At 69.9% G+C, this 67095-nt stretch overlaps 4 protein-coding genes across 5 annotated transcripts; all 4 read right to left on the reverse strand.

The window, feature by feature from the left end:
- Positions 1-7069: 7069 nt before the first annotated feature.
- On the reverse strand, positions 7070-11201 carry IGF2 (insulin like growth factor 2; the record flags this gene model as incomplete). Its single annotated transcript, XM_084249837.1, has 4 exons — positions 7070-7415; positions 9712-9941; positions 10016-10164; positions 11045-11201. 4 exons carry the CDS (start codon positions 11199-11201, stop codon positions 7070-7072), a joined length of 882 nt encoding a protein of 293 aa, XP_084105963.1.
- Positions 11202-31091: 19890 nt separating this feature from the next.
- INS (insulin) lies at positions 31092-31871 on the reverse strand (the record flags this gene model as incomplete). Its single annotated transcript, XM_084232366.1, has 2 exons — positions 31092-31240; positions 31685-31871. The coding sequence occupies 2 exons, from the start codon at positions 31869-31871 to the stop codon at positions 31092-31094; spliced, it is 336 nt and encodes a 111-aa protein (XP_084088492.1).
- Positions 31872-33564: 1693 nt separating this feature from the next.
- On the reverse strand, positions 33565-39025 carry TH (tyrosine hydroxylase; the record flags this gene model as incomplete). 2 transcript variants are annotated; one of them, XM_084237441.1, is made up of 13 exons in its annotated part: positions 33565-33843; positions 34378-34511; positions 34613-34708; positions 34824-34880; positions 35270-35339; positions 35415-35550; positions 35629-35774; positions 35945-35995; positions 36168-36235; positions 36409-36497; positions 36718-36892; positions 37442-37642; positions 38936-39025. In XM_084237441.1, 13 exons carry the CDS (start codon positions 39023-39025, stop codon positions 33684-33686), a joined length of 1473 nt encoding a protein of 490 aa, XP_084093567.1. In that variant the 3' UTR covers positions 33565-33683. The 2 variants fall into 2 exon arrangements, with proteins under 2 accessions (XP_084093567.1, XP_084093566.1); XM_084237440.1 differs by having other exon boundaries at positions 37442-37664; positions 38865-39025.
- Positions 39026-63539: 24514 nt separating this feature from the next.
- ASCL2 (achaete-scute family bHLH transcription factor 2) lies at positions 63540-64106 on the reverse strand (the record flags this gene model as incomplete). The annotated part of the gene is made up of 1 exon (XM_084242930.1): positions 63540-64106. The coding sequence occupies one exon, from the start codon at positions 64104-64106 to the stop codon at positions 63540-63542; it is 567 nt and encodes a 188-aa protein (XP_084099056.1).
- Between the last annotated feature and the right edge of the window lie 2989 nt (positions 64107-67095).

Here is a 67095-nt window from a genome sequence, read left to right on the forward strand (position 1 = left end):
AGTGCAGCTGGGCCCAGGGCATCTTGCGAGGAGTCTGTGGCTTCTCCTGGCCGCTCCCAGCAGCTGTGAGGAGTAAGTCCTTTCAGGGTTTTCTTCTTTTGTTTTTTTTTTGTTGTTGTTTTTTTAAAGGTTTATTTATTTATACGAGAGCCGGGGCACAGTCAGACGCACGGGAGGGTGAGAGGATCCACCAGAGCCAGGGCGGGGAGCAGAGCAGGCAGAAGGACCGAAGGACACTGCCGAGGGGAGCAGCGGGCGGCAGGAGAGGTCTGCGCGCCATGTGGGACCCTCGCTGGCCGGCCAGGATGGAGCCGGCGCTGCAGAGGCTGCCGGCAGCTTCACAGCCCAGCGCCCAACCGCTGCGCCACCGGGGAGGCCCTTGTTTGTTTTTATTGTTTCTTTCAACCTGACTTTGATGAACTGACACGTGATTGTCTTGACACTGACCACCTGTTGGGTTTGACGGACTTCTTGACTCCCTACGTTGGTGTTTTAATCAATTTGGAGAGGCCTGCGTGGCCGCCTCACCCTCTGTGAGCCGCCCTCCCGCCGTCCACAGCCCCCGAGCCTCTGCTTGTGTCCGAGATCCCTCTTCTTGGTGGGGAGACGTCGTTGGCCTATCTTCAGGCTCATGGAGCCTCCGGCGCCTTATTTCTCTTAATTTCGGAAACTGTGTTTTTCAGTTCTACACATTTATTAAGATGTTTTTAGCGCATTTTGTTTGTCTGCCTAAAGTTCTTGCCTTTCCGTTCACTCAAGTGAGTTTCTCTTGTGTTCAGGGGTTCGGGTACAGCAGCATTGCCAGGCCTGTCTGCTCCCCTCAGCCGCGCCTGGGCTCAGGACACAGCCCTTCCCTGGAGAGGGCCCCACACCCCCCTGTGCACATGTCAGGGGGCAGGCAGGGCTCCCGGAACGCCATGTGTGGAGACTCTGGGATGTGTTGTATTTCTCTGAAGAGCTCTGATGTGTCCATCTTAGCAGGAAATTCATGTGTTCAGCTCTGCATACAGACCCTGCTTGCCTGAGGTGACAGGTGATTCAGACTGCCCCACACCAGGCACTTAGAGTTCACACTCAAAATCAGGGTGCCCCACCCTGCTCTCTGGCGACCCTGATTGCCCCAAGATCTTTCTGCTCCTCCAGTCAGGTTTCTGCTGGGATTTTTGATGCCCACACCGGAAGTGCGGTGACGGCCCTTCTGCAAATGACCTACTTTTGCTGAGATTCTGGAGCCCTCGGCAGTTCTGTTTGTTGTCTGGGGTTTACGGCCATTATCAGGAGGAGCCTGGCACCTCAGATGCTTACCACTCCATGCAGGAAATGCAACCAGGAGAAGTTTCAGCAGGGGGTGGGGGCCCGTCGCGGCACATGCTCCTGGGACACCCAGGAAGATAAAGAAAAGTCCCTTAAATTAAGTGCTTGGAATGTTGGTGTCGCTGAGCGAGGTCCCCTCAGGGGGACTGGATGGCCAAGTGGCAGGAGGGTGGGGTCCTCTGTGTTCAGGTTTCTTCTTATTCTTATGCTCTTAAGCGTGTCTTATCACGGTGCCTGTTGGATGTCAGTGGCTGTGCTCGGGCACTCGTCGGCGTTATCATGTGGCATTTCTTCTTCAGTCTTCTAACGTGATGGTATTAATGGATTTCCTCATGCTGAGTCACCCCTGCATTCCTGGAAATAAACTCCACTCGGTCATGGAGTGTTATTATTTTAATTCAACACACTGCTGGATTTAATTTGCTGATTCTTTTATTTACGGCGTTTGTGTCCACCGTCGCTTGTGGGCTTGGCTTGGGGTGGCCCCTCCCTGAGCCCACACGCCTGGGCCTCGGCCTCGGGTCGTGCTGACACGGAGAATGCCCGGGAGTCTGTCTGGCCTTTGTGCTGGGGACTTCGTGCTGCGCAGGAGTAACCTCGAGTGTCAGCAAAAACCCACCCATAAACCCCTCTGGGCCCTGGACCTTTTTTTAGGGCAGGTTCTAGGACTTGCAGTTGGGAACCTGCCTGTCAACAAGCTCTGATTTTCTAGCTTCTCTGGAGACAATTTCCAGACCTGTGGTCACTTAAACAAAGGCCTTTAAGTTCATTTAATCAACAGATCTCTCTCAATCCCTGCGATACACACACTCTAAGAGGTGGGTAGATTATGATCTAAGTCAGCCCGTAGAATTCCTGTGAGAACAGAGATGCAAAAAATACCAGTCCCTTCGCTCTCCACCATCCCCGGGACCATCTCGGGTAAGAACACAGACATGTGTTGGCCTAATGTTGCCTTGAACCCACCCACATACCCAGCCTCTGTCCACCCACAGACCCATGCGTACACACAACCAAAAATCCACCCCCCAGCTACAATCCACCCATTCATCCATCCATCTAAATGTCCACCCACCCCCCCACCCTTCCATCCATCCACTACCCATCCATCTGCCCATCCGTCCATCCAAATGTGCACCCACCCACCCACCCATCTGTGCACCCACCTGCCCGTCTACACAGCTACCCTTTCATCCTCCCATGCATCCGCCCTCTGAGGGAGCACACGCTGGAGGCCCGAGTCTGCCCCAGGCGCTGGTCTAGACGTTGGGACATAAGAGCCAAGTCCTTGGGTGCTCAAAGACCAAACAGAGCCTCCAAGAAGTTGAAGATGGCGCCAACAAGCTAACACCAAGAACAAATTAAGATGCTGAGCTGGGATGCAGCGGGTGCACCGGGGTAAATGCCCCAGGGTGTGTGGCCAGCTCCGGGCAGGGCTGTTCCACTGCAAGTCCCCTGGGCAGGAAGCGCTCTCAGTGCTGCCTGGGGAACCCGAAGGTGGGGGAGAGGGCCAGGGCCAGGCGGCAGCTTGGCACAAATGTTTGCTGCAGAAAGGACAGTGGCCTGGGGGGCTGTGGGCTCTCCAGTCTTGCTGGACAAGGTCCTCTAGGGAGCCTGGGCAGGCTGGATGTAAAGGGCTGCAGACAGGGGGTCGTCATCCTCAGGGCTCCCCACCTCTCCCTTCCCCAGAACCCCTTTCCACTGGGGGGGCCATTCCTGCAGCCTCAGCCACGCCCCCCCACCTGCCAGACACTCCGGTTCTTGTGGGGGCAAGGGCGGGGGGGGGGGTGCTGGAAAACTTTCTTCCAGAGTGGCCAGAGGCAGAGGGCAGACCCCAGCGGGAGCAGCCCGGGCTGGGCGTGGCTAACCCTCGCTCCTCCCTCAGGATCTGCTGAGAACCAAATCGTCTTATCAGAAGCTCCCGCCAGGGACTGGTTAACCAAATAGCTAGAATTCCTGCTCAGAGGCACATCTGCTCCTGATCGAGGGGAGGCCAGGGATGACAGGGAGGGGAGCAGAGGTGCAGGCCAGGCCCTCCCTCCCAATGTGATGCCCAGCCAGGGGGGTTGGGGGGGCAGGATTGTCTCCACGGCCCCCACCTCTGGGAAGCCTGGCCCTGCCCACTGCAGGCCTGGGGGAGGGGTGGGGAGCACTTGTGTGGTATGCTGGGCCCCCCCCTCCCAGTTCTGCCCCCACCCACCGGCTCACCCCCCACCTCAGGCTCCAGCCCCTCCCGGGGTCAGGTCAGTGCTCCCCAGGGGCCCGGAGTGGCCACTCTCCCTGGAAGGCCTTCCCTGCTGCCCAGAGCTCCTCAAGGTCAAGTTCGGCTCCAGGTCCCGAGAGTGCTGCCCCACCCCGCCATCTACCCCTGACCACTGTCCCCTTGGCTCCCATGGAGCAGCAGGTCCTCCCCAGACGCCCCTGCTGATCCCCTGCCTGCCACGTGTCCAGGACCCCCACGTGCCCCCGAGCCGCAGGAGGTACCCGTCTGGGTGGCTTCCCTGAGGCTGCCTCCCTCGGCGGGAACTTGCGGGATCGCCCACCCACAGCCCCTGCGGCTCCTTCTTCATAGGCCTGGTTCCCAGACCCGGAGTGGGGGGCTGGAGCCAGCTCAGGACCAAGGGAGAAGGGGGCTGACGGGTCATGCCGGGAGGGGGAGCAGGGGGGTGAAGGCCGAGGAAGGGGTAAAGAAGGGAGCCAGGCTGAGCCAGGGCGCTGGGCACGCCCAGGAGTCAGAGGGCATCCCACACCCAGGGCACGGCGGGCAGGAGCGGGGCCGGGCCATCCTCCTGGCTGGGCACCTCGGCCCGGCTGGCCCTGCTGCCCGGTGGGTCACTCCCACGGGGTAGCCGGGGCTGCACCTGCTCGGAGAGGGACCCTCGTGGGCGTGGCTGTGCCGAGCGGGGCCCCGGGCCTGGCCTTACAGCGCGGAGGGGGCAGGCACGTGCAGAGGGGCCTCGGTTGGCACCTGTGTATCTGCCTGCAGGGGGCTGAGGGGCTCCTTTTGGGGGAGCAACAGGGGTGTCATCTCTCCTGTCTCCTGTTCACTCAACCACCCAGAGGCACCCCAGGAACCCCCGGCCCCCGCGTGCTCCTGGTCAGCAGCACCATGTCTCTTTGGCGGCCCCGGGCCAGGCCAGCACCCCTTTGCGGGCCGGCTGGCCGGGGCCTGGGGAGAGGGCCGTGCTGGCCAGCGTAAACAGATCCTTTCTGTCTGCCCTGGGGGGCGGGGGGAGGGAGTTGTCTTGAGCTTTGTTATGTTCTGAAAAAAAGGCAAAAAATTTGGGTCACAAACCACAAACTGTTTTGCTCGGCGTAGCTGGCATAAACAGGCATGTTCTCCTCGGTTTCTGGCCGTGGAGGGCTGGCTGGCTGGCGGGCGGGGGGTGGCGGGGGCAGCGCCCACAGGCGGGCGGGCGGGGGCTGGGCAGGTGAGCCAGGAGCAGGTGGTGGTGCCGGCCCCGCCCCTGCCGGCCACACCTGAGCACGCCATGCCGGGCAGGGCCTGGCCAGGGACCCCGGGGGCAGTTGAGGTGGTGAGGCCCGAGGGAGGGATGGCCAGGGCTCCAAGGCCAGGAGGCTCAGGACACGTGGGGCGTCTCCCTTGAAGGACAGGGAGGGTGGATGAGCCCGGGGCTGGCCGTGGGGTCCCCTGGGACTCCCCAGGCCTCCCCCGGGTGGCAGTGCTGGCGCCGGCCAGGGCCCTCGGTGGAGCCGCCACGGGGCATGCGGGCGGAGGGGAGCCCTGTCCGTGGAGGGGACCCTGTGTGGCCCGGGACGGGGCAGGTGTCAGGACCGGAGGGGGCGCCTGAGGACCCAGGAGAGCAAGGACACTGCGGTCTGGGCTGCCAGGGGCAACCGTAGGCAGCCCTGCAGGGAGAGCAGCAGGTGGGGCGAGGCTGGGGCTGGCGCTGCGGGCCGGGCGTTTGGGGGCATCTCGGGCCTTGTCGACCACCTGGATGGGCTGGAGGGTCAGAGGAGCCTGTGGCGTGGGCTCGTGGCCACGAGGCGTGACGGTCGGGGCCTGCAGGACTCAGGCGTCATTGTGCCGCTCGAGGGTGAGGCCGGTGAAGACCCTTGCGGGATGGCAGCGGCCGCTCGGCCCGGCTTCTCCCTGCTCAGCACAGGAGGGCAGGCGGGCCGGGAGGCGCGAGCGGGCGCGGTTCTGTGTCCAGGGTGGTGAGGGCCGGGGTGTGCAGGGAGCAGGCCCGGCGGGACGGGGTGCCAAGGCCCAGGGAGCGTGCACGCGCCGGCCGGCCCGTGGGGTGGGCAGCCTTCCTCGTCCCCACGAGACCTCTGCTTGTCCCCAGGGGTCAGGGGACTGGCCCTAAATTTAGGAGCCTACTGGGGGTCTGCGGGGTGCTGGGCAGCCACTGCTCTGCCCACCTCGGGCCGGGGCCTGGCCGAGCGGGGCCTCACCCCCCACAGAGCCTGTGCCGCACCCGGGGCCGGAAGACCCAGATGGGCGTCCAAGGACCCCTCTCTCCCAGGCTCCGGCAGGCGCCCTCCTGGCCCCAGGCGCCCCTGGCTGTGCCCCCGTCACACAGGACACACAGAGCGGAGCCCACTGTGGGGTCCGGTCAGGGAGGGGCTGCGGGGGGGGGGGTTGGTGGGGCTATTGGGAAGCAGGGAGTCCAGGGGAACAGGGTGCAGGCGGGGTGGGCTGGGCAGCCTGAACGGAGAGGCCCCTGGGTGCTGACGGGACCCCGGAGAGGAAGGGGCCTGGGCCGCAGAGACGCCCGCAGGGCCGGGGAGAGGCGGGTTTAGGATGATGAGGTCCAAGCCCACTGGTGGCACAGGCCCTGCGCCCCGCACCCGAGGGTCCTGGTGAGGACTGGGCAGGGCTGCAGGGCTCGGCGGGTCCTGCCTGGCGGGTGGCACGGAAGCTCCAGGTCTCAGCGGGTCCCCAGCGGGGTCTGCATCCACCCCCAGCAGTGTCAGGGGTCTCATGGGGACCCATTGGCCTCACCTGTCTCAGCCCCTGGCTCCGGGGAGGTGGGGCAGGGCTCCTGGGCACAGGGCGGTCCTGGGAAGCCCCCCACCAACCTGCGCCTCCTGACCCCCCAGCCCTCCTCATCTCGGAGAGAGACCCGCCTCGGCCGCCCGGGCCTGCTCAGACCAGTTCTCACTGGGGGGGGCAGCGAGCTACAGCCCAGCACCCAGCGCTAGGAGCAGGGGAGCGGACTTGGGGTGCAAGGGCTCCCCACACCTGTACCCCCACACGGGCTGGGGCCCACGTGCGGAAGGCTGCCCCACAGCCCCCACAGTGGGGTCCCTGCTGGCCCAGGCCTGGGGCAGGATGGGAATGTTACAGACGCAGGGCCCTGAGGCCGGAGGTCAGGGCTGCGGCTGGACAAGGGCGGCCCCAGGGCAGGCGCTGGGACCCCCGTCCCGGCAGGGCATGTCTGCGTGGGCTACTGGAGGCCAAGGCCAGAGGCCCAGCCGTGTCCCCAGCCGTGTCCCCAGGCCCGGCGAGAGCCAGCGCCCGACCCGGGGGAGCCTCCCCGCCCGGCCCCCACGGGCCCTCGCGTCTCATGGCCGGGCCCCGGCTCGGTCTCTCTACCGCGGGCGCTGCGCGGGGCGCAGGCCGAGGGGCACAGGGCAGAGGGTGCGGGGCCTGCCCCCCCAGGAGCCCAGACCCACCCCCGCACCCCAGCACAGAGCAGAGGACACAGCGAGGTGAATTTGAATGCTTTATTGGGTTTGCGAGCGATAAAGGTTAGAGACAAGCCCCAGCCGGGGTCTTGCCAGGAACTCAGCACGTTAGGGCTGCGTTGAGGCGAACACGGCGCTGCGCTGGGCAGCAGCGGGTGACAAGGGCGTTCGGCGCGTGGGGGTCTCCAGGTGATGGCACAGGGGACCCAAGAGGGGGTCCCATGAAGACGTGGGGCACATGGAGGAGGCGGGTGGGCGGCCACAGCCAGGGCGCGGGAGGCCAGGCAGGGCCCGGGTCCGGGTGGTGGGACCCAAGGGAGCTGCTGCTGGGGCAGAGGACGTTGTCGGCAGACCCGGGGCCTCCCCGGAGCCAACGCCGCGGGGAGGGCGTCCGGCTGAGCAGGCGGACAGTTCGGGGTGCGGGGTCTTTTGGGCTCGCGGCCAATCTAGGGACAATTTGGGCTTTGGTCATTTCCAATGGTCCGAATGGCTCACTCCCCCAGGAGTCTGCCGAGGGGCCCTCTGCTCGTGGGGCGGGCTGGCGTGGACACCCCCCAGTGTCAAGCCAGCCCTGCCGCTGGGGCCCGGAAGCCTGGGCCTCGCGACTGCCCGAGGGGCTGCTGTGCGGGGGGCTGCGCGGGGGCACAAGTGGGGGTGAGGTAAACCTCCCCGCAGCCCGGGTCCCGCCGCAGCCCTGGGCGCCGCGAGGGTGGCTGAGCCGGCATTGCCGGACCGTGGCCTCGGGCCCCGGCGGCCCAGCGCTGGTCAGGGCAGCTCCCCTGCTCGAGGGCTCACACTTCCTGGCCTCCCCAACTCCCCGACCTCACCCAGCCGCCCCCAGAGCCAGGCTCTGGGGGCGAGGCTGGGTGCCGAGGGGCGGACAAGCTGTTCCCGAGGGGCGGGGGGAGGACCCCCCAAGTGTGCGGAAGGCGGCCACCTGCTCCAGCCCGATGGGGTCCCTCTGCTCCACAGCGTGACCCTTCCCCCCCGGCGGCATCGGCCACCGGGGGCCCCATCCTGGTGGCCTCCGAGCACCCTCCTGACACCTGGGGAGCCTCCGCCCGCGCCCCCCTCCGCCCCCCAGAACCCCCGGGACCAGCCACTGGTCCGGGGGCCAGGCCGGGCAGCGGCCCTCTCCATGCCCGCTCATCCCCGGGGGCGCTGTGGCTACAGCCCCGGGGGCTCCACTCTCAACCTGACCCAAGCGACAGGGACAGAGGCACACGTCTGATTGGGGGTGGGCAGGCGCGCGGCGCTGCCGTGAGGGGGTGGGGTCATTAATTTGGTATATGAGCGCGTAAAAAGCTTAGGAGGGAAAAAAAAAAAAGGAAAAATGCCCCAGGAGAATCAAAGAGGGGAGATAGAACAATTGACGTGAATTTGGGGTCTGATGATGTTCTTGGCTCTGCGGCTCCTCAGCTTCTCCTCCCAGAGGCTCCATCCAACCCTCGCTGGCACGTCCCGCCCAGGGCCCCCGGCCCATGCCCCCACCCACCCCTCCAACCACCAGACTTCCCACACTCCCCACCATCCCTGCCGGCCCCCTGGGGCCCCTGCTGTGAGCAGGGGCCCCAGGAGGCTGGCAAAGATGACCCCTGGGTGTGCTCGGGGACCCCGATGTTCCTGTGGGGGCACACCTAGGGGGCGGGCTACCGGGCAGGACACGCCGGCCTCTCAGCCATCTCCAGGTGACACGCTCGGGCCTCGCGGGCGCGGTGGTGGGCGGCCTCCCTGTCTGGGGAGGGGTGGCGGGCGCACTGGGCGGGGGGACCTCGAGTGGGACAGGGACTTGGTGGAGCTCGGAGCGGGCTCCGCGGTCTCGTCCTACACCCGTGGCTTTCATGCGTGTGTGTGTGTGTGTGTGTGTGGGTGCATGGATGGGTGCGTGTGTGGGTGCGTGTGTGATGAGTGTGTGGGTGGGTGCGTGTGTGAGTGTGTGTGTGGGTGCGTGTGTGTGTGGGTGCGTGTGTGATGAGTGTGTGTGTGGGTGCGTGTGTGTGTGTGTGGGTGCGTGTGTGTGTGGGTGCATGTGTGTGTGGGTGCGTGTGTGAGTGCGTGTGTGGGTGCGTGTGTGTGATGTGTGTGTGTGGTGTGTGCGTGTGTGTTGTGTATGTGAGTGTGTGTGTGGTGTGTGTGTGGGTGCGTGTGTGTCAGGTGTGTGTGGCTGTTTGGGGGGTGAAGATGTAAGATTTTGGGGTGCGGGTCCTGTGCCAATCAGACCTGCACGTGTCTGGGTTTTCGCGCCCCGCCGGGTCTCGTGGGCCCGGGAGGGAGATGGCTGAGAGGCGGGGATGCGTGTCCTGCCAATTGGGGTCCTGCCCTTCTCCTAGATGTTTGGGGCCTCAAGTCCAGGCCAATTTGACCCGAGATCCTGCGGAGAAGGGAGGGGGGGCGCCAAATCATCTTATTTTGCCAATTGTCGTTAAGCCAATTCGGTTTTGGTGTTTCCAGCCAATCGATCTTACTTTTTCGGTGTTTTTGAGGCTAATTAGCTTTTCTGGTGTTTCTAAAAAGCCAATCAGTTCCGAGGGGCGGTCTGATTTGGGCTGCAGTCTGGGGGCGATTTGGGTCGAGGCCAATGGGCGCACGGTGGACGGTGCGGTCTGCAGCCCGGTGGCGGTAGCCCGGCGCGGGGAGGTCGGGCGGGGCGGGGGGCGCTGGGCGGCACGGGAGGGCGGAGGTGGGCCTGGTGGGCGGCCCGGCGGGAGGGGCGGAGGAGCGCGAGCGGTCACTTTGGCTCACTGATCGCGGGACACCTCGGGCGAGGCGGCCCCGTGGGCGGGCTCCGGGGCGGGCGCGGCGGTCAGGGGCCGGCGACGCTGGGCCTCTCTGAGCGCGTCCAGCTCCCGGGCGAGCAGGCGGCCACGACGGGCGCGCAGCAGCGCAGGCAGGCCCCTGCGGAGGCGCTGGGCCGACTGCTTCCAGGCCTCATACTGGAAGAACTTGCCCACGGGGTATCTGGGGAAGTCGTCCTGTGGGCGGAGCGGCCGGGGTCAGGGTCGGCGGCGCCCCGGGCCGCCCCCGCCGCTGCCCGGCCGGCGCTTACCGGGAGCACGGCCGGAGGGGTCGACACGTCCCTCTCGGACTTGGCGGGGGTGGCGCAGTAGGTCTCCAGGAGCGCCAGGTCGCAGCTGCGGAAGCAACACTCCTCCACGATGCCACGGCTGCGGCGGCTCACGCGGCCGGCTGGCCTGCCTGCAAGTGGTCAGCGGTCAGTGGTCAGCGGTCAGTGGCCAGCACCGCAGACGGGGGGCGGGCGGCGCGGCGTGCGGGCAGGTGCCCGAGGGAGACCCGGCGGGGAGGGCGCGCGCCCCGCCCGCCCCTGGCGCCCCCTCCGCGGAGCCCAGGCCAGCTCCCCTGGACGTCCAGGGCGGCCTCCCGCCCGAGCCCCGCGGCAGGCGAGTCGGAGGCAGAGAGAAGACGGGAGGAGAGGAGTGAGGACGGCACAAACCCCGCCTCCCTTCTCCCGCCCTCCCCCCGCCCCCAGGCGCCCCGCGGGGCCCCCCAAACGGCAGGAGAGGCCCTCCCTTCCCGCCCTCCCACCAAGCGGGGCCCCCCAAGCAAGGCAGGAGAGGGGGCGCAGCTGAGGGAAAGGGGAGCCCCAGAAGCATGGCGCGCAGGAGTGTGCCCGAGTGTGTGCCCACCTCACAGGCGGGAGGCGGGGCTGGGCGTGGCCCTCTTGACATGCCCAGGCCACACCGGCCCCCAGCCCGGCCCTGGGGGGCTGGGCCTCTCCCAGTGAGGACCCTGAGGCCCGTGGGGAGGACAGGTGGGCCTGGGCAGGGCGCCCAGCTAGGCCTGGCCTGGGGGGAGGCCCCTCCCACTGAGCCCCCCCACCCCCCAGGGCAGACAGGACAGCCAGGTGGAGCCCCCCCAGGTCCCCAGGGCAAGTCTCTCGTCCTGCGCCTCAGGTGGGCAGCGCCCTCCCCCACAGCGGCCTGCTCTGGTTTCTGTCGGCCTTAGGTCCACCGAATCTTAAGTCCATGATGGTGGCTGCGCCCGCCCCGCCCCTCCCTGCACCCCTGTCCTGAGGCCGTGCCCCCCGTCTGCGGGAGCCGCGGCCCCAGCTACTTACTGAAGTAAAAGCCGCGGTCGCCACAGACAAACTGGAGGGTGTCCACCAGCTCCCCGCCGCACAGGGTCTCGCTGGGGCGGCGAGCAGCAAAGCAGCACGAGGCCAGGGCCAAGAAGGAGAGCAGCACCAGCGCCAGCTTCCTCGTCGGGGTCCCCATCGGGATCTGCGGGAGAGGGGAGGTGAGCGGCCGCGCCCTTCCTCGAGGGTCTGCAGTCCTCAGTCCCAGGGGCAGCCCGGTGGGGGCTGGGGCCGCAGAGGTGGGGTGCGGGGCTCAGCCGCGCCCAGGACGCTGGCCCGGGCCTGGGTCCCGAGACATCATGGGCGGGGCCAGCGGCCCCCCTCACTCCCCCCACGCGGCCACGATGGCAGCTGACCCCACCCAGGCTCCAGCCTCCAGATGAGCAGCCCCCTCCCCCGCACGCCCAGCCGAGCAGGGGGGCCAGGAGGGCCTGCCCCCCGCACCCCCCCAAGCAGCAGGAGTTCCTGCTGCCCACGCAGCTCCCCCACCCGCTGCCTTTCCCGCCCCCCAGTCTGTGGCTGAGCAGAAACAGCGCCGGGGCCAGTGGTTAGTGCCCTGGGAGCCCCCCCACACCCCAGGGGCCTCGCTCTCTGGACCCGCCCAGTCCAACGCCCGTGGGCCCGGGGGGCCCAACACACTCAGTGACACCCAAGTCCCCTGGGCCTGACCCGCATGCAGGGCCCGGGCAGCAGAGTCTCTCCAGCCACCGGACCCCGCCCTGGGCACTGGGGGGACAGGTCAGGTCGCCCGGGCGCTGGACACCAGGCCTGGGACCCTGACCTGGAGGGAGAGGCCGCTCGGACACACCCCCTGGCAGGGGCCACGTGGCCGCAGGCCCGCGAGGGCTCAGCAGTCCCTGTGGCGGCGGGGCTCTGGGGGGGGGGGCTCAGCTTCCCCCAGCCCTGGCAGGCTGCCCTGCCCCCTCCAGAGGGGGTGCCCCCCCCCCCAGGCAGCCCAGGTACCAGCCGTCTCTGGAGGGACAGCAGAGCCCGGCCTGTGAGCCCCAGGGGCTGGGATGCCACCTGAGCCGGGCCTGGGGGGCTGCCCGGACGGCCTGCCGGGCTCCACACCCCTGGGCGCCCCTCTCCGCCTGAGGCCGGCCGGCGCCGCGGGGCTGCTGCGGGGCCTGGGACCGGACAGCGGGGCGAGAGGACGCTTGCTGCTGCCGGCGGGGCACAGTGGCCAGGCGGGGCAGGCTCTAAAATGCCCCTCCTCGCTGCCTCCTGCCCGGCCGGACCCGCAGCTCCCCGCCCCCACGCCATCCCGTTCCACACTCTAAGAACAAACTTGGCCGGCCCGGCACTCAGCAAGGCCGAGCAGCAGCCCCATCGGCCCGCGAGCCGGCCACCCGCGTGGGGACCGGGGCTCGGGCCGCGGCGGGGCAGGCCAGCCCAGAGCACGCAGAGGTGCGCGCCAGGTGAGGAGCGGCCAGGGCAGGGGCCGGGGTGAGGGCGCAGAGGCGAGGGGGGGCGGGCTGTGGAGAGGCAGCGGGCAGCGGTCCCTCCGGAGGGGCTGAGGCCCCAGGCCACCAGCAGCCGGGCAGGCTGAGCCGGAGGGCGCAGGGCCCGCGTGCCGCGGGTTACCTGTGGCTGGACAGGAGGCCGGCTGGACTGGAGAGGAGAGGAGGAGGCTGGAAGGCCGCTCACGGGAGAAGCTAATGTCCAGTCGCTGGCTGGTCAGTGCCTCTGCTTTTATGTCTGAGCCGGCTCCTCCCCGCCCGAGCTCCACCCTACCCCCACCCCTCCCCGCTGACCACTCCCCTGCCCCTCTGCTCCCGCCCCCTCCCTCCTTCCAGCCAGCCCCTGCTCTCCTGCCGCCCCCAACCACCAGCCCGGACCGTCCTCTAGCAAAGTGCCGCGAGGGGGGCCTCCTCCTGCACCCCCACCCCGTCCATCTAGGCACAGGGTGAGGGGCGGGGGGAGGGGCCTGCTCCCACCCCGTGCAGAAACGCCGTCTGCCCACGGGGAAGGGGCAGTGCCCTCCTGGCTGCACATTCCAGCCCTCCCGAAGCTCCCGGCGGCCCCTCTCCCCAGATTTCTTGCGGAAAGTGCTGGGGACCGGGAAAGGGAGCTTGGGGGCGCCCCTGCCACTGTGGCATGTGGCAGGACTCTGCCAACCGCCCCCCCTCGCGCTCTCCGGCCCCGCCCACCCCCTCTCCTCCGTCCTGCTCCTGCTGGCGCGAGGCCAACATACCACGGTGGGTTTCTGAGGGCCCCCCTCGCCACCCAGCACCCTGGGGCAGCACCCCGCCCCCAGCCCGGGCAGGAGGAGGTGAGGGCGCGCAGATCGCAGGCTCCCGGCAGCACCCCCTGCGCCCCGCGGACCAGGAAGTCGCCTCTGCAGACGGCACTCGCGCCCGCGCGCCCCCAAACCCCCGGCCCTCGCGCGCTCGCGCCCACAGACACCCCTCGCGCCCAAGACACCCCCACCCCACCCGGCGGGGCGCGCCCCCTGCCCGCTTACCTGGAAGCCAGCACAGCTGCGCCCACCTCCCTGCTGCATGTCGCAAACCGAACAGCGGGCGTGGGCCCTCCTGCCGGACACTCCTCTGCCAGCGCCGCTCTGCCCGTCGCGGGGGCCGATCGTGCGACGGCGCAGAACGGGGGGATGGCTTGTTTTTTGGGGGGGACTCTTCTGACTGTTTAGGGAGGACGGGCTGTCTGCGGGGCCGGGGCGGGCCAGATGTTGTACTTTTAGGGGGGAAAGGGTGTCGGGAAATGAGGTCAGCTGTTGTACGAAGGACGCGGCGGCGAGCGGGGCAGCGGGGCCGAGGGGAGCGGGGGGCGGCCGCGGCCGGGAGCGGCTCGCGGCGGGGGCAGCGGGGCCGCAAGCGTGCGAGGTCCCCGGGTCGCGCGCCGGGGGCGTGGGGCGGGGGCCGCGGCGGGCGGGCGCGCGGGAGGGAGCCGCGGCGAGGGCGCGGGGAAGGGCGCGGGGCGCGCGAGAAGCGGGCAGGGCGCGACGTCGGGGCGGGGCGGAGCGCAGCGGCGGGGCGGGGCGGAGGCGGCCGGCGCGGGCACCCTGCTCGGTTAGGGCCGACGGAGCCCTCGGCCGTCGCGAGCCCGGGCCGGGGAGGGGGCGCGCAGCGAGGAGGGGCGCGGCGGGCGGCGCGCCCGCGGGGGAGGGCTGGGGGGCGCGGGGGGTGACAACGCCGGCGGCCTGCGAGCCGGACTGCCTGCGGGGGGACCGCCTCCTCGGGCGAAGCGGGGCGGGCGCTGAGGTAGACGGAGGAGGCGGCTGGGGTCCGCAGGCGCGGCGGAGCGCGGCCCCGCCGACGGCGCCCAGACGGGAGGCAGCAGCAGAGGACGGCGTCGGCGTGGGGCCGCCAGCCCGGGTGGAGGCGCTGGCGGGCCGAGCGCGGGCGGGCGTGGGCCAGGAGGCGGGGGCGGCCGGAAGGGGGGGCCGGGGCCGGCCTGGCCTCACGCAGCTCCGCCGGAGAGCAGGCGAGCTGCGGGCGCCGACGCCCGGCTCTTATAGCCGCGCCACCCCGCGGCTCGGCGCCCGCGCGGGCCCCGCTGGCCGCCCGCCCGCGCCAATGGGCGCCCGCGGGGCCCTCGCCCCGCCCCGGGACCGCCCCGGCAACAGGAGCCAAGGGGAGGGGGCGCGAGCTTGGGGGGCCCGCGGGGGGGGGCGGCGATCGGAGGGGGCCCGTGGGGTGCGCGGGGCGCGACGGGATTGGGGGCAGGGAGCGGGAGCGCGCAAAAGAAGTCCCAATGGCTGTTCTAAAGTTTTGGGGGCCCCCTCTCGGGTCCTGGGGGTCCCTGCGCCGGGGCGCCGGGGAGCGGGGTGGGCGGCGTCCCAGGCCCTAGCTACGGTGGGGTCCCGAGTCCCACCAAGGGACTCTGCGACCAGGGCCCCCCGTCGGGGTGCTGGGCAGGTGGCTCTGCGCGGGTCGGGGGGTCCCCACACCCCGCCGGGAGGTCCGGGGGCGCCAGGAAGTCCCCGGGCTCCGGCGAGGCGCGCGGCCGTCACCTGTCCGTGCAGGCGCAGCCCCTGCAGCCTCCGCCGGAGCCCGAGCGCCCCCGGGTGCCGCCGGTGGCCGGAGCCGCGGCGGAGGCCGCCAGGTGCGGCGCTCGGGAAGGGCCGCGGGCGGGCGGGGGGCGGCGGGCTGGGTGGGGGGCGCCCGCGGGGAGCGCAGGCGAGCGGGCAGCGGCGCCCGAACCCCGGCCGCACGGCGCGGCCCCGGGGTGCGTCTAAGCAGCTCGCCTTTGGGGCCCACCCGGAAAATCCGGATCGTGGGGCCCGTCCTCAGTGCTTGGGCTCGCGTAGACTCGGACTCGGCCGCCGGCGCCGCGGCCGCTTGGGGGGCGGGGGACCCTCTCCTCGGGCGCGCGGGCCGCGGTCTTCTCGGAGTGGAAACCCCGCACGCGCCCCGCGCCCCGCCCCGCCCCGCGGCCCGGCCGCCCGCGCTCTCGGAGGGGCAGCGGCCGGCGGCGGAAACCCGCGCCCGCCCGCCCGCCCGCCCGCCCGGGCGCCGCCATCGGCCCGCGCCCCGCGCCCCGCGCCGCCGCCCGGGAGCCCGCCGGCGCCCCGGAGCCCGCCGCCGGCGCCCGAGCGGGGTGCGCCTCTCCGCGGCCCCCCGCCGGCCCAGCGCCCCCCGCCCCGCTTCGGGCCGCGCGGACGCTGCCCCCGCGGAGCCCCCGCGGAGAGCGGGCGAGAGAGCCGCGCCGAGGAGCGCCCGGCCCCGCCAGCGCCCCTGGGCTCCCGGCCGGCCGAGGCGGGTGCGGGCGCGGGCCGGGGCGCGGGGCGCGGGGCGCGGGGCGCGGGCTGGAGGCCCCCGGGCGCACGAGGAGCCGCGGTCGGGAGGGAGCGCGCTGCGGCGGCGACAGACGTTGCAGAAGGTGAGCGAGACCCCGGGGGCCGTCCCCGGTGTCCCGGGCAACGCCCAGCCCGTTGGAAGACCCGGGGACAATGCCCAAATTTGGGGGAGAGCGGGGGCAATGCCCGGCCGTCCTCCTGGAGGCGGGAGGAGCGCGGCCCGGCGGACAGGCTGCGGCCCACCGTGCCCCGGGAGCGCAGAGAAATCCCCAAAGTCCGAGGAGCTGGGGGGCCTCGGCGGCGACAGGGAGAGCGCGTGGGCGCGGAGGCGCTGGGAACAATGGCGGCTTGCGGGAGGGCGCGTGGGGCGCCGGCTGATTTAGGGGGCTGGAGAGTGTGTCCCGAAGCAGCGCGCCCCTGAGGCGGTGCACTGACCCACGGCTAGGCTGGGGACGAAAAAGAGACCAAGTTTGGGGGACCAGGGGAAATTGCTTCGTGCAATTAGGGGACGTGGGGTCTGTCTCACATGGGGGCATTCCAGTCCAACTCATGGGAGGTGGGTTTGGGGGTGACTCAAGGAAAAGGTTCTCCATGAAATTGGGGGGGCTAAAGTGGCACATTGTGTAAAGGCGAGGGGAGAAAAATAAGGACACACTCGGGGGGCCGAGGCAACTCTCAGTGCGTGAGGAAAGTGGAGCTGAGGGAATGCAGCACCCCAGAAAAGTGACCTCCCCAACTGACTTCCAGGCAACTCTCCATCACCTTTCGAGACTCTAGATCCTGGGTCTAAATTTGGGGAACCTGGGGTGCGCGATCTGTACATCTGAGGAAGGCAGAAAAGCAAAGTCTACTTACATTTTAATTTTTAAAAATTGATTTCCTTAGTGTATATTGGGTGGACAAGAAAAAAAAAAATCCTAGCATTTGGCTGGGCGCTGTCTGCATTTGGTGAACCCTTATAAAACAGCCCAAGTGTTGGGGATCGGTGGAAATTGCCCGGTGGAGGTCAGTGTCTGAATTTCGGGGGCCCTGGCTGGCTGAGCGGGAGCTTGTAAGACACAGGCCGGTGATTCCTGAGGGTTCCGGGATCCTGCAGTATTTTTCCGTCCTTCAACATTTTCATTTGGGGGCACCCATGGAAAGTTGATTAAATTTAGGGGAACTCAGGGCAGAAGTTCTCAAGTCCGAGACCCATAAATCAAGGCGCTAAAGAAATTCAGTTCTTGTTGGAGGAAGAAAACCCTCAGTTTGCCGTGGATCTGGGACGCAGCACCTCGGCTCGGAGGCCCCAGGAAAGTAAGTTTTGAGCCTGGGGAGCTAGGGAAGCTGCTCGGGGCCTCGGGCGATGGGGGCCGTGAGCGAGGTTTTAGGAGAAAGGCGAAGTGCTCCTACGTGGGCAGGCCCTGGGGAGCCAGGCTGAGTCTGGGGAGCAGGGGTTGTGCAGGACGTGGGAACCCGGGAAATGTCACCAGCCCTGGATGCTTTGATGCCCGAGATTTCTGTGACCCAGATGACACTGAATTGCTGGGGGTGGGGGAGACGGGGCGGTCAACGGTGGAGGGAGCTCAGTGTGTCCAAATACGGGGTGGGGGGCAGAGGGAGGACTGGGCACGGGGTCCAGTGTCATCCCGAGATTTCAAGTCAGTGTCTGAATTTCCTGAATTCTCGTCAGTCAGCTCGTGGGGCCCCGGGGGCTTTGGAATCTTCACACTGTTGTGATGCAGAGGAAAATGCTCGGGGAAGTTGGCGGCTGGGGGTGCCCGGCCAAGCCTGGTGGTGTAGCAGGACACGGCTTGGTGCGAGGGTTTGCTTTGTGTGTGGTGGGACCCAGAGACCTGGGGGGTCTTGTGTGGTTTTAGAAACCAGGACGCCCCCATCCCAACTGGGCGCATCCAGGTTAATTGCTCTGGGGTGGGGGGGGCCCTGGGTGGCAGTGTCTAAAGTTGAAGGAACCTGGAGAGCGGCCGGAAGCTTGGAGAAACCGGAAATGAATGCCCTGTGTCTACGTGGCCCAGAGAAACAATTGCTCAGTGAGGTTTTGGGGACCAGAAATCACACCCTCACTTTGGAAGAACTTGGAGTCAGAGCGCAGACAGCTTAAGGGTTTCCAAAAGGGCTTGGCAGCTGGGGTGAAGTGTCCCGATTTGGGGGGAGGGATGGCAAGTCACGGCAGGCGCTGTGGCTTGGGGAGATTACTCTGTGTATTGGGGGGACCTGGAATTATTTGTGCAAAATTTAGGGAACCTAGATAGGTGCCAATAAATTTGTGGAACTCAGAGGATAATGCCCCAAACTTTGGAGAACCAGGGACAGGGCTGCAGTGTGGGGAGTCAGAGCAGGGGCGGTAGCTTGGGGGACCCTGCCGTCAATGTCCACCATTATGGGGGGACCCATTTGTCCTGAGCATGATGCCTGAGTACCCCAGAAAAATCCTCTGTACTCTGGGGAGCCAGGCAAGCTGAGGCGCAGGGGGCTGGATGGCCAGTGCCCCAGCCTGCCTGAAGGTCAGGAAGCCCAGCCTGAGCGAGGGACTCGCCCAGACCCCGGCTTCTCTCTGGGGGGACCCCCCACAGCTGGCTCCTCTCTGGGGGAGCCCTAGGGGCTTGCTGAGCATGAGGTCTCTGGAACGAATGTCCCAGAAAAGCCACCACCGGAGCGTTGGCGGCCCAGAGAGCAAAGCTTGCTTTTGGAGGGCCCAGAAATGTCGCGGCCGCGTTCCGGGGGCGCAGGGAAGCGCTCGGTAGGGGTGGGGGGCGCTGGGAGTGGAGGGCCCCGTTGGAGGCCGAGCCCCGGGGCCGCGCGCGGGCGGGCGGGGAGGCCGCGGGAGACCCCCGAGTCTGAGGCGCGGAGCCGCGGCGCCCTCCCCGGGGCGTGCAGGTAGCGGGGGGCTCCCGGGGGCTCCCCAGGGCGCGCGCGCGCGCGGTGGAATGTAATCGCGCTTCCCTCTCTTTTGCCTTCTCGCAGCCGCAGGCGCCTCTGGCCCCAGCGCGCAGGGCGGAGGGGAAACCCCAGAGGCGCGTGGGGCGGCGCGCTCGGTGGTGCGGGCTCCCCTGGGCGTCGGGCGGTCTCCGAGGAGCCCCGCGGGCACCCCGCCGCGCCCGCGCCCCACGTGCTCCCGCGCCGCGAGCCTAGGCGAAGCCGCGGCCGAGCTGCCGCCTCGGGCAGGCTTGTCCCTGGCTGGGCTTGGGGGCCCGGAGCACCCCCCGGCCGCCCCGCAGCCCCGGCGCCCCGCGGCCCCCAAAGGGCCCACAGCCCGATTTTGCTTCGGTAACGCAGGAGAGGAGGGAGTGGGGAAGGAAGGGAGCCAGCCGGGGAGCGGAGGCAAGTGGGGGACAGCGCCCTGGGAATGCGGGGTCCCCTTTCGTTTTCTCAGATTCCCCCGCAGGCGCAGAAGGCAGGCACTGAGCCTCCGGCGCTGCGCTGCCCACGGTCACCCCCTTGCGGGAAGTGCTGGGGATGGGAGTCACCCTGGGGTTCACTTTAGGGAAATCGAGGGGTCACCGGAGAGGGGGTGCTGGGCGGCAGCGGCGGGGCGGGGCCCAGGACGGTGCGGGGAGCAGGATTTGCCCCCACCCTCGCCTCCCAGAGGGCCCGGCCCGCCCGGCCGGCACCGGCCAGGCAGGGGTTAAGGCCCGGGCAGGTGTGGGGCTGCAGGGCTGAGGCTGCCCTTGCCGGGCTTGGCACGAACCCCCCCCCCCAGGGAAGAAGGTCCATTTTCCACCAGAGCCCGAGGCACGTGGGGAATGTCCCCTCCAAATTCCAGCCCACATCCATCACCCCTCCCATTCCAGGAACATCTGGCGTCTCCCCCCAGCGCCGCCCTCCCCTCCCCCGTGCTGCCCTCCCCTTCCCCAGCCAGCGCCCAGCCCGCCACTTGGTGCCCAGGGGGCAGCCGCTGCAGCATGGGGCTTGGGGCCTGGGCCTGAGGGCGCCCCCTTTCCTGGCAGCTTGTAGTGGGGGTGGGTGAGAGCATTTACGAGGCGCCTGTCTGTGGGTGCCGGGTCCCTGGAGCGCAGAGCAGGCCGTCCCCGCAGGCAGCCCCCCTTCTCTGGGCCCCCCCCTCTGCTGCGGGCACCCGAGTAGAGCTTGGCTCAGTGTGGGCTGGCCTCTGCTGGGGATTTCTGGGGGCTATCACACCAGCACCTTTGGGGGGCGGCCTCTCCATTGTCTGCCCGACACAGCGCCCTTCCTGGAGAAGCCCTGCCCAGAGCTTGGAGCGCCTGGGGCCTGAGGTAGGAGGGCGGAGGAGGGGCTGCGGGGCACTGGGCCGAGGCTGGGGGGGGGGGCGGGGACACACCTGCTGTGCCCCCAGGGCTGCCCGCTGAGCCCTTGCCTTATTTAGGCAATAGTGACGCCTGAGGCAGGCCTGGTGGGGGCAGGTCTGGGTCACCCTGGGGTTCAAAAAGGGTGCGGGCGGCCCCCAACCAGGACCAGCACCCTGGCTTTTTCTCAATTTCTGGGCCCCCCAGGTAGGAAGGGACCCACCAGCCACCAAGACTATCCTGGGACCTGGGTCTCCTGCCTGGGGCAGCCTGGCAGCAACCCAAGCCCACGCCCCAGCTCCCTCCACCCCTGACCGCAAGGCACAGCACTGGCTTGGCCTCCGGATGGAAACCCCACATCCAGAGAGAATAACCTGCCCCCCTAAAGACTCAGACTCACCCTGGATCTAGGGTCCAGGCCTGCAGCTCCCCTCTCTCCAGCCCCCTGCACGCCGGCCTTTCTCCTTCCAGTTTCCTCCTCTGACTCTGAGCTGGCCGCTCCCCCCTCCCTGGGACCAAGCCCAAGGTTTTACAAACCTGACTCCTTCTTTGAGGGTCCCCTGAGTGCCCCTCCCTCACCCCCCCCCCCTGCAGGGCACAAGGCCTGACCGTGAGCTCTGCTCGGGGAGGCTCGCACTGCTCCACAATGGCCCCGGCTGGAGCCCCAGGACCCTACAGCACAAGCCAACGAAGCAGAAAGTAGGTACAGTGTCTGGTGGGGATGGGGGTGCAGGGAAGGACCTCCGGGGAGGGGGCTGAGGCTCGCCGGGGGATTACTGTCGCGTTTTGTTTCGTGTCTGAACTGAAAACGCCTTTGCAAGAGCTCTCAGCTTCTCAGGCGGGCGCTCTGGCCAGGAGGGGGCATCTGCTAGACCTGGCCCTGAGAAGTGCCTCTGTGGCTTGCAGGTCAGGCTCAAGGACACAGGCCCACCCCACCCATCGTGCCTCAGAACACCCGTGCAAGGCCCCTCAGGGCCACTTAGCCTGCGCCCGCCGGCACCAATCATCCGCCTGCCGCCTCCACGAGTTTGCTCCAGCAGTGGGAGGCTGCTCTGCTGGGGAGCCCTTCTCACTGCCCCCACCCCATGTACACTGGAAAGCCTGCTGGCCTTCGCAGGGGAACCAGGACACTGAGCTGGGAAGCCTCACTCGTTCTGGACTACCAGCAGGCTACCGCTGTCACCTGCTTGGACAGTGGGGACACACAGGACGGTCACCGGGGTAAGGCCCACAGCCCAGCAGCAGCCCAGGGTGGGGTGGGCTGGGCCAGGCAGCTCAGCAGAGCCCGGGCTGCGTGTGGTCTCCTGATTCCTCCCCAACTTACGAGTTTTCCTTCTTTTCCACCCTTTCCTTCCTCCTCCCTCCAACTCTGTCCTCACCTGGACCCCCTGCTTTCTCCCCTGGCCAATGCCCCTACCCTCTATTGACCCTACAGGAACTCCCCTTGGAGGACGCAAGAAGCCACCCAGACTGTAGCGGGTCTGCCCTCCCTATACCCGAGGCGCCCAGCAATAGAGGCACCTGGAACCACCAACCAGCTGCACCCCAGATCCCAACCGTGTGACTCTGAATTAGACCCCAGCCCCTGGGAGCCTGGCTCCTTGTGAAAGGGAGGATGGGGACTAAAACCAGGGCCTCCAAGGAACCAAAGAAACTCAAAGCCTGGCACTGGAGAGCTGGCCAAGGACGCCTCTGTCCTGCCTGGGGTCCCGGCGACACTCACCTCAGTGGGAGTGGCACTGGTTGCTTTCTCAGTTCTGAGTGCGTGGGGCTCTCCTGGGCCACAGGCCACAGCAGCTCACCTGGAGGCCGGGGTCTGGGGCGTCGCTGACCTGCTGCTCCTCTGGCTGGGCCCCGGGCTGGGGCTGGGGACTGGGGGCAGGCTGGGCAGGTGGCTGAGGGTCCTGAGACTGGGGTCCGGTAACCACCAGCCCTGGGGTGACTCTTCGACCCCTGGGGACAAGCATAAAAGTGTTCTGAAGATGGTCTCTTTTAAAACAACACCCCCTAAGTCAGAGCCCTGGTCCCTCCCCTTCCCATTGTGTCGGTGGGGAGTCTTTGGGTGTCCTTGTTGGAGGGACTTGGGTGGTGGCTCCTTCTTATCCCTATTGGCTGCCTAACTCCTCTTTCCAAAGTACAAGGGAAGAAGGGCATGGCCCACAGTCGCCAGCAGCTGAACCTGAAATGTGCCCTGAGAGGCAGAGGACCTTCTGTCAGATGGACGTCCCCTCCTGACTGGGGCTGGGGATAGGGGTGGGGTGGTGGCTGCATACCAACAGCCTGCCTTGGGAAATCATGACACGAAATGCAAAGCCCTCTCCCTAACATTCCCACCTCTGATGGAAGAAAGAAGGGGGCCAGGCACAGACCAAAGGGCATAGCTCTGCACTGAGAAGGGGAAAAGGGATGGTCTGGGCTTCTCTGGGGAAATAAATCCCTTCCCCCAAGCTACACTGGGTGGGCAGAGGAGTCTGGTACCTCAGGTCTTGGAGGGGAAAATAGAAAAACTGCCTTTGCCCCCCGATCCTCCACCAGGAGAGGCAAGGTGGGACACACGGGGAGCCAGGCACACCACAGGAAGAGAAGTGTTGCTTTTAAATTCAGGGCCTTTGCCCTTTCACCATATTCCTCACCTCTCATTTCAGTGGAATTCTTTGATGGTGGTCGGAAGGTGGAGGGAGTGGGAAGAGAGGGAAACTTTACTTTTAAAATGGTATAAAAAAAAAAAAAAACTGCTCCAAAATCGGGCCACTGGCCCCTCTGCACAGTCTCCTGTTTGTCTTTGGTTGGGATTGGAGGGGGGGGGGTGTAGCAAGAGGAAAAACTTCTCACACAGAAAAACCCTGTCTTTGACATTTGCAAAAACAGCTGCGAACTCCTGCTGAATAAAGCAGCCCTCCCCTCCACCCCGCCCTTCCCACTTTGCCAGGCGGATTAGTGAAGGAAAATCTATTTTCTCCACAAAAGCCTCTGTGACTCTGGGCACAGGGAGTTATAGAATCCCCTTCCCACCTGTCTCTCCTGTCCCTTTCCAAGTTGAGGCCACTTTTAGAAAGCTTGCCTGGGCCTCCGGCGGCAGAAGATTTTCCCCGCTGGCAGAAATCCGGACCTTGTTAGCTGCCTCAAGCCCCCAGCCCAGCTGTGCCTGAAAACTCAGAACACAGCTTTTCTCACACACTCAGTGAATACAGCACAAGGGCCGGGACGCCCAGTTACCTGTACTCTAGTCGCTGCGTTGTCCCCGAAGTGCCTGGGCGGTGGATAAAGAGGACTGGGGAGTCACTGGTGCCCAGGCTTCTCTGCTGAAGCTGCCCGGTCGATGATCCGCTGGCCGGGCCAATATTAGCAGTCGCCGCCAAAGCAGGGGGTGTTCTGGCTGTGGTGCCCAGACCCTCCAGCCGGGTGGACGACGGGGAGGAGGCGGAGGGGGACGAGGCTGAGGCTGAAGAGACAATAAAGGGCACTTTTAGAGTGTGCATGATAATGGCCCTGACAAGCAGGAGAGCCTCTCTGCCCCTGAACCCGGCACCTGCTCAAATGCCAACTGGAATTAGCTTTGCCCCCTCACCTCCTCGTCCCCTCCGCGCCTGTCCCCGAGCCCCTCCAAATTTGGGTATCTCTGCGCCAACTCGGTGGTGCTGGGGCAGCTGCTGTGGCACCTTCCCACACAAGGGCACGCTGCATGAGGGGGTGGAGACTTGGCCCACCCCTGAACCGGCAGAAGGGCGTGCATGTGGGCGTGGGCATAAGCCGGAAGTGCTCCTGGCCAGCTAGGAGGTGGGACATGCGGAGGGGGTGGAGAGTGGGCAGGGCTTCACCACTAGAGTGACACTTGGCTGTCACTTGACACCCTGGCGCGCTGGTGGGCGTGCCACGGGTAAAATGGGGGCGGGGCATAAAAGAAAAGAAGCCAGGTTCACTGGTGGTTGAAAATTTTTTTTTCCCGTTGCTCCCAGTGTAATTGCAGCACAGTGTGGCCATGTCTCCCCTTCTTCCAAGGACAGGGAACTTCTCTGGGAGCACCCTCCCCTCACCACTCACATCTGATATGACCCCTCCACTATGTGTGTGGGGCTGCAAGTGGCTTTCAGCAGACAGCAGCCTTCAGTGTCCTGATCAAAGGCATTCTAGGGTGGATGGTTGGGGTTCACAGGCTTTTGAGACTGGCTGAAATTCCAATGAATGTACAGGCTCAGAGTGCCAGCAACTGGGGGTGGGGTCCAGATAGAAGTATGGGCTGACTGAACCAAATCTCAGTGGAAGTTTAGCCCTCTTCCCTGAGCCTGCAGAGAGAGGAGGCAGAGTGAAGACACAGTAAGAGGCAAATTTGTGTACCCCAGAAGGCCACCGGTCCCCACCCACCTGCACTCTGCTGTTACCTAACCTAGCCAGACAGTCTGTTGGGGCTAGACTCTCCCCTCTCCCTTTGTCTGCCAAGCCCTTACCTGAACTCCCTTCCTTAGCTTGAGGGATAGGGCTTCTGGTGGGGAGAGCAAGGCTTTCAGTGGGACAGGGTCAGACTTGAGGGGGACTCAGATATGAAGGGGTGTCCTAAACAGGATGCAGTTGCCCCAGAACCACACCATCCCATATGAGGAGGATAAGTGGGGGCTCCCACTGGGTTCTTGGGCAGGGAGAGATGCAGGGATGCTAACGGCCCTGAAACTGCTTTGGGGCACACACAGGAGAGTTAGTGTGAAGCTGCCAAAAATTTCTGGGGTTCAGTATTTGCTCATGCTTGTGCTGCTTCTTATTTGGGCCTCTGTAGATTGCAACTTTGTAGCTTGCACCACAGGGCCCTGGCATCTGTGCAAGATGCCTGCATGTCACAAGAAGCTACTGGCAGGTCCCTGTTGAAAGACTTGACTGGGACTTCCCAAGTCATAGGTGGTACTAGGGAGGTAAAGGATTCCCCAAGCCAGATGAGGGGATTGCATGGGAGGCCAACTGATGGTTCCCCAAACTGAGGAGGTGGGAAACTAAGAGGATAAAAGGGAAGTAGCCTGAGGCACTCAGACCAAACTCCCAGCCCCATAATGGTGTCTTGCATCTGACCCCTACCCTAGTCTGGGTTCCCATCACTGACCCAGTCACAAAGGGACTCTTATTTGCAGGATCATTTTATTCCATCAGATTCTTAGAAGCCAGACTTTAAGAAGAGGGGAGCATAGAAAAGGGATCAGGATGGGGGAGTCCATGGGAGTTTAGCTAAGTCATGGTAACATGAAGAAGGACCAGAGTCACATAAGGTCAGCAGTTCAGGTGTAAGGGATGAGATCCTTAGCACTGCATTCCTTTGACTTATGGGGGAGACAGGTAGCCTATAAAAAGTAAAGAGTGGTGGGAGGAAACACCAAAGGTACATTTGGGGTGCAGGGTGCTGGACACCTCATACCCGGAACTTCCTTGACCCATTGCTTCTTAGGCCTGGGAGACGATCATCCATCCTGGGGTCCTGGGGACTGGAGCACCACAGAATTCCCAGCCTCTGGTCCACACCACTGGGTTGTTTAAGTGGCCTCATGCTGACACCTGGTGACTGCTTTGAGAATCACAACCCAAAAATCAGGCACTACCACCCTTCAGACAGGTCTGGGGGGCAAAGCAACAATATGTCTCCCTTTGGGGGAGGACCCCTGCAGTTTGGGATGCAGGTAGACTATCTTTGTTTTCAGACCAGAAGCATGTATCTGCCTCCACCCTGGCATTACAGATGGAGCAGTAGAGGCAGATCCAAGGGAATTCTTCACTGCAGGGGTTCCCAGAGCCCAGGGGGACATGGCAAGATGGATGCAGCAGGCACAGCCTTAACCTGGGATGCCTTCCTGAAGCATCCAGTGTATTATGAGAATTAGAAAACTATGTACTACATTTGTTTCAAGATGAAATTCAGTCTATTACTGAGAGGATCCAGGGCAGAGTGCTGGTTGCCCATCCTGAGGCAGAGTCCCTGAGACCAGCAGGGTGGGTGACCTCTGCTCCAGACTCCTGCAACACCCCCCAAACCCCAGGGCTTCCCAAATCTGGCCTGAGCCTGACACCCTGTGGCCACTGGATGAGTGGCAGCCGCAGCTTTTCAGAAGGTGACTGGCTTTCCTATCAACCAAGTCTGCCTCTAGGAGACCCCAGAAGAGCTTGTGCCACCCCTACCAACCTTGCAACTATCAGCCATAAATAAAAAGATGGCAAAGGACCACTCTTCCGTACCTTGTATATGGAGAAAAGAGGAAGAAGCAGCTCTGAACTCCCTCCCGAATGCACCAGATGCCCTGGAACCCCACACCATCTGGTACCATATATATAGGCAGATACTCTGGTAGAAGGAGATACTCTGGGCAGAAGGAGACCTCAAATGTGGCTGGGCAACAGCCTGAGGGCCTGGGGAGCCCAGGCCTGGTGGGGTGAAGATGGAAGAGACATGAGCAGGAGGGTCCTGGAGACTGGTCCTGTCCACGTGCCAGCTCTGCCCTCAGCGGGCCCCTCCCTCTGACCACCCAGGTGCTGGGGCATGGACAGGTGTCTGGCATGGGGCAGGTAGCTCACGACGGTGCTCTCCTCATGTGGAGAGATGTTCTCTCGCTGCCCTGACACTGGCTCTGGGAACTTCATTCTGGGGCCTAGATGGCTGGCATCTCAGCAGCATCGGGGTCGGAACCAGGACGTCTGCCTGGAGGGGCCCCTCCATCCTCGCAGGTAAAAGGTAAAGGCAAAACCTGCAGCAAAACCCCAGAGGGCTCTGGATTTGGGCAGAGGGGGCCTGCGATGGACTCTGCCTCCCCCAGGAGGGGCCGAAGCCCTGAAGCCCTGCGTTGCAGCTGACGCCAAGTTCCCCTGCCCAGCCCTGCTCTCTGGAACCTCATTCTCCAACCGTGATAGGACAAGGAGCCCCCGGGCCATCCTTGGGGGACTGTCCTCCTGCAGGGCTCCCCCGCATCCCATCAGGAGCCATGGAGTCCTTTCCCAGGAAGACAGTCAGCTCCCTCCTTCCCCGGACACCAGAGAACCAACCCGTGGTGTGGCCTGAGGCCCAAAGGCCCAGATCGGGCGCCATCAGCCAAAGGCACTGAACTCACGCTGCAGACCCCAGCACTGGCCCTGGGCCCCCGCAGGCCACCCCCACGCAGCCCGGTGGAGCTGAGAGGAAGCTGGCACCAGTGTGTTCTCAGGTACCTCTGTTCTGAGTTCTGACCACAGCGGGTGCTGGGGTGGCGGCCCCAGCCTCCTCCCCCCGTCTGTGGCTCCCCAGCTCCCCTCCCCTCCGGCCTGGCCTCTTCTGCGCGCCTTTCTCCCAGGAGGTGCAGGTGCAGGGAGCAGCCCCAGCGGGCAGCCAGGACAAGTCCACTCTCTGGGAGGGACAAGGAGACTGAGGGAGGTCACAGAGGACCAGCTAGGTGCAGGGAGGACCAGCAAGGCCCAGGGAGGACCAGGGAAGACCAGGGAGGTCAGAGAGGCAGGTGCACGCCTCAGTTTCCTGTCTCAGTCTCCCACCCTGCCCTGCTGAGCCACTTGAGGAAACTGCCCTGAGCCCGGAAACTCAGACACAGAAAAGCAGGAGCCAGAAAATGAGCCCCCGGCAGCGGGTGGTGGCTGTGGGAGGGGCCGGCTGGTGTGGGCAGCCTACCTGGTCAGAGGGTACGTTTCTGAGAGGCTGGGCTTGGAAAACAAGGAGCAGGGGCGCGGGAGGGACGCGGGCAGGCCGCCGGGCTCTGCTTTCCGAAAGCACAGATGGGCTGGGAGGAGGTCAAGTGAGGCCTGGGGGGATGTGTCCCTGGCCCCCACTTCTGACAGCTCAGCGGCCTGGTCCCCGGTGGGGGCACGCAGCCGACCCCCAGGCTGGGGCAGATAGGTTTCCAGACGGAAGCCCCGTGCTGTGTGGTCCCGGTGCTAGGGTTTAGCCCCTGACACCCTGGCCCGTGGCCCCAGGGCTATGCCTGACCTCGTCCCTCTGAGCATCCGGGGGCACGGAGCTGGGGAGGCGGCACCCAGCTCCACCCAGCCCTAGTGACCCATGCCCAACATCCCCAGAGGTGGCCTGAGGTGCCGCCACACCTCAGCCCAGCACCTTGGAGGATAGGAATTGGGGGGTGAGCCCCCAAGCCCAGCAGAGACCCTGTCCTGGGGCCCAGGAGATCCCCCCGAGGGTCTGCGTTCAGACTTGCAGCGGATGGCACCCGGTGGGGAGTCTGGGAGGGCTGGGGGCCGAGTGGGAGCAGGAGGTGAGCCAAGGGCTGGGGGCGGTGCGGGGCGCCAGCACAGGCCAGCGGGCCACGGGGCGAGAGAGCGCGCCGGCCTCCACCTTCTGGCCCTGAGGCCGCCTGGCCTGGCAGTGACAGCGTCACCCCTGCCTCCATTTCCCCGGGGTGCCTGCCTTCCACCTCTGCTCCTGGTTTGCTCTGCTTTGTGGGGGAGAGGTGGGAAGTCACTGCAAGGACCCCCCCAGACCTCTGGGATCCTGAAGGCAAGAATCAGACTCTCCCTGGAGATTGTCCCACAGGAGGGGGCCTCCTCGGCATTGTCCAGCTGCCCCCCCCCCCGAAGCCTCCGGGGCTTCACCCGGGTCCCGCGTAGACCCCACGGCTGCAGGATGCAGGGTGGACAGCCCTGTGGGGTCCCTGGTGAGAGGTGACAAGTCTTAGCCTCCGACCCACATAGAGGCCTGAGCTGAGGGGCCGCTGCAGCCCAAAAGTGGGGCTTTGGCCCCCTCTGCTGGCCGTCTGTGGAATGCCGCAGCCCTGCTGCCCGGGCGGGCATCCGGAGGGCAACAGGCGGGTGGGGCCGGCTCCCCAGGCGGGGACACAGCTGGCCCCTCGCAGCCTCATCGGACTCACTCTGGCTGGGGCCCCCCCAGCCTCTGCCAAGAGCCTTTTGTTCAGGGGACACAGGTTCCGGGTTCACTCTGCTCCCTGCCAGACCCCCGGCCCTCGAGGGCAGGGGCCGGTGCCCCCTCCCTGCGCCCAGCCCCCCCCCCCCCCGCCCCGTGCCCCTCAGGCCTGGAGGACAGTGAGGAAGGCAAATATTCGCTGCCAGCAGAGAAGGCAAACACCGCCGGGTGCCAGCTCGCCCTGCCGGGAGCGGAGGCAGACCAGTGTCCTGGAGGCAGCTGCCCAGCAGAGCCTGGGGTGGGCCCAGAAGGCGGACCCCGGTCTGGCCTGGCCCCCCAGGAGCAGGCGCCACGTCCCCACCCTCCACTCGTGGGCAGGACTGAGCTGCGGAGTGCGGGTGCCTCAGCAGCCTCACCGGGGGACCGGCCCTCCGGCCAGGGGCTGGGGACACAGGGGGGCTGGGACCCTTGGAGCCTCTGCCTCCCGCTTTGGGGCCACTGGGCCCCCCACTGGGGTGGCCGCACCCCCGCCGTGCCCGCCGTGGCCAGCCCATGGCCGAGGAAGCCCAGGTCCAAGGGCAGCAGGCGAGGCCCCGGATGCACCGGCCTTGGATTCCCAGAAGGGGCATGTCCGGGCAGGGCCGAGTGCCAGAGCCCGCCCCAGGGGTGATCCGGTGCCGGGGGGCTGAGGTTTCGGTGGGGTGGGGGCGCCAGGCCGGAGACAGCTGCCTCTGCCACCCCCTGACCTTGGGCCCCACGACCTCACCCACGGCGGGGAGGGCCCCCGCTCCCGTCCTGCCGGGACCAGTCCTGCCGAGGGCCGGGGAGGCTGGCGGGCTGGGGGGCGCACCCAGGGTGACCCCACGGTGACCAGATCTGGGGGCCGGACCTCCGGGTCCCTGGGCGTGACCCCGCTCAGGGCACCCGGGAGGCGCCCTCAGCACCTTCAGCACCCACCACGCGGGGGCCCAGGCCCAAGGGCTCTGCTTCCGCCGCACGGAGCTGTGGGTGCCCGAGCGCAGGGGCCGCCCAGGTCGCCCTGGCCTGGTCTCGAGGGCAGCGCCGGCCCGCACCCGGCCCGCAGGCTCCGCGTACCTTGGCTTCCGCGGAGCGCCCTCGCCTCTGCCCGAGCCCGAGGGGCCGCCGGTGCCCCCCGCAGGACTCGCCTCCGCCCTCCTCCAGCCCGGTCTGCCCTGCCCTGCCCTGCCCTGGCCCTGGCCCTGGCCCCCGCTCCGGGGGCGGCGCTGGTCTGGGCCGTGACTCCCTGGGGTGTGGCCGCGTTCATGGGCGGGTGCCCTGGTGGGTGGGGTCCCCCGTCCCAGTGCCCCCCACACCTGGCGAGCTCCTGTGAAGGGGCAGGTTGGTTTGCACCCGGAGGCCGGCGGGCTGGCCAGACCTGGTGAGCCCAGGGCGCCCGCTGGCCCTTCAGGTGCCCGGCCTGGCCACCTGGACCCCCTGGCCCGCGGGCAGTGCGTGGGCAGGGCCCGACGGCTTCACCCTGGGCCGCTCTGAGCGCTGAGGAGGCCTCAGGCCCGGGCCCCTGCGGACCTGGCCCCTGGGCGGCCTTGTCCTCAGGCCTCGCCGTGGGGCTTGTGCTAAGAGGGAGGGCTGGGGGGCAGCCTGTGCGTGGCCCTGTAGGCTGCCATTCTTGGGGGACACAGCCAGAGTCCCCTGAGCACTGAGTGGTCTGAGCCGGGCCCGACTCTTGGGGTGCCCGCTGGCCTCTCCCAACCCTTCCTGGGCAAGAGGGCGCCCCTGGCTGCAGCTGGGCAGGGGCTGCGGCTGGGCCAGGACAACCCCTGGGCCTCTCCCCTCCTCACCCCTGCAGGCCTCCCCGCTAGCCCACGCCGGGGGCAGCCGGAGCCCCAGGGACGGCCCCCCCACCCCGCCCATGCTGCTCCTCCTGGAAAAGCTGTCGGGTGTCGGTCCAGGAGCGTCTGCTCCGGCCTCGTGGAGCCCCCGCAGCCCCGTGCGCCCAGCGCAGCCGCGGCCGCAGGACGGGGCCACGGCAGGGGCGGGAGCAGGCCCGGGGGCCACGTGTCCCGGCGCCCAGTGGGAAGCTGGTCCCTGCGCCTGTGCAGAGGACAGGGCTCGGGGCAGGACCCCAGGCCGCCGGCGCCCCCACCCGCGTCCGCCCCCCACACACAGACGCTGGCGCAGGCTCTCGCGAGGTTTATTGGGGGGCAGGGGCTAGTTGCAGTAGCTCTCCAGCTGGTAGAGGGAGCAGATGCTGGTGCAGCACTGTTCCACGATGCCGCGCTTCTGCGGGGCCCCCGCCAGGCCCCCCGCGCCGGCGCCCCCACCCAGCGCCGCCTCGTCCACCGCGGCCAGCGGCCAGTCTGGAGCAGCGGGAGGGAGAGAGGAGCCGGCGGTCAGGGGACGCCCCGCTGAGCTGGGATTCCGGCCCCGGGCCCCGCGCCCCAGCCCCCAGCGGGGCCCCACACGGCTTCCCGGGTGGTCCCAGAGCCCAGCCAGGGGTCTCCCCGCCTGACCCCACCCACAGCCGCCACTCCCTGGGGCGGGGTGCTCTCCCGCACCCAGGCTGCCCGGGACAGCTCCCCGAGGCCTGGGGGACGGGAGGCCGGGGCTGCCCATCACCCCAACACAGTGCCCAGTGCTAATCCTGGCCCTGAAGTCCCCCCACACGCCCCTGTCCTCGGAGGGGGGTGTTGTCTGAGCAGAATGAGTTTCGGGGGCAGCAAGTTCAGCGGGGCCGCGGGGTCGCAGGGCCGCGGGGAAGGCGGGGCGGGCAGGCCAGTGGCCGGCCGGCCGGGGCGGCTCACCCTGTGGGTCCCCCAGCTCGCGCCGGGCCTTGGGCGTGTAGAAGAAGCCGCGCTCCCCGCACACCAGGTAGAGCGCCTCCACCAGGTGGGAGCCGCACAGGTGCTGGTTGACGAAGGCGGGCGCCGGGCGCGGCCCCCACACAGCCAGTAGTGCCAGCAGGGGCAGGAGGCGCGTCCACAGGGCCATGGCGGAGGGAGGACCTGGGCACAGAGGGGTGAGCCCGGAGGGGGTGCGCCCAGACCCTCACCCAGGGCTCACTGGGGGAACCCAACTCCCGCCACCCTCCTGGCCAGCCGCACCCCTGCACCCCTGGGGCCCCACAGACCTGCTGGCGACACCTGGGAGCTCGGGCAGGAGGACGGGGAGCAGCGGGCCCCAGCGCCTTTATAGCCCCTGCCCCGCGCCGGGCCGCCGGGGCCCCTGGGTGGCAGATGGCGGGGGGCTGAGGCTGCAGTTTCTGGGCCATTTCCCCGGTGCTGGGTCGGCAGGATCACCTCCTTGGCGTCAGCACCGCGGGTGCCGCGGCCCCAGGGTGGCCAGCTCGCAGCGGGGGGCAGAGCACCTGCCCCACCTGGCCTCCATTTCCACATGAGTCCAGGGGAACTGGCGGGAGGAGCTGATCTGTCCTGGGGACCCCTCAGATGGGCCGAGGCCTGAGGGGTGCTCCTGGCCCCAAGCCCCGCACAGCGGCCGGCTGAGACCCCCCCAGCTCCCCGGGGCTGCAGAGAGGGGTCCGCCACCCCATCTCTCAGCTTCAAGTGGGGGCGGCAGAGCCCCCCGCATGGGGACCACAGGGATCCAGGGACATTTGGGGAGGCCGATGCCCCTGCCAGCTACCCTCTTGACCTCCACCCCTCTGCCGGGGGCTGCCCTCTTAGCCTGGCCCCGCCATTGGCCTCCCCTAGGCTCCGGGACCGGCACCCAGAGGAAGGGCAGGGTCCCCGGCCCCTGTCCCGTCGCTGAGCACTGGGGTCTGTGGCCCTCTTGAGGCAAGGACAGGCTCCCCGACACCATGGGCCCTCAGCTCACTGCCGCAGCCAGGGAGATGTGGGGACCCCTGAGACAGGGATCCAGGGCAGGAGCCTGGGGGAGCGGGGACCAGCAGGCAGTGTCCAGGGGCCAGTGGGCGGGAGGGAGACGGGTGGCTGGCAGCCCCAGGGTGGGGGGAACAGCGAGGGAGGTGGGAGGCCCTGGAGGTCGACAGGGGTGTGCAGGCCCCGCGGCCCCACTGCCGAAGTCAGTGCCTCTCGGGCGTGGGGGCGCCGACAGCCGGGCATGGCCTGGAGGACCACCCGTGTCCACCTCCCGGGCTGCTGTCTCCAGGGCCGGAGGGGGACAGAGGCCTCTCCTGCTGCCGGGCCACGGCCAGACCCCAGTGGCCAGATCCACCCCCACTGGGCTCCGGAGGCCAGGCCCTGGTCAGCTGGGAAGGGGCCAGCGGCCTCCCGGTCAGCACGCACTTCTGGGGCCGCTCTGAGTGGGGCGGGCGCAGGGGTCCCCACCTGCCCTGCCAGGCCACACCCTGGAGCGTGCCCTCCCTGCTGGGGTCCCCAGGCACAGGGCCTGGCTGCCGGTCCTCCCGCTCCCGCGGGCGGGGGAGTCTCCTCTCTCCAGCGGCAGGGCTCGGCTCAGGCCGGCTTCGGGGGGCAGGGAGCTTGGCCTGGGGGCTCCTGTGCCCGGGGCCAGAGGCCAGGAGGCTGCAGCAGAGGACGGCGCGGCGGTGGGAGGGTGCAGCCCCTCCACCGGTGAGCCTGCACCCCAGTCAGCACACACACCAGGGGCTGGTGCCTGGGCACTCGCTTTTATTGAGGCGACCGGTGGGCAGCTGGTGGTGGTGGGTGGACGGGGCAGCGCACGAGGACACGGCTCCCCAGGCAGAGCTCAGAAGCCGGGTGGGGCTCGGCCGGGGGGCGGGGCCGGGGCCGGGCTGGGGGCGGGGCCGGCGGGGCGGGGCCAGTAGGGGGCGGGGCCAGTAGGGGCGGGGCCGGCGGGGCGGGGCTAGCTGATGGCGCTCAGCGCGTGGGCCAGGACGTGCAGCTCGTCCTGGACGCCCTCCAGGGAGCGCTGGATGGCCCGGGGGCTGTCCAGCACGTCGATGGCCAGAGTGTATGGGTCAAACTTGACGGCGAAGGGACGCTGGATGCGAGAGGCGTAGCTCCTGGGAGAGGGCGGCGCCCTCAGTGGGTAGGGGTGTGGGCAGAGTGGGGGGCCGGCTCCCCGGCCTTTCTGAGCCTCCCGCGCCCCGGCAGCCCGGTCCAGCCGCCGGACAGAACGCGGGGCGGCCAGTCCCCCGGCCCCAGTCAGCCCCTGCAGGTCGCCCAGCCCTCCCTGCTCCACTAGGCCCAGTTCCGTCAGGCCTCCTCCTCCAGGAAGCCCTCCCAGACTGTGCCTTGGGGAGCCCCAGCCCCGTTCCTGTCCCTAAGCTAGCGCGTGGGGCGACCTCTCCACACCAGGCACACAGCCCCTTACTTTTCTCTGTGACAACAGGCGCCTGCCTAGGCCCCTAGGCGCTGTCTTGCTCGGCCCCTGCCACCCCCAGGAGGGCTGCCACTGATCCCTGCACCCCCAGGCGTGGACAGCCCCCCTCGAGGTCGGCAGGCTGCCCCGCCTGGCACTCAACCTGCCCACCAGCCGGCAGCCCCGGGCCTTGAGGTGCCTGCAGACACAGGCCCCGCGCAGGCCGCCCACCAACCTGAGCTTGTCCTTGGCGTCGCCGAAGCTCTCGGACACGAAGTACACGGACTGGTACGTCTGGTCCTGGTAGGGCTGCACGGCCGCGGCATCGGGGTCGAAGGCCCGCACCTCGGGCTCCGAGGACAGCGAGTGCTGGGGGCGCGGGCAGGGAGTGTGGGTCGTCCGTACCCACTGCGCCGTGCCCCGCGCCCCCACCCCGGCCGCCAGCCTGCCCGCCTGCCACGGCGCCTCACCAGGAGCTCCCCGTAGGAGGACAGCAGCCCCGCGCCGTAGGCCTTCACCTCGCCGTTCTGCTTGCACAGCCCGAACTCCACGGTGAACCAGTACAGCTGCAGGTGGGGGCGCAGGTCGGTGTGGGCGCGCGGCTGGGCTCCGGGGGTCCTGCAGCAGGGCAGCCAGGCCCCACCCCCCACCCCTCCGGGCCCTGCACAGGACGGAGCGCACCGTGGACAGCTTCTCGATTTCCTCGTCCGACGCCCCCAGGGACGCGAGGCCAATGTCCTGCGGGAGGAGGGGCGGCTGAGGGGCTCTGCTCGGCAAATTGCAGGGCAACCCCTGGGTGAGGCGGGGTCACCCCGGGTTCCCTGGGCGCGGCCCAGTGTGCAGGGGCCCTCCTGGGGTGCAGTCCCCCCCCCCAGGATCGTCAGGGCCCTGACTGTCCTGCTTTCCCTCATGTGCCCAGTAGAGGCCTGGGGTGAGACTCCGCTCCCTGCCCCCCCAACGCACTCTGGCCCCCTGGCTTGGAGAATTCCTCCTCCTCCTTTTCATAAGGTGGCCTTCCCAAGTGGGCCCAGCACATGCACAAGGCCCATCCCGGCACCATCCACCTGGGGGCTCCGCGGGGGGAGGGCCTGGCCAGTGGCCGGGTTGGGGGACGGCTGGGCACTCACCTGGGAGAACTGGGCAAAGGTGCGGTCGGCCAGCATGGGCACGTGGCCCAGAAGCTCATGGCAGCAGTCCCTGGGGGCGGGAGGGGAGGTGGGTGGGGGCCTGGCCGCACCCTCCCGCGCCCCAGGATGCCCTGCGCGGACTCACGGCTCGGGGGAGTGCATGGGCGAGGAGGCATGGCGGATGTACTGCGTGCACTGGAACACGCGGAAGGCCAGGCTGGCCAGGAAGTCCCGGGCGGACAGCAGGCCTGCCACGGGCCGCAGCTGGAAGCCGGTCCGCTCTGCAAGGCGGGGGGCGGTCGGGGCGCGAAGGCGGGCAGGGCCCCGCACCCCTCCCGCCTCCGCCGCGCGGCGCGCACCCTTCAGGAAGCGGGACACGTCCTCCAGCTGCGGGATGCTGTCGGCGCGGTAGCCGCTGAAGCGCTCCAGGAGCTCGAAGGCCTGCAGGTGCTCGCGGCAGGCGTGGGTGACGTAGAGGCCCCGCAGGGTGCTGTAGACCTCCTTCCTGCGGGCGAGCGTCTCAGGGGCGCCCCGGCCCCCAGCGTGCTCTGCCCCACCCTCCCAGGGGCTCCCAGCCAGCCCAGGCCCCAGCCTGCGGCGCCAGGCCTCGGGTCCCTCCGGCGGGCGCCCCTGCGCGGGGCTCCGGCCTCCTGCCCGCCCCCAGCGGTCTCTCACCAGGTGGCGATCTCCTCGGCCGTGTACTCCACGCGGGGAATGGGGTCACCACTGCGGAGGGGTCAGCGGTCAGTGAGGCCCCAGGGGCCTCGGCCAACTGCTCAACCGCTCTCTGCCACAGCCGCCTCGCCGTGACTCGGGGCCCCAGCTGGCCACAAGGTGGTGGTGGGGACAAAGACCCCCCCCAGCCGCTCGGTGGCAGGACGTCTGGGCCCCTCCTCACTGCTTGTACTGGAAGGCGATCTCCGCGATCAGCCTGCGGCGCTGGCGGTAGGCCTGGTCAGAGTAGCCCTGCGGGCAAGTGGACGCTGGTGGGGGCCGCCCGCCCCACCTCCCCGGCCCACCCCCGGCTCCCGGCTCCCGCCCCCCGCCCCACTCCCCCCACCCCGCAGAGCCGGGGACCCAGCCCCCCACCCCAGCCGGGCACCCCGCAGCACCGCCAGCCCCCGGGCAGCGGGACTCACCGGGTGGTCCAGATCCAGGTCAGGATCAAACTTGGTGACCAGGTGCTGGCACTTGTCCAGCTCGGAGACCTTCCTCGGGAACCAGAGGACTTCACAGAGGGGCGCGGGGACAACAGCGTGAGCGCGCGCCGGGGCGCCCACCCCGGGGGTCTGGGCCGGGGCTGCCACAGCGGGGCACGTGTGGGGCGGGGGGGAGGGGGCCCAGTCAGCGGGGAGAGTGTCCCGGCGTCATTCCAGGGACCCTGTGGGAGCCCCTGCCCCCGAGGTCTCGAGGTCCCGGGGTGGCACGGGGGATGGGGCCGGCCTCACCCTTGTGTTCCCCCGCGCCACGCACGTCCTCCGCCGCGCGGCGCACGGAGCTGAGCAGGGCGGGCAGGTCCCTGCTGGGCACCTCGCACCGGACAAAGTACTCCAGGTGGGGGCCCCCCGCCCGCGGCCTCTGCGCCGGCCGCGTCTCCAGGTGGTGGATCTTGGTGTCAAAGGTCTTAGGGAGCAAAAGCAGGAAAGCGGGGCCGGCAGAGGGGGACAAGACGTGGACGGAGGGGGACAGAGGGGGAACGAGGTGAGGGACAAGGAAGCAGGGGGAAGCCTGGGGTCCCGGCCACACGTGGGCCGGGCTTGTGGCTCTGGGGTTCGTCTGGGCATGGGGGGGGGGCTCTCCCTTGACCCGGCCGCGGAGGTGCCACCGCGTGTCCTGAGGCCACACCCAGGCCGCCTGAGCAACCTTCCCCCCACCCGCGGCCTCACACGGGGCGGGGCCCGGGGGACCCCACCGACAGCCCGGCACCGGGGCCCGGGGTCTCGCCCGCCCGGCTGCCGCTGCGTGTCCCGGAGCTGGCCCAGCGCCCGCCGTGCCCGGCCAGCCGGAGCAGTTAATCCTCAGCTGCCGCGCGGCGGGGCCCGGGGGCTGCGGGCGTGTGTGAGGGTGTCTGGGGACCGGACTGGAGGCGGAGCTGGGGGCTCCCGGCCCCTGTCCCCTCGTGACCGGGGGCCCTCCCCGCGCCCCTCCGGCGGGGCCGCCCTGCCCCCTCACCTCGAAGGCCTGCACCACGCGGGCCAGGGCGGCCGGCTGGGCGCCCCGCGGGGTGAAGAGCAGGCTGAGCCGGGCCCGGCCGTCCCGCTGCTCCACCCCGGCCTCCAGCAGCTCCCCCGGCTCGGCTGCGGCCGCGGCCTTCTCCCGCTCCTTCCGCGCGTCCTGGATGAGGCTCTGCCTCCGCCCGGTGAAGCGCGGGGACTGTGGGGACAGACGCAGCTGCCTCGGGGCCACTGTGCCCCCGAGGGATGGCCACCAGGTCCGGGCACACTTGGGGTCACGCCACCCGTGGGGGGGGCGGCCAGAAGCTGCTGGCAGCCAGCAGGGGGCGGGGAGGTGGCTGGGATTCTGGTCCCCGCAGACCCTAACTGGATTAGGTGACAGGAAGCAGTGACAGGCGCTGCAGCTGCTGTCCCTCTGGCCCGGGGGTGGACAGCAGCCAGGGGGCCAGGGGCCAGGGGACGTGGGGTCTGGCCGCCTGGAGGAAGCCTCCGGCCTGGTCCCAGACCCCAGCCCAGATCCACTGACTGACCGATTCTCGGGGCGCAGGGCACAGAGCCACCCCTCACCCTCCTGGGGACTCTGGTGCCTGCCACAGTCTGTCCCAGGGAGACCCAGGCCAGCATGTCCAATACAGCACCCAGGACCCCCCACCCTGGTCAGACGGGTGCTCCAGGCCTGGAGCAGACCCTCCAAGGAGGTCCTGGGGCTGCAGGAGCCCCAGTCGACCCTGGGGTGGGGCAGAGCCTGGCTGCGCCAGGCCAGGGAGAGCCTGGGTCAGTGGGTCCTGGGCCTCGGGATGCCTTCCGGGGGCCTCTGCCGGGTGGTTGGTCCCTTCAGCCCTGTCCTCATCGAGTGGACGGGCAGCTTCGGTGTGCGGAGGGGGGCATCCCTCCTGGCTCCCCGAGGATCCATACAGCCCCCCTCCCCGTGGCAAAGCCCTCAGTGTGCAGTCCCGTGGAGGGGCCGCGTGGGCTGCTGTCACTGGTCCCCGTGAACTCGGGGGCCCTAAGAGGCAGAGGATGCTGGGAACTGTCGGGGTGGGGGGAGGCTGCTGGGCAGGTGCGGCCCCGGGCGGGCGGCGACACTGGGCGTGGAGAGCGTGGTGGGGTGCAGACGGGCGTCAGGACGGCGGAGGCACTCGGAGGATGGGCTGGGGCACCCTGAGCCTGGGCCCCCGGCGCTCCAGCTGGGCGCCCCAGCAGAACGGGGTCCGCACCCCGCTTGCCCCACACCTCCACCTGAGCTGCGGCCGGGCCCGGGCGGGGCCGGGAAGGGGCCTGGCCCCAGGTGGCCCCGGGCTGCTGTGTGCCCACCAGGGCGGCTGGAGACTCTGTGCGGGGACCAGCCCCTCTGGCCACCGCGGGGGCTGCTTGCCGGGACGCCTCTAAGACCCCAGGAGGATTTTCTCCAATTCTGCCACAATGGGGGGCTCAAGCACCCGCAAGGGCGGCCCGCCCGGGCTCCTGCCCCCCGCGCGGCCTGCCCCCTTACCATGATGGCCTCGGCCTGCTTGGCGTCCAGCTCGGAGACGGCCCGGCGGAAGCCCTTGGCCTGCGGCGAGGCTGCGCTGGGGGTGGGCATGGCGCTGCCGGGTCAGGCTCGGCTCCGGCCCTCTGCCAGCGCCTCTTATAGGCTGAGCTGACGTCAAAGCCCCCCTGGGTCCCCCACCTCCCACCTCCCGCGTCCCGCTCCGCCTGCCGCCGCCTGAGGGAGTGGGTGGGCGCAGAGCGGAGACAGCGGCTCTGTCCCATTAAATCTAATTGCAGCCACCGTCTCAGGCACGGCCGGGGACGCTGAATCATCCCTGCTCTGGCCCTGCGGGCTGGGCATGCGGGGACCCTCAGCCGCGCACCCTGGTGGGAGGCGGGCAGGCCAGGGAGGGCTGTTCTGGGCACTCGGGTGCAGGGACACAAACCCTGCACCTTCGGGGCGGAGGCCCCTTCAGCCTCAGCGCTCGGACGGGGGAGGCGGCTGCTCTTCCAGAAGGTTCTCACGTTGCCACATTTCCCAGCAGGATCCTGCAGGCTGTTCCCCTCGCCTGGCCCCAGCCCTGGCCACTGCGCCCAGCTCCCAAGCGTGTCAGCAGGACCCGAGGTGTCCAGGAGGCCCCCTCTGCCCAGCGTGGAGGACAACGGCTCCACGCAGAGGACTGGCTGACCGGGGGTACCGGGCGCCCTGCCCTCTGAGTGAGCCTCACGTGGCAGCCCCACAGCCCCACCCTGCACCCTGTAGCCCCGCACCCCAAAGCTTCAGGTGACACTGCACACAGCAGGAGCCCCCCGTCCCCACAGGTCCATCCCAGGCTGGTCACCGAGTGACCGCTGCCCACCTCCCTGCACTGGAGCCCCCCAGGAACCACCACTGCACCGCACACCTCTGCCTCCCCAGCCTGGCCTCGCCACTCCCCGCCTCTGCACGCCACGGCTCCCTGGAGCATGCCTCAGCGCCCCTGTGCTCCTACCCCACCCGGGGGGGCGGCCGCCCCCCAGGACGAAGGGGCCCAGGCCTGTGGTCAGGGGGCTGAGGCGGGGGTGGGGGTGGGGACAGATCCGCGACGTGCAGGCCACAGCCGGTGTGGATTTAACCTTTCGGCAAATGTCTTCCACCCGCACAAATATTGCTTCTTAATTCCCTTTCCTGCCTGAGCGCCGCGGGCTGCACGGAAGCCAGTGGGGGCTGCGTGTCCGGAATTCTCCCCCCGGGGCCAGGCGACCCTCCACAAGGCCCCAAGCCAGCGCCAGAGTGGGCCTCCGGAGCCCGGGGAGGCTGAAGGGGGTCTCAGAGGGTCCGGCCTGGGCCTGGGGTGGGGCCGCTCGGGGTGAACTGGGCCAGGGCTCCCGCACAGGGAACCAGGGTCTGGAGTCCCAGGGGTTGGCGCCCTGGGATCTGGACGCTTGGGCCCGAGGGCCCCCTCACCTGCTCCTACAGGCGCCCTTGGCCCCTCTGCCAGCACCCCTGCCCTGCCGTGGCCCCCACAAGGTCCTGAGCAGTCACAGAGTCTGCCAGGCCCTTCAGAGTGCAGAGCTGGAGGCCTTCGGAGGCCTCGGCCAGGCTTCATGCCCACGTGGGCACCAGCGCCCTGGCCGGCCCCAGGGGTCGGAGCTCCAGGACCCCTCCGCTTGCCACAGACCCTGCTCGCCCGCTCCGCTCCGCCCCACACCTGGCCCAAGCCGGGCCACCCTGCTCCCCACAGCTCCGGGGTCCATGCTGTGCTCGCTGCCTCTGACCCGGGCCGAAGATCACGTCTAAGGTGTGAGTGGCAGCAGGTGTGCGAATGGCGTGTCCTGGGACACAGGCGCACCCATGCACACACTCGTGTGCACACCCACGTAGCCCCCCTGGCTGCCACCCTCAGCTCTGGAGGGCCAGGGTCTCCAGAGAGGCCCCTCCCCGCAGAAGCCCAGGCACACAGGCTGCACCCCCAGGCCTGGCCCCTGCCCCCCCCTGCAGAGGTCGAGTTCCAGGGGGACAGAGGCCAGCCTGGGGGCGCAGGCCCCTTCCGCGGGGCCCTGGGGGTGGCGGGGAGTGGCGGCCACCATCCCCCACGCTGGAAGAAGCAAGAATCTCGCTGCTGAAACCACCGCCCCCCTCGCCTGCCGGAGCTGAAATGTCAGAGCAATTAGCCCTAACAAGGCTGTCCGCGGGCGGGAGCAGCAGGCGAGGCGGCGTCCGCCCAGAACACGCCGGACCAGCCCCGCCGCGGTCGATGGGACCCACTCAGGGATAATGGGGCGTTTTGAAGTCACACGGCGGCCAGCCGGCGGGAGCGCCTCGGCCGGGGAGCCCCCACCTGCCTGGGCTCCAGGGTCCCTCCCCTGGCCACAGCCGGGCAGACCCTCAGCCTGGGGCTGCCCCGCCTCCAGGCAGGCCTCCCTCCTGCCTCTCCTCCCACCGCCCTGCCTGCAGGGGCCTCGCCTCCCGGGCGCGGTCTCCGCTGACTCAGTGTCCCCAGCTGCACAGCGGGGCACCAGGCTTCGCCGGCACCAGGGATTAGCCCTTGGGGGCCCCCAGAAAGGCTCTTGCCCTTTACCCTGGGGTCCTCGTCCTCGCCCTCCAGTGGGGTCTGCGTGGCTGGGCCACCGCGGGGATGGAAGGGGCGGGAAGGTGTGTCCCTGGGGCTCCGGAGGACCGCTGGGTAGCTGGAGGCCCTGGGGAGCAGGGGGGCGGGAGGAGCTGAGGGACAGGTGACGGGGCCTCGGCCACCAGAGGTCTCCACCACCCCTGACAACCAGCCCCACCCGGGCAGGCGGCCCCTCGGCCCCACAGCAGCCCCTGGGGGCCCCGCCCCGGCACCCCCTCCTCACCCAGGGTGCCGGATGAGAAACTGGGGCCCCTGCTGTGCGCCCCAGGAGTAGGCCCCTCGGCTCCACCAGCAGCTTTACTGGTCTGTGCGCGTGAGCAGGTGTGCGCCTGGGCCTGTGTGTGCAGGAGCCCTGTGAGCGTGGGCACGTGTGTGCACTGCGCCCGGCACACGCGTGTGCAGCCCTGGGGCGCGCAGTCGGGGCTCAGAGGCCGAGCAGGCTGGTGGCCCCGGCTCCCTGTCCCTCCCGCCGGTGCTCTCGGCCCCTCGCTGGGAACCGCCAACCCCCCGGGAGGGCCAGCGAGTCAGCCCCCCCGCCCCCCCGCCGGCTCGGCCTGACAATTAGCGGGAGAGCAGCAGGGCCCCACATCCCCATTAGTCACTCGAGGCAGCCGGTGGCAGCTGTTCTTGGCAGCAGTCACGTCTAATTGCAAAGCCAGTGCCCTCAGCCTGGCGCTCCAAGCGGGTCCCGCCCATGTGCCCGCTTTTGGGGAGCCCAGGCTCCCAGCAGCGCGGGCAGCCCTGTCCCCCATCTCACCCCCACCCCCTCTCTTCCTGTTCTACAGAGGAGCTGGTGAGGGCCCCTCGGCATGTGTGGGACCACATGGCTGTGTTACCAGAGGTATAGTGGCCAAACCAGGGGAGGGGACGGCCATGCTCTGCTCCATGTGGGCCAGACCCCAGTGGGGAGCCTCCCAGAGACCCACCTGGAGGCCAGTGTAGGTTCCCCAAGGCCCCGGCTCTGCTCCCCCCGGCTCCTCTGGGGGTCCAGCACCTCCCTGGACAAGGCCATGCCAAGCCCCCACCCTCCTGGCACACAGGGACTCCTTGGGGCTCTGGTGCCCAGAGTTGGGGATGCCCTGATATCCCTGACACCGACACTTAGGGTGCAACACCAGAGCTGTGACCCTGCCGGGGTACCCCAAGGTGAACTCCTCGTCTGCTGCCCTGGACGACTCTGCCCCTCTGGCTTGGGGGCAGCTCTGGGTGCAGAACCAGACGCATGTGGACCCCACAGGCCAGCGAGCCAGGGCACCGGGCGGTGGGGGGGGGGTGCAGCGCTGGGGACAGCACCCGGCGTGGGACAAGCGGCTCCTCAGGCCTGCTGGCTGCTGAGTTGCTGGGAGCTGCCGAGCTCCCACCTGGGCAGCCCGGCCTGGGTGGAAAGGGGGGGCTCCCTTGCCAGGCTCTGTCCTAGAGCCTGGGGCAGCAGAAGAGCCCCCTTTCTGACCCCACAAAGTCTGCTGGGCCTCTGGCCAGGTGCCTGGGTGGGGACAGCACACCTCCCCCAGCCCCACGACCCCCTGCGTGTTCCTGTGCCCCCTGCACGCCTGACGCATACCCCACACCCCCGTGTACCCCCACATCCCACACACTCCCCGCACCCCTGCACATCCCACACCCCCCACACACCCTGCACCCCACACCCCCGTGTACTCACACCCCGAGCACCCTCTGCCTACCCCATACCCCTGCACCCCCACTGGCTTCACTGCCTGCAGCTCCTCTGGGCCGGCAGCCCCGAGCGCGCTGACATTTCCCGCCGCCGCTCCCTGACATTTGCGCAGGCTTATCCCGCCGGCCCCGCCGCGCGCCTCTAATCCTGAGCTTGTTTTTAATAAGTTCCACCCTAAGCCGGCGCCCTCCAGCCCGGCTGCCGCCCACCTGGGCCCCGGGGGACGGGGCCAGGGCCCCTGGGATGCCGCTGCAGGACGCCCAGGCCCCGCCGGCAGGACGCGGTGGGCCCCCAAGTGGCCCGGGTCACCCCTCCTGTCCTCACACTCACCGCTCGCTCACTCACCCCACCCACCGGCCTGGGCCCTCTGCTGCCCACGAGGGGCTCCTGGTATCCCTGCAGCAGCTGCCCAGCCAGCAGAGGGGAATCGGGGGAACCTAGGCAAGACCGGACCCCGGGCCTGTGTCCCGCGCCCCCATTCCACCCTGTCCGTGCTGCCCTGCACCCCCCGTCCTCTCACACCCCCTTCCCAACACCCCCAAAGCCGGCCATCCCTCCCCGGGCGGGGGTGCTCCCTGGCTCCCTCGGGGGCTGCAGGTACCCCAGTGTCCCTGCTGGCTCCTGGCTGCCACCCACTGCTGCGTCCCGCCCGTGGGCAACGCCTCCTGAATACCGACTTCTTTGAGAGCGGTCAGGCGCCCAGTGCCCCGTGTTCACCTGCCCGAGTGCAAGGCGTGCGGCCAGCACCCCCGCCCCGGGGCCTCACCGCCGGCCTCTCGGAACCTCCTCCCCCCGCTGAAGCGCTGCACCCCACACGCATCCGCTCCCCACCTCCTTGCTGTCTCCCCAGACTCGACGAGTCTAAGGGCCGTGGGGGTCGTTCCCACGGCCTCAGTCCTTTCGGGTGAGTCGCCGGCGCCCCCATGCAGGAGCGGGGTGGGCCCGGCCTTCCTCGGGGCTGAAGAGCACTCCACCCCGCGCGCCCGCCGCGCCCGGAGCCCCGCAGCTGCTGCCCGCTCGCTCGGCTCTGAGCAGCACGGCCTGCGCCAGCCTCCTGCCGCGCCTCCGGGACGAGACCAGGGCGGCCGGGACCCCAGGAATCCATTTTCAGCTGGAGGCTGTCCCGGCTGAGCCTGGGCGGCCGCGGGGCTCTCACCCCATAGCACTCGGGGCCCGGCCCCTGCCCGGCGGCGGCTCTTCTGCTCTTTATTCACCACAGACGCCCTCGCGCTCCCGCGGACACCCGAGCCCCAGGCCGCCTGCTCCCTCGCCCGGCCAGCGCCCCTGCGGGCTCAAAGAGGCACAGCCAGTGCCCGCCACGCTCCAGCGAGCCCAGGGGCGCCAAGCAGGCCGATGTCTGAGCCCCCGCGGGACAGGGCTCCCCTCCCGCCCTCGAGTGCCCCTGTGCCTGCGGGGGGGCTCCCTCCCCGCCCGGCCTCCTTCCCAGCGCTGCAGGCGGGAGCTCCGCCCCGGCGCCCAGGGCTGGCCCCTGACCCGCGGGCGCAGCCCCGGGCCTTGCGACATCAGCGAGTGGCCGGACTGGCGTCAGGGGTGAGCAGCACAGGCCGGGGCTGACGCCAGCGAGCGCCCTCCGGGAGGCCTGCTGCCAGGCCAGGGAAGGCCGCAGATGGCCGCCCAGGTCCCCTGGGGCTGTTTAGAAGGGGGGCCCTGGAAGGAGGAAGCGGGGCCGGGGCCCTTCTGCAAGACGCTGCAGGAAGGGGGGCGCCGGGCCAGGCCGTGACGGCTCTGGCGGGCGAGCACACAGGCGGCTTCTGCCCAGCCGGGGTCTGGCCAGAGTCCTCGCCCCGGACCCTCCTGGGTCTGCGAGCACGCGTGTGCCTTTCCTGCCCGAGCACGGGGAGGGAGGGGTGCTCGCCAGGCAGCTGCTTGCCCCCCCCCCGTTCCCTCTGCACATCGGGAGCTCCCAGGCAGCCGGCTGGGGCCCGGAGAGCTGGGGCTGGCCACTCGGCCCCTGGGGCACAGCCCGCTGTCCCTCCCCCGAGGCCCGGCGGGCACGGGCCAGGCAGACTCGCTCCCGGCCGCCCCGGTGCAGACAGGAGGGGTGCAGAGCCAGGGCCCACCCCCCCACCCCCCACCCCCCCACCCCCCCACCCCCCCACACCCCCACACCCCACACCCCCACACCCCCACACCCCCACACCCCCACACCCCCACACCCCCCTACCCCACACCCCCCCACTCCCCCACCCCCACCCCCCTACCCCCCACCCCCCCACCCTCCCACCCCCCCCACCCTCCCACCCCCCCCACCCTCCCACCCCCCCCACCCTCCCACCCCCCCCACCCTCCCACCCCCCCCACCCTCCCACCCCCCCCCACCCTCCCACCCCCCCACCCTCCCACCCCCCCCACCCTCCCACCCCCCCCCACCCTCCCACCCCCCCCCACCCTCCCACCCCCCCCCACCCTCCCACCCCCCCCCACCCGGGAGCCGGCCTCCCTTGGCTCCCCGCACTTCTGCAGGGCAGGGGAGGCCCCGGGCAGGGGCCCAGCTACGCAGCCTGGCCAGCCCCCCAGGGAGGGACAGAGCCCCCCCTCCCGGCCCAGCGGTGGCCCAGCAGGCAGGCGGGAGGATGCCGGGTTCCGAACCAGATCCCCAGGACCCTGGTCCCTAGAGGACGTCAGCAGCACCCGGCTGCCGGAGGAAGGCCAGCCCGCCCGAGCCCCTTAGGGGCTGCCGCCCAGGACGCAGCAAAGGGGCAAACTAAGAGAAGAGGCGCCTCTGCCGTGCCCCCAGCTGCGTGGGGTGCAGACCCCAGCTGGGGGTCTCCACAACCCACCCCAGCTTTGGGGGGACGGGGGAGGAGCCCGAGCAGAGGGCTGCTTCGGGGAGAGGGTGGCGCGCGGGCGCGGCCCCCAGGGGGTGCGGAAGCCCCTGCTCAGGGCGAGGGGCGCCGCCCCGGAAGCTGGAGGCCGGGCGGGCAGGGAGGGCGCCTCGAGTCTCTTATCTGTCTGCATCGACCCCGGGGCCGGCCGGGAGCTGAGTCCTCGCACGCACTCAGGGAGTAATTGCAGGGACAGGGCCATCCGGAGACAGCGCCCGGGGCTGAGAAAGCCCAGAGCACCCGCACCCCTGGGAGCAGCGGCGAGGAGGCGGGGTGTGGCCACCCCTCGCCCGCTGTCCCTGGGGTGGCTGTGACACAGCAGGAGGGGTCTTCAAACGCACCCCAAGCCCCCTTGGAAGTCAGGTGGGTGGCGCGTCAGTGTCTTCACCTTTGAGACTGAACAGCCCCGTTTTCACTGGAAACATCGACGTGGCTCCCCAGCTCCGCACCCCTAGAGAGCAGAAAGCGCCAGACACGCATGGAGAAAGCGGGTGCCTCCAGGAGAGGCACAGAGGGCCCTAGGAAGCAGCGCAGGGACACCCGCAAGCGCCCGGAAAGGGGCTTTGCAGACACCCGTGCGTAATGGCCGAGGAAGCCCACTGCCCACACGCAAGGGCTTGGGCCTGGGGTCCCGGCCCACCTTCAGGGGGGCAGCTTCTGGGACCCCAAGACAGAGCCCCTGCCTCTGAGCGGAGAGGTGCTGAGGGGGGTGCGTGGGGCCCATCCCAGGCAGGTGCAGGCCCATGGCCTCAGTGTCCCCGCCCTCGTGGATGCGGGGCTGGGGGCAGGAGGGGGTGGCAGGGCGGTGCTGGCGGAGGACGCCACGTCCCCTGGCCAGGGCCTGAGTCCCGCGGGGCCCTGGCTGTGGCACCTGCGCTCTGCAGGAGCAGCCGCCCTTGCGCACAGCACCCCGGAGCTTGCAGCCACTCCAGCCGCTCCACGCAGGGGCCCTGGTTTGTGTCACCCTAGCAGGTGACACCCGCTTCCCCGCCAGGGAGTGCCAGGCTAAGGCGGGAGGCCAGCTGGGCTGGGGCGCTGGGAGGATGAGGTGTGGGCTGCAGAGGGGGTGTCGGCCCAGGGGTGGGAGCTGGGCTGGAGCGCCGCAGTGAGGGGCACCGGAGGCCCCATTCCTGGTCCCCACTGGCAGTGGGAAGGGAGTCCACGGGTGAGGGCTCTGCCTGGCCGTTTGGAGGCAGAGGGACGTGCTGCCCAGGCCACCCAGCCGGTGGGCCCCGAACCTGCCCCTGCACGGCGCTTGGCGCCCGGGCCGGAGCGCAGGTGCGCGCGTGCGGCGGATGCGGGCACAGGTGTCTGCAAGCGCGGTCGTGGGCGGGCAATGAAGCGCTACAGGTGCGCGCGTGTGCCGGCGCGGGTGGGTGGGTGCGGGGCGGGCGGCTGCGGGGCGGCTGCGGGCACAGGTGTGGGGCACAGGTGTGGGGCACAGGTGTGCGTGCGCGTCACTTCCGCGTGCACCCCTGCAGGCGCGGAGGCGGAGGCCTGAGCCCGGCGCCCGTGGCCGGCCGCCAGGGACGCCGGCAGGTAGGGGCGCCCCTGGGGCTCGGGCCCCGCGGGGGGCGGCTCGGGAAGCGTGTGCTGGGATGGGGGTGCCCTCCGGGGTGGCCTGTGCTGGCGCGGACCCCACCCTCCAGCTCTCCTCCCTGAGGGTGCGGGTGCGGGGGGCGGGGGTGCCCAGCACCCCGCCGCCTCCCTCCTGAGCTCCTCACCGCCCTCGCGTGGCCGCCGGCGGTCAGCGCGCTCCCGGCCCGGGGGGTGGGGGGGGAGGGGTGTTGTGGGGGGCAGGGTCTAAGCTGAAGAGGGGGCGCCCGCCCCTGCCCCCGGCGGCCGCCCGCGGAGGCACAGCTGGGCTCCTGGGGGCTGGGGCGGCCCGCACGGAACTCTGGGGAGGCCCGACGCACCCCCGCACCCCGGGGCTGGTGGAGGTGCTGCGGTCCCCCCAGGCCCTGAAGTACCCTGGGGCCCGTGGGCTGGGGCTGGCCACGCGGGTCCGAAAGCTGGACGCCCCGAAGGGGCGGGGGGGGGCCCGGAGCGGGGCGGGGTGCGGGGAGCGGGGTGCGGGGTGCGGAGAGCGGGGCGCGGGTCTGGGAGACCAGCCAGGGTCCACCTCCCCCCTCCAAAGCCGCCCCGCCCCGTCGCCCTGGCCAACGCGGGCCCGGGAGGCCGCACGGCCCTGTCCTGGGCTCCCGGCCTAGACCTCCCCTCCCCGCAGCCCCTAGAGCTTCGTGGGGTGCATTTGTGGGGTACCCCAACCCACTAGAGGCGCTGTTGTCATCACCCCCACTTGAGGAGAGGCCACTCGCTCTGGACACCCCAGGCTCTCCGTGAGGGGCTCAAGAAACGGGAGCGTGGGCGTAGGGCCTCGCGCACCCCCGAGGCGCCCCGACCCCCCGGCCGCCCCGACCCCCAGCCGCCCCGACCCCCGGCCGCCCCCGCGGGGCTCGCGCGCCTGCACACGCCTGCGCATGCGCACCGCTGGGAGGGCGCGCCCTGGGCTCTTGCTGCCGTGCGGCCAGTTGGCCACACGGGGGCGCCCTCGCCCCATTTTTGGAGGCGCCCACCGGCTTCAGGGCCAGGGAGGGTGCCCAGGACGCGGGGACGGGAGCGCGGTGGGTCCCCCCATCCAGCTGCTGCAGGGCAGCCCAGACTGGCCAGTAGGCCCTGGAGGGCGGCAAGTGCTGAGTGACTGCGTTGGGGTCTGGGGTGGAGGGTGGAGCCCAGAGAGAGGGAGCGGCAGGCCCGCCCGGGGGTCCCCACCTGCCAGGCAGCAGCGCCCACCAGGCCATGCTTCCACCCCCTGGTTTCACCCCCCGGTTCCCACCAGGCCATGCCAGTCCCCCACCCCCACAGGCCTACAGCCGCCTCCACCGTCTCCCAGGACAAAGCCAGGTTCTGGGGACAGAACTCACCCCACAAGGGCTCTCCCTGGGCCCGGCACATGCGCCACCTGCCCAGGCTGCCTCACAGCCAGGCTGCAGACTTGGGGACCTGAGTGCTGGCAGGTGGCACTTCTGGGGGTGCCCAGGGGGGAGGGGGGCTGCTGGGGCCCGGTCAGCGTCCTCACCTGGGAACAAGGAAGCCCCCCTAGGGGGTCCAGACAGAGGGGCACCCCTCTCTGCTGGCCCCGGGAAGGGGTCACGGCCTGGCCGTGTGGGCCGTGGCAGCTGGGGGGCTGCAGGCTGCTCAGTGCTCTGCCTACCGGCGCCCACACAGCTGAGGGTCCCCGGGGTAAAGAGATGCACACCCCTGCCCCAGGTTCCCGGGCGCCCGGGCCAGGCTGCTAGGAGCCGCTGCACATCCCCTAGTTTACTCAGGGGGGGCATAAAGGCTGCCGCCAGGAGGCCTCTGAGCTCAGGGGGGCCCCGTCCATCCCCCGTGGTGGTCAGGAGAGCCCCCTCCCGCCCCCCATTCTCTGGCGCAGGGTCTGTCCTGTGCAGCGCATGGTCTGAAACACCAGCCCTGATCCCCGGGGCCTGAGTCCACCCTTCACCCCAACCAGCGCATGCCAGATGCCTCCCCTCAGACCCAGTGCCCCAAACGCCCACGCAGGCCTGGGAGGCGAGGGTGTGGCCCTGGGGTTGCGCCTCCCCGGCCCTGCCTCAGCCGGGGCGCTGGGGCTGGGCCATGTGGGGGGAGAGGGGACCCGTCACTCTTGCCCCAGCATCTGCCCCACTCCCTCCCGGAGGCCCAGGGGGTGCCGCCTGGACGCCACCACGACAGGCTGCTTGGAGGGCGGGTGGCCAGGCCGTGGACGTGGACGTGGATGTGGGCGCGAGCGAGCGCAGGGGCGCGGCCGAGCTGGCGCAGGCGCTCACACCCGGGACAGGGCCGGCCTGGCGGCCACGCGGCTGCAGCCGCCTCCCTCAGCGCCAGGCGTGGGCACGCGTGCCCGGCGTGAGCGCGTGTGCCGCCTCCCACCCGCCCGTGTGCACGCCCTGCTGACGCAGCCGTCGACGGGCTCCGCCAGGCTCTGGGCCCCTCTGGTGCCTGGCACCCCAAGGGCACAGGGAATGACCCCCGGGGACTGCATGGGAGGCAGCCAGGCCACCGGGGCCTCCACGTGAACTTGGGGTGCCCACCCAGGACGGGGCTGTCTGGCCTCCCCAGAGGCTGCAGCGAGCCCCTCCCGCTGTGACACCCCGCCTGCTCGTGGTCGCCCTCCGGCAGGCGCTGGGGTCCCAGCCCACAGGGGGCCCTCCCGCAGAGCCTCTGGGTCCGGCCCCGGGCCGGAAGCCACGTGGCCAGGCCTCAGGCAGCTCACCCCGGGCCGAGGGCCCCGCCTGCGGAGGAGCGGGAGGCAGGCAGAGCCGTCCAGGGGGCACCCCGTGTCTGGGCAGGGGCGCCCCGCTCGGCCGCGGCGGCGGAAATCCCTGTAGCCCGAAGCACAAAGAGGCCGCGGGCTCTGATTCTGCGGTTTTACAGCGACGCCGGAGATAAGTCCCTTTGATTCCGGCTGCTTTTATGAGGCTGGGGCTGCCTTCGCCTCCCGGCCCGCGGGGAACAAACGGGTTTATGGCCGTCCCGTCAGATGCGCGGCCGCGCTGATAAGGCCCCCCCACCCCCGGCCCCGATGGGCCTGCGGCCGCCCAGAACCCACCGGCCACTCCTGCCTGGGGTCACCAGGAGGGGGGACCCTCCTTGGGCCACCCTCCCCCAGGGCGGGCCTGCCCCGAACCCCCCCCCCCCCCACCGCGGAGTCTGCAGCCCGGGCCGCGGGCGGGCCTCTGCCCACCCCAGCGGGGACCCAAGGCCGGCGGGCCACGGGCAGGGCGGCCGCCAAGGGCCAGAGACAGCCTCGGCCCTGCTCGTCCGGGGACACCAAGGGCCTGCCGAGGGCGGCCGGCGGTGGGGACCAGCCGGGCCCCCCAGGACTCCCCCTCCGGCGGGAGCGCCAGCTCAGGCCCAGCCGCACCCTGGGTGGCGTCGGAGGCCCCCACAGCCACCCCAGGACCCCCACCCAGGGGCCTCTCGGAAGTCCCCTCTCCTAACCGGTGGGCGGGGCGGCAGCCCACAGCCCTGACCGCGCGGCCGGCGTGGACACGGAGCCGGGGGCCTGGCCAGCCTGCCACGCCTCTCCACTGCCCCCTTCAACCTCCTGGGTCCCCCGGGCACCCCCTGGCAGCCCAGAGATGGAACATGGGCATCGGGGAGGGGTGGCTGCCTCAGAGGGAGGTTGCACCGGAGGGGGGGCCGGCACAGGCTGGGGACCCCAGCAGTGGGTAGCCTCACGGAGGTGGGCTCTGCCGGCCTCAGGTCCCCTCTCCTGCCACCCCAGCCCCGGGGGTCCTTGTCTCAAGGCCCTCAGGGTGTCTCCTGGGACCCGCTAGGGCCTGGGGCAGACGGGGTGCCTGGTTGAGAAGACCCTCCCCTTGCCTGCCCCCCTGGGGGGTCTGGGCCTGCGCTTTTGACCCCATTCCTGGGCTGTGGGTAGAATTCTGGGGGGGGGGTGGCTCTGTGGCTCCAGGATTCCAGAGGCTTCCAGGCCAGGGCAGGTTGGGGCCAGGGGCAGGGATCCTGGGGTGGGGGCCCCCGGGGTAGGTGTGTCCTCAGAGGTCTCCCCGAACTCCCCGCCAGCTGGGGCTTTGCCTGGGGCAGCAGGCTCTGCTGGGGAGGGGGTGACAAATTGCTAATTGGCGTCTGGGGCGGGGCTGCACCTGACAGGGCTGTCCCGGGGCTGGTGACTCACCTGCCCACACCCTGCCTGGCCTGGCCTCCTCCTGCCTCCCCGCTCCTGCCCCCCCACACCGCCCAGCCTGGGCCTCATTGGGCAGACACACCCCAGGACCCTCCTCCAGGGCCAGGGCTGGGCTGGGGGTGCCCCCGGGGCAGAGGGGACACGCGGCAACGGCCCCTCAGAGCGTGGGCGCCTGAACCCACCTGTTGGCCACCCGGGGCCAGAGCCCCAGCCAGCATGGTGGGGCACAGGGGGTGACCAGAGAGGCACCCGGCCTGGCCACCGCACTTGCTTGTGGCGATGTGGGTGCGGCCTTCCTGCTGGTGCCCCCTCGGGGCCTGCGCTCGGCCAGCAGGACGCCCATGTGGGGGCCACGGGCCGCCCGGGGCCCAGGGCGAGCTGGAAGAGACGGCCTGGACATGGGGCAGCGGTCGCGCAGCCCGGCAGTGTGGACACGGGAGCGCCCGCTGGGGGAGCTCGGGCGGGCGCAGCCCCACGCAGGCCTGGGGAGGCTGCAGGGGTGCGGGCTCCCCGCCTCTCCGCGGCGAGGCCAGACCGCGGCCCACCTGACCTGGGCTCCCAGGCCGCGTGGCGTTGCCCCCCGCTGCGCACCCCCACGAGGCTACGCTGGCCTCATGGTGGCCTCTGGGCCACGGGGCTGGGAGGGGCGGAGCCGTCGGCTCCCTTCGCCAGTGCGGCCACCGGGCTGGGTGGACGTGGGTGGGCCCCGGCTGTCCACCGCGCCCGCCGCCCCCTTGTCTGGGGTCCTCGGGGCGGCGGGCGCGGCTGAGTTTCCGTGAGATGCCCGCTTGGTGAGGAGCGGGGTGCACAGCCTGGGGGCTCTCCTGCAGGCAGCGGCGTGCAGAGGCCCTGGGGCAGGGGTGCGGCTGGAGCCCCAGGCCGCAGGAGGCCGCGGTGGGAACAGGCCTGCGGGGGAGTGAGGACCCCGCCACAGGCACGGTCACCACCAACGCCACATCCGGCCCTCGTGGGCCCTCAGGGCCGCCCGCAAGCAGTCCCACCCCACTCAGGCCCACGCCTGGGGGCGCCTCTGGGAGAGTCTCGGGAGCCCCCCAAGTTGACCTGGGAAGCCAGGAAGGCGGGAGCGGTCCCCATCGGCAGAGGGTCCAGAAAGGCAGGGGGCGGGCCAGCCTGGGGTTGCCCAGCCTTCCCCCGCAGCGGGCAGGTGGCCTGTCCGCCTGGGCCAGCCCGGGCGCGGGGCAGGCTGGTGACAGAGCAGCGGCAGCCCCACCCCCACGCTGCCCACAAGCCTCCCGGGAGAAGCCGCAGCCGGACCTGGCTGGCCCTGCATTCCCGTCCTGGGGCTGCCCACTGGCCGCCGCGTGTCTCGGCCTGTCTGCCCACAGGGCATCAGGCCAGGGAGGCCAAGGCCCCGGCGGGGCGTGCAGGCTGGAGTCCAGGCCGCGGGAGGGCGCTCGCTCCCGCCAGGACAGCCGGCAGGCCGCGTGGTCTGCAGTGGAGCAAGCGGAGCTGATCGGGAGGGGCTGCCAAGCCGGGGCAGGGGGGGGCCTTGACCCAGCCTGGAGCGGCAGCCGCCCTCCTGGCAGGGGCAGGGTCCCTCCTACAGGCCTGGCCCCAGTCAGAGGAGGGGCGGGGCCGCAGCCCTCTGTCCCCCTCCCCGGGGCCAGCCCTCCCCTCCCCCCCGCCCGGCCCTTCCCACTCCCCCCCCCCCCCCCGCGTCCCCCTCCACGGGCCTGGGCTGGGGCTGCGCAGGCCCTGGGCCCTCCTGACCCGGCTTTCCTCCCGGCGGCCGGCAGGCCCGGGCCTGCCCCAGGGCCGCTCCCGCAGGGCGGCCGTGGAGACAAGTCCTCGCTGGGGCTGGGCTCCGGCTTCCCTGCTGAGCGGCCCTCCAGGCTGCCCCCCCAGGAGAGGCCTGTGGACGGCCCGGGCCCACGTCGGGCATCCGCGTGGGCATCCACGCGGGCATCCACGGGGCGCGGCGGGGACAACCCGGTAGAGACCGGAGGACAAAGTCGCCCCTCGCTGCCTGACCTGCTCTGTCCAGACTGGCCCTCCTGTCCCTTCCCACCCTCGGAGGGGTCTCCGGGGAGCGGGGCTACCCCAGCGGGCACCTGCGTGTGGTCCCGGGACCTGTGGCATGGAAGTGCTCAGCCCCAGCCCCCAGAGGTCAGCCGGGCCCTCCTGGCTGCGGTCACGGCCCTCGGGACCCCCCCCCCACAGGGTTGATGCTGCTGCCGGGAGGGGGGTGGGGCTCGCCTCGAGCCACTGGGAGGCGGCGGGAGCTGTGACATCACGGCCGAGGGGAGGTCACTCGGGGGCTGCGGCTCTGTCCTGGCTCTGGACCTGTGCCCAGGCCGCCCGAGAGGGGACACCCACCTGGGCTCGAGCCCCCGGTGCCGCAGCCAACAGACCACCACCCCTGCCCCCCAGGACCCCTCCTTTCGTAAAGCTCCTGGGTCGAGGCTGTCGAGCGGCCCTGGGGGTGCCTACCCCGGCGCGGGAGGTGCCAGGACACGGGGGGCCACAGCCCCATCAGCCGGGAGGTTTATGGTGCCTCGGAGCCCCCCGCCTGCCGCCGGCCTGGCCCCTGCACCTGTCTCTGTTTGCACAAATCCTGACCTGATCGACCGAATCACGGAGCTTTGAAGGCTGTGCCAGGCCCCGCGGGCCCCCACAGGCCACCCTGGCCGCACAAACAAGCGCACCTTTGTCTCCAGCACCCCCCTCCCCGCCGGCTGTTAATAGTTAAGCGGCTGGGGGTGGGGGGAGGGCCCCCGCCGAGGCTGGGCCGGAGCCAGCAGGCACGGCCCGGGCATCCCTGACCCTCACCCCTGGCCGTGCCACCCCCGGCCCCCCCACTGCACCCAGGCCCCAGGACGAGGCCCGCCGAGCGGCCCCCGCGCGCTCTTAGGAAGGGACCGCGCACAGCAGGGACCCGAGCCCCACGCCGGCGGCAGGCTGCGCGCCAGCAGAAGGGGCCTCCGAGTGCCCACTGCCAGAGCAGCCAGCCAGGGTGGGGCACCGTGCACGGGTCCTCGGCCGGGCAGAGCGCCCTGGTGCGGGCCGGCCCTTCCGCGGGGGGCAGCTGTGTCCAGGACAGGCTGGGAGACGAGCGGGAGCCCAGGGCTGGAGGAGGAGGGAAGGGGCAGCGCCGGGGCCTGCAGGGCTCTGTGCCGGCGGCGGAAGCACCCAGAAGGAACGTGGGGTGCCCCCTCCAGACGCCTAGGCCGGCGGGTTTCGCACGCGTTGCCAGAGCCAGGCCCCGCGGGGGGCCGGGAGGCGGGAGGCCGGCCGAGCAGGCCTCCCTGGGTGGCGGAGAGACGCGTGGCTCTGCCGCCCTCCCGCCTCCTGCCACCGTTTCCTGAGGGCCTACTATGTGCCGGCTGCGGCGGTTCAGGGTGTGGGGGCGACAGGCTGTCCGCTTGCTGCCGACACAGCGCAGGGGGACGCGCGGACACCAGTAACTGGACCCGCGGGCCCAGGGGGGTGAACGTGGGGCGAGGCTGGGGTGTTGCCCTCCGGGGCCCCCGGGGTCCAGCTGCCTCCGCAGTCCCCGCCCCGACCCAGCGGCCTACGCCTCCCCCTCCCTGTGCCCTCCGCTGGAGGGTGCCTGGCCTGCCCACGAAGCCCCTGCCCCTCCGGCCGGCCGGGCTGCCCGCCCCCACCCTCCGCAGGCCGGCACGGGAGACCCCCCGCCGCGCGCTCCTCGCCCAGGCCTGTGCCTCATGCGCCCGGGCGCCAGGGCTGGGGGGGCCTGCAGGCCGGGGCCGGCGCCCTGGGGCCTCCGTGCAGGCGGGCGGGGCAGGGCGGGTGACCCCTGAGTGTGGGGGGTCACAGGTCCGTTCAGGGGCCAGCAGCAGCTGCGTTCCCGGGGGTCCCCAGAACCCGGGCGGGCGGCGAGACGGCGAGTCTCGAGAGGCTGTTGACCATGACGCGGACCTGCCGAGGGCCTGGGAGGCTGGGAGGACGCAGAGCCGCTGCCCCCCCCCCAGGGTCCCCGGGAGGCAACCCCTGCCCCCGCCACGGCCACAGCCTGAAGACAGCGGCTGCCTGTCGTGTGGGGCCGGCCGGTGGGGGACTCCACGCCGGTGCTCCCCGCCAGGGCAGCTGAGGAGGCAGACCAGGGCCGCCTCCCGGTGCCCGCCAGCGCGGCCTCCCCTCTCCTCTGCTCTCCCCCCGCCGCTGCCGCCCACCTCAGCCCACACCCCCGGGTGTCCCGCACGCGGAACGTGCCAGTGGGCTGGGCACACGCAGCGCACAGCGGGGGCCCGCCCGCCGCGTCCCGCTGACCCGCGCTCCCAGCCACTGCCTCTGGCAGCCCCACTACCCACTACCTGTGCGGCACCCCTTCCCCCCAGAGTGAGGGCACTGTTGGCTTGGAGGGAGCCCCGGGAGGACGGGCAGCCCCCCTGCTTCCGGCACCCCCTCTGCGGGCATCTGCACCCCGGGCCCCACAGAGCCCCTCCTTGCTCTCTGCTTTGTGGGCTCCTTTCTTCGGGGGGCCAAGGGGCTGCTGAGGGTGGGGTCCCCACCAGAAGGTCCCAGCACACCGGGGAGCCCTCCCGACAAGCTGCAGCGGGCAGGGCCGGCAGGGTGATTGCCACAAGGCCTGAGGCCCCTGGAAGGGCGGGAAAGTGTCAGCCCCCCCCGGGGGAGGCGGAGGGGGCAGGCGGAAGGGCAGGCCCAGGCGGGAGGAGACTGGCCCTCTGCTGGCGCCACGGCTGACCGGGGAGACGGGGCTGCGGAGGGGCTGCCCTGACCACCACGCAGGGGCCCTGAGGCCATGCTGGAGTGGGGGTCTCAGCAGGATGGGGGCGCAGGAGGGGCTTGGAGCTGCATCCAGGCAGCGGAGGTGGGCACGTTGCTGGCCGCAGCAGCTGTGCCCCCAGAGGGGACGGTCCCTTCCTCCCAGGCCCTTGTCCTGAGCGGGACGTAACCCTTTTTTAAAATATTTATTTATGCACACAAGAACTGGGGTACAGGCCAGAGATGCGGGGGGTGAGAGGATTCCCCAGAGGCAGAGTGGGGAGCAGGACAGGCAGACTGACTGAAACCCACTGCTGAGGGGAGCAGCGGGGAGCCAGGAGAGGTCTGCTGCGCCGTGTGGGTAGCTCCCTGGCTGGGGCTCGAACTCTTGCTGCAGAGACTGCGGACAGCTTCAGAGGCTGCGTCTTAACCGCTGCGCCACCAGGGAGGCCCAGGACCTAACCCTGGACTGAGCCCGGGGGCAGGGGGCATCCCTGAGGCCAAAGCTGAGGTGGAGGGTTCGGAGGTTGACATGCAGGGAAGGGCCAGCCGGGGCTGCCATGTGTCCGTGTCATTCTGGTGTCTGTGTCACCCCGTCGTGGGCGGGGTCCAGGCCATGCAGGGGGCGCCTCAGGCAGTGCCCAGGAGCTGGGGCAGGGCAGGGCGGGGTGCAGGACGGGCTCCCAGCAACCCTAGAGAGTCAGGAGCCCTGTGGGCAGCAGGCAGGGCCGCAGGAGAGGGCCGGGCATGGGGAGCTGGGCCATGCCCCCAGCCTGGGACCGAGTTTGGAAGTGGGGTCTTTGCAGAGTGATCGATACAGTGAGGCCGCAGGGTGGGGCCGGCCCTGGGCCTTGTCCCTGTGAGAGGAGGGACAGCCCTGAGGACGCGGCAGGGGTATCCACCCGCGGGGAGAGGCCTTGGGGGGCCCCGCTGGACGGCACACGTTCAGGGTCAGCTGCTGAGGCTGCAGGACGAACGAGGGGTCTGGCTCACAGGAACCCCGAGCGGGCTGCTTACCAGCAACCAATCACCTGCTCCCAGCTCCCAAGTGGCCCCATCCAGTGACCACAGAAAGCCGGACCCCGGGGCACTGAACACGGCGACCCTCCCGAGAGCTCCTGCCCGCGGGCTGTGGCCTGCAGCTCCAGGCTGTCCCCGTCCCCTGCCCCCGTGGCCTCGGGCCGCGCTCCCAGTCACCCTCCCAGATTTTCCCGGAGCTGTTGACAAGAGGGTCCTAACATTCCAGTGGAAACGGAGAAAGCCGCGGAGGGCTCGAGTCTGACTGTGGAGCCACCACCTGGTCTGTGTAGACGCTGCGGCAGCGCGGACCCGAGGCCCCGGCGGGGCGGCCCGGCAGCAGGACGCAGGGCCCAGGCAGCCTCGGAGCAACCCACATGGCGGCAGGCCTCTCCTGACTCCCCGCCGCTCCCCTCAGCAGTGTATCTCGTCAGTCTGCCTGCTCTGCTCCCCGCTCTGGCCCTGGTGAGTCCTCTCACTCCCCGCATCTCTGGCCTGCGCCCCGGCTCTTGTGTGCATGAATAAATCAATCTCTAAAAAACACCGATAAGCCACACACTTCAAGACCAGGAAGCAAGTAGAGGGAATATGGGTGAAATCTGCGTGACCTGCACAGCCAGGCGTCAGGCTCTGCACGCTGGCCTCGGGGTCACTCGTGCCGGGGGTCACGCCCTGCGGGGCTGCCCCTCCAGGCCCCGGGTTTTCAGCAGCGGGACCTCCAGCCGGGGGTCAGCAGACGTGGCCGCGTCCCCGGGCCGCAGCGCGCTGGAGGGCCCGGTGGGGCTCGCATCCCCAGCTACGCCGCCAAGGCGCCCGTGGAAGGAGCTGGGAACTCAGCAGCCGCTAACGTGGCCTTTCCCTCAGGAAAGGGCAGAGCGGCGGCGACGGAGAGGACGCCACACACAGCCCCTCGCCATCAGACGGCGCCTGCGCCAGGGTCCGCGGGAGCCCGGGACTCAAGGTGAGGAAGCAGCCGGTGGGCAGGTGGGTGCCTTAGGGCAGCATCCACTCAAGGCCGAGGCCTGAGGGGCGAAGCGGCAGCAGGCCTGCGGGTGGGGGCAGCGGGTCCTCACCCCAGAGACGCCGGGCCGGCCTGTGCCCAGGGGCTTCTTGTCCCCGGTGGAGGGCGCCGAGGTGGCACCGGCTCCCTGGCCCTGCCCAGCAAGGTCCAGCTGGCCTGTGTGTGTGTGTGTGTGTGTGTGTGTGCATGTGCGCCGGGCACGCCCATGTCTGCCTGTGTGTGCACGTGTGCTCCTTGAGGGCGGGGTGGGGTGGGTCCCCATCTCCTCTGAACCGGGCCCGCGGGGGGCGGGGCGGGCGGGGCCTGCAGGTGAAGTGGGGCGAGAGCAGGCGCCCCAGGCAGTGGCAGGCGCCTGCCCAGAACAGGTTGGGACTGCACGTGCACTGCCCGGCCATCCCGGGGGAGCTGGCGAGGGGAGGGGAGCAGTGTGGGGGAGGGTCTGCTGCTGCCCTCCTCCCGGTCAGGCCGAGGGGGCCGCCCATCCCCCCTCCGGGAAGCCCTCGCTGCTCACCCTGGGCACAGGGATCTGGGCTGCCCCTTGGTTGCACTTTGACCCCGTGGTCGGTCCCCCCCAGCGCTCTCAAGGGCTCCCAGATATTCGAGAGGAGGGTCCCGGGACCCTCACCCGCGCCCCGTTGCAGCTTCCTCAGCGCTGAGGCCTCCTGGCTGGGCCCCCAGGCAGGCGCCGCATCCTCCCTGCCATGTAAACCAGCGCCGCTGTGGTCAGTGCCTCAGCCCCGCGGCTGCAGGAGTCCGCAGGGCACTGCCGCAGGCCCGGAGGCCCCTCGGGAGCCCGGGGCCCAGCACCCGGGGGACACCGGGAGCCCAGCACGGGGCCAGCATGCGCGCACCTGCCCGGCTCTGCGGCCAGAGGGCAAGCCCAGGCTTTCCCCTTCTACTCAGCGGCGGGGCCCCTGTGCCCCTGTGCCCGCCCCTCCTCCTGGGCCCCACACGGACACTCGGCTCAGGGTTTCCGGGCCCGCGGCTGTGGGCTGGGACGCAGGATGAGGATGAAGCCGGCCAGGGTGTGATGGGCGGGCGGCTGCCCAGAAGCTCCTGCGCTGACCCGACGGCGGTGGAGGGCAGGGACGGGCAGGGGTCTCAGGACGCCCGCCGGCGGGCACTGCCCGCTGACGTGGGCGGAGGCTGGAGAGCACGTGACGTTCCTGGCAGGCCACCCGGTGCTCGTGCTTGGGTGAAATGCACCCAGCTGACCCCGCCCCAGGAGCCAAGGGCCCAGCGGGTGGGGGGCCTGCGGGTCCTGGGGCCGGGGCTGGGCCGGGCAGGGTGGCTGGGGCCCAGCACTCCCAGCTCCGTCCCAAGGATCGGCTCCTCCCGGGACCAGCCCCTCTGCTCCCTGGTCCAGAGCAGCCGGCAGGCGGGGAGGCAGGTGGGGGCTGGGTCAGCCCACCTGGCAGCAGGGCCGAGGAGCCCAGGGGTCCCCCAGAGGGTGCAGGGCTCCCTGCCCTCCGCACCCCTCGGGAGCTCACATCCACTCCGCCCTCAGGTTCTGGCACCAACTGCAGCCCCGCCCGCTTCCAGGTGCCCTCCCGGGTCCCCAGGGCACCTGAGTCCCAGGGTGGTGTGCAGGCCAGGGCACTGGAGGAGGCTGGCCCTGGTCCCTGCCAGGCTGCCAGGGCTGACCGGAGGCCTTGGGATCTGGGCTGCACGTGGATGGGTGCGGGCGGCTGAGCCGTCGTGGAGACCCGTCTCAAGCGCCCGCCGCCTGCCCACAAAAAGCATCCAAATGAGAGACAAATACCTGCGGGAGAGGAAGCTCGGGCATGGGGCAGCTGGGCAGCCGGGCAGCCTGCTGCCCTGGCCTCATTTGCGTAGTAATTGGGCGCGTGCAGAGATTTGCATGTTTATCACCGCAGCAGCCGGCGGCCAGGTGGGGGCCAGGCGGGCCGCAGGGGCTCGGGTTAGGCCACGGCCCAGGGTGGGCCCCGCTGCTGGACAGGAGAGGCTGGGCCTGGGCCGTCCCTGAGCCCAGGCCCCGCGCGGGGCTCTGGGGGTGGGGAGGGCGGAGCTCTCCGAGCAGACTGGCGGGGTGACGGTCCCGCGGGGAGAGCCAGCGCGAGCTCCTCACCCCACGTGTGATGGGGCCGCCGGGCTGTGCCCGGCGCATGCGGGCGTCCTCACCCCTGCGCCCCAGCTGCCACTGAGTCTGGGGCCCGCCCACCTCACAGAGGTCAAGTGGGGTCACGGGGTGGCCCCTGGCCCCCAGGACCGTGTCCCTCTAAGACACGCATACGGACACGCACAGAGGGGCGGCCCTGAGGCCACGGGGAGGGCCTGTCCCCTGCCCTGCCCTGCACGCAGCCCGGGACAGGGACACTGTGCGGACCGCGGTGAAAGGGCTCCAGACGCAGGGCCCGACTGGGGACCCCCGTCCCAGCCTCGGCACCCGTGGGGGCGGGCCTGGCAGCATTTTAAAGGGCAGGTTTATTAGGGAAAGAGGCACCTCTCTGGGGTGCAGTGGGGACACGCTGGGCGCCAGCCGACTCCACCCCCACGGCCCCTGTGCCCGGCTCCCCGGGCAGCGCTGGGCAGCGCCCCGGGCTGAGGGTCCTGGGAGAGGCAGAGCGTGACGGTCAGGGGTGAAAGCTGCCCATGGCCGGCCGAGGGCGAGGCCCCGCCGTGGGGCAGGCCCCTGGAGATGGGGGTCCCCACTCTCCCCGAGGGGTGCCGCGGCTGCCAGGAGCTCTCTCTCTTCCTGGCTGGCAACAATTGGCGCGCTCGGCACGTCTGTGAAGATGCAGGCCGGGGAGGCGCGGGCCTCGTCCGCAGCGAGTGCTGGCGCTGTTTTCCCGAGGTCCCCCCAGCTTTGCAGGAGGGTGACCAGTTCCGTGGCCCAGCCCTGGAAATGCCAGGCCCGGGCAGGGGGCAGCATGTTCGTCTCCTCCGCCCCGCGCCTGGGGACCCTTGGGCCTCCAGAGACAGAGCGGCAGGCGGCTGCAAAGGCCCCTCCCCTGACCCTAAATCAGAGGGGCCGCGAGGGCCCGGTGGGGTGCAGGGCCGGGCTGCCCTGCCCGCGGCTGTGATGGAGGCTGGGCCTCTCCTCAGTCTAGTCCGCAGGACAGGCCACCCCATGAGGTCAGCCCGGGGCCCCCGCTTTAGGGACATGGCCAAGAGGCCTCACGTGGGGCCGAGGGCCTGCTGCTTCCCAGGGGAGGGGCAGTGCGTCCCTCCTCGGCCAGCACGCACCAGGCTGCTGCCCCGTTGGCACACCCGTGCGCCTCTGGCACAGAGAGGGCGCCCAGTGCAGGCCGTGTCATTCTCCACGCCCCGGCCACCCTGCCCGCACCCTGGGGTGCGGTGGAGTCCAGAGGAGAGCGGGCCCTGTGGCCCGCAGGTCACTGACGGTGCCTGGGCCTCACTGGCAGCCATGCCACCTGCCCCCCGTGCCCCCTCCCGTCCCTCAGAGCAGCAGCTCCACTTGGGCCGAAGCCCCAGGCACCAAAGTAACCCCGCCGGGCAGCCCCTCACAGGCCCAGGGCTACCCAGGAGCTGGGCGCTCCACCCCAGTTCCAACGGCTCCGGCCACGCCCTGCCGAAGGGGGGCCTTCAGCGCCCTAAAGCAGCCTGGGGGACCCCTGCAGCCCTGCTCCCACCCAGCAATAAAAGACGGAGCCACGCCCTGCCGAAGGGGGGCCTTCAGCGCCCTAAAGCAGCCTGGGGGACCCCTGCAGCCCTGCTCCCACCCAGCAATAAAAGAGCTTCGTGCTCAGTCTGACTTCAAAGCTGCCGCCGCCCAAGGTAGGGCTGCGCCGTCTCCCGGGCCCTCTGGGCTGGGGGCGGGTCCCCAGGAAGCTGCTGCCCCCCCTGGAGCCTCCCGCTGCCCAGGTGGGTCCTGCAGCCCCTGAAGTTGGGGGGCAGTGAGCTGGGCCACGGCGCTGCTGACCCCTCTCCTCACACCCCCCACGGGTCTGCAGGCCCCTCTCCGTGTGTCCCCCTCGGCAAGTGGGCAGCTGGCATGGGGCCAGCGCTGGGCGGGCCGTGGAGCTCAGAACTGGGTCCCAGCCCTGAGGCGGGGCGCTGCGCCCCAGAAGGGGCCAGCTGGGCCCCGCTGCACACCCGCACTGCCCGCAGGCCCCGCAGGGCTTCCCGAAGGCAGCCCAGCCCCAGCGGTGCCCCTGAGCCGCCGGGTGCAGGGGCCTCGGGCTCGGTGGACCCCAGCCCGCAGCGCAGAGCAGCGGGAGGACGAGTCCGGGGAGGGGAGCCGGAGGCCAGCGCCCTCCGGGCACTGCCCAGCCCTCACCCCGGAGGGCTGCGGCCCGCGGGTTTATTCTCAGCCCCCCCTCCCTGCCCACTCGGAGCTTGGCCAGGCGGGGACATTCCAGTGGGGCGCGGGCGGCCCGTCTTTATTGGCTTCCAGGCCGGAGTCTGTACAAAGCGCGTCCTCGCGGCGGGCGCCGGGCCAGGCCTTGGGGGCCGGCCGTCCTCGGAGGTCCAGTCCGCGGGCGCCCCGGGCGCGGCATCGGGCAGCCTCGGGGCCCGCGGGGTCCAGCGGCGCGGGGTCTCGGGAGGCTGCGGGCGGCTCCTGGGGTCGGTCCGGCGCGGGCGGGCGGCGCGCGTCGAGCTGCGGGAGGGAGCGGACAGCGCCGGTGAGTGGGGCCGCCCCGCGCCCCCCGCCGCAGCGGCCTCGCTGGCTGGCGGGGTGACGCGAGTCCGCGGGCGCCCCGGGTTCGGCCCGAGGCGCGGGGCGGGGCGGGGCGCGGCCCGGCGCGGTGAGTCAGGGCTCCGCGCCCCGCGGCTCTCGCCGCCGCCCCGCCCGCGCGATTTGCAAGGCAAAGTGTCCCCCGCCCCGGCGCCCCCCGCCCGCCGCGGATCCGCTCGCGCTGGGGCGGGGCCCGCCGCCCCCCCGGCCCCCCCAGCCCCCCGCCGGGCGCCGCGCGCGAGCCGGAGCCCCGCGACCCCGACGGCAGGGCGGGTCCCGCTCGGGCGCGACGAGGTCGGGGAGCCGCCAGCGCGCGCCCGCCCCCCCGCCCCCCCCCCCGGCTCGGCCCCCCGCGCGCGGCCGTTACCTGGGCGGGGCTCAGCAGCCCCCCAGCCAGGCGGAGAGGTCGAGCAGCTCGCGCGCCGCGGGGCTCAGCGCGCCCTCGCCGCCGCTGCCGTCCAGGGAGCAGGCGGAGCGCGGGGAGCCGGGCTCCGAGCTGGCGCCGCGGCCCGGGGACGCCGGGGCGCCGGGGGGCGCGGCGGGCGCGCGGGGCGGCCGGCGGGGCGCGGGGGCCCTCGCGGCGGGCGCCAGCAGCCCCCCGGCCAGCGCGGCGCGCAGGGCGTCGTGCTCGGCCAGCAGGCGCTGCAGCGCGCGGATGTACTCCACCGCCGAGCGCAGCGTCTCCACCTTGCTCAGCTTCTTGCTGGCGCCGCCGAGCGGCACGTGCTGCCGCAGCGCCTGGAACCCCAAGTTCACCAGCTTGACGCGGTTGCGCTCGCGCTCGTTGCGCCGCGCCACGGCCGCCGCGCCGCCCCCGGGGCCCGCCGCGCCCGGCCGCCGCCGCCGGCTGCAGCGCAGCAGCTCGGGGGACGCGGGGCGCCGCCGCAGGGAGCAGCCGCCGGGGACGCCGTGCGCGGGGGCCCGGGGCGGCGCGCGGGGGTCCATCGCGCTCGCATCCACTCGCGCGGCGCCTCCTGCGAGCCCCCAGCTGCGCGGCGGGAGGGAGCGGCCGAGGGTCGGCAGCGGAGCGGGGACGGCGCCCCCGGGCTGCTGGCACCGCGCGCCCAGCGACCCCCGGGCGCACTCCCTGCTCGGCCGCGCGGGGACGGCGAGGCGCGGAGGCCGGAGGCGGGCGCGGGGAGCGTGGGGCGCTCGTGTCCTGCGCGTGCTGTCTCCCCGGCGGCGCGGGCGGCCGGGTTTAAAAGTATCGCTCACCCTCCTCGGCGCCGGCACCTCCTTTCTCACGCCCTCCCCCGCCCGCCGGCCGCGCTTCTCCCTCCCCCTGGCGCGCACAATCCGCAGAGTCCAATCGAGAGCGCGCCCCCCACCCGCCCCGGGGTGCGGCTCGCGGGCCCCGTGCGCCCTCGCCTCGCCCGGGCGCGGCCGCGAGTCCTCGGTGGGCGTCCCCGCCCCAGCAGGTGCCCCGCGCGCCGGCCCAGACGCGCGTCTCAGGTGCGCCCCTGTGCCACGGTCTCCGGGAGCTGCCGCCGGGCCCGTGCGACCCCCGCGGGCCCCCGCGCTCGCCCCCCAGCCCCGAGCCCCGGCGCCGCCAGCCGTCCGCACGCGCGGCGCGCGCCGCGGGGGGCGGGGAGGGGTGGGGCCCCGGCTACGCGGCCGGAGGGGAGGAGCGGCGGGCGCGCCCCAAGTCCCGTCCCAGCCGGGCGCGCAGACGCCGGGCGCGTGGCTCCCGGGGCGTCGCCGGCTGCGCCTACCCGGCGTGGGCGCGCGCCCGCCCTGCGCGCCTGTGGCCGGCGCCCCCCTGGGTCTTCGTCCCTGGAAGTGGGACTTGGGGCGTGGTAGACGCCCGGCCGCGGGGGGGAGGGGGAGGGCGGGGTGCGGCTTCCTGGGCGCCTCCCCCCACCGCCCACGCAACCCTCTACCCGAGGTGTCTGTGCGCCCGGGCCCCGGGGAGCTGGACGCAGACGGTCGGCCCCGGGCCACCTTCTCCTCCTCGTGGTCCGCTCCATCCCCCCGACCCCCGTCCGTGCCTGCGAGCGAGCCCCAGATGTTTGTTTCCCTCAGTGCCCCCCTCAGCCCCGCCACCCCTCCCTGAAGGCCCCAGAATTGGGGCGGTGGGCACGGCCGCTGGGCACCCTGACCCTAACCCTAACCCTAACCCCGAGGCTTCTCGTGCTTTGCCTCTTGAGACGCCACCTCAAGAGTTACTCCGGGCCGCTGGGGAGGGGCCTGCGGGGCGTGCGGAGTGCATAGTTAAGGGGAGCGGTTCCTTCTGCCCCACAGTCGGGGGCTCCTGCGGGTGGCGGGGGCCGGGGGGGGGGGGGGGGGGCGGTGCCCGCAGGAGGTCACAGGCGCTCAGGCTTATCCCGAGGCCGCGGACCCTCAGGGGCCAGGTGCTCGATGGTGCGCCGCTCGCTCGCGGCCCTTTTGGGTTCCGGCTGGGGGGCCGGGACCCTCCCCAGGGCTACAGGGCAGAAGGCCTCAGCGCTGAGCTGGGGCCCTGGCTCGGTTCCCCGCGGGATTGCCTTGGCAGGTCAGGCAGACCTTCCTGCTTTGGAGAGGTGAGCCGGAGGTCAGCACTGCCTGGGCCGGGTGGGCAGGTGCCCCAGTGATTTGGTCAGCCTCCGTGGGGCAGACCAGCATGCCGCGGGAACGGCTGAGGCTGTGCCCTCATCAATTCTGCCATCACCAGGGCTTCGTGAGACTGGGGTTCAGAATCCCAGACTCCTGGGGCACCCTGGGGAGACCAAAGGTCCAGAACTTGCTCTTCCGGAGGGAGAGGGATGGGGCTGCATCTCACCCTCCAGGACCTTGCTCGTCAGGGACGGGATCCAGCCCGCCTGGGGTCACAGCAGAGGGCCGGCCCAAGGCCACTGCCCAGCACCCCTCTGCCCCCTCCAGGGGCTGTGCCCTCCTTGGCAGCCCAGAGACACAGGTAGGACATTGGCCCAGCAGAGTCCTGTCTCCCAGGGCATGCCCAGCCCTCCCCAAGGACGAGGTGCTCCAGGCTTCCTCGGGTGGAGACCTAGGGAGTGTGACATGAGCTTCGACCATACAACGTTCCAAAACAGGAACAGGAGAGTGTGATAACATTATCAGTATCATACAGCCTGTGACTATAATGATAAGAACAGGTGGAAGAATAATAACACCTCCGTGTTGTGACCATTACCGAGTGGTAGCACAGTCGTTCCCACTGCATCTTTTCCCACTGTTTTTGCACCCAGGTGTATGCATGTGTGTCTGTACAGGCCGGGGTGACAAGCTAGACCAAGGGGCAAGCGTGCTGGCAGGCTGCGACTTCTTGTCTGAGTCACGTCCTGCTTTAAAATCAGACTCTGGCCTGAATGATGAAGTTCCTTGTGCTTCCTTCAATGCTGTGATAGAGGCAAGTGTTTCACTCTGCTCACCCTATTCCAGCTGATTGTAACCACCAGGAAGATTCAGGTCTCTAAGTAGTTCAGTTTCCTGGCCACCGTCGCATCATCTCACTTTTAACATTTTTGTGTCATTATATTTGAGATGTGTTTCTTGAAGATAGCCTAGACTTAGAACTGGCTTTTAAAGAATCCAATCCAGTGAGAGTTGCCTTTTGATTGAAATGTTTAGACCATTTACATTTAGTGTGATTGTTCATCTAGTTAAGTCTATCATCCTGTTACTTGTTTTCCATGAGTCCTTTGCTTTTTTAGGTTTTTTTTTTAACAATTAATGAGCAAGTTTTAAACAATCCCATTAGTTCCTTCATTGGCTTATGAACTATATTTCATTGTTTTTTTATTTGAGTGGTTGTTTTAGTTTCTATCTTTAACTTACCACAGTCCACATAGGAGCAATATCATACAACTTCACACATGGTAGAAGTTTTACAAAAGTGCACTTTTATTTCTTCCCTCCTGGTCTTTCTGCTATTGTTGTCATACATTTTACTTTTACAAATGCTGCCACCCCTGCATAAAATAGTCATTGTTTTTGT

This window comes from Talpa europaea, assembly GCF_964194135.1.
Source record: "Talpa europaea genome assembly, chromosome: 1".
In the NCBI taxonomy this organism is placed as follows: domain Eukaryota; kingdom Metazoa; phylum Chordata; class Mammalia; order Eulipotyphla; family Talpidae; genus Talpa; species Talpa europaea.